At 45.6% G+C, this 72,089-nt stretch overlaps 1 protein-coding gene across 5 annotated transcripts; it reads right to left on the bottom strand.

Moving 5' to 3' along the window:
* Positions 1–26,877: 26,877 nt before the first annotated feature.
* On the bottom strand, positions 26,878–43,357 carry LOC123132655 (non-structural maintenance of chromosomes element 4 homolog A). Of its 5 annotated transcripts, XM_044552510.1 has the most exons (7): positions 42,969–43,357; positions 42,787–42,867; positions 35,454–35,694; positions 35,258–35,354; positions 34,433–34,649; positions 34,251–34,342; positions 26,878–27,431 (listed from the first exon to the last, which is right to left on the bottom strand). In XM_044552510.1, exons 1-7 carry the CDS (start codon positions 43,111–43,113, stop codon positions 27,204–27,206), a joined length of 1,101 nt encoding a protein of 366 aa, XP_044408445.1. In that variant the 5' UTR covers positions 43,114–43,357; the 3' UTR covers positions 26,878–27,203. The 5 variants fall into 5 exon arrangements, with proteins under 5 accessions (XP_044408445.1, XP_044408444.1, XP_044408442.1 ...); XM_044552509.1 differs by lacking the exons at positions 42,787–42,867; positions 42,969–43,357 and adding an exon at positions 42,078–42,762; XM_044552507.1 differs by lacking the exons at positions 26,878–27,431; positions 34,251–34,342; positions 34,433–34,649; positions 35,258–35,354; positions 35,454–35,694 and adding exons at positions 38,145–38,765; positions 38,843–38,961; positions 39,067–40,959 and having other exon boundaries at positions 42,969–43,157.
* Between the last annotated feature and the right edge of the window lie 28,732 nt (positions 43,358–72,089).

Raw genomic sequence — 72,089 nt, 5'->3', positions numbered from 1 at the left:
AGATCGCGGAGGTGTCGTATCTTCGGTACTAGATCGGTCGATCGTGAAGACATATGACTACATCAACCACATTGTCATAACGCTTCTTCTTACGGTCTACGAGGGTACGTAGATGATACTCTCCCCTCTCGTTGCTATGCATCACCATGATCTTGCGTGTGCGTAGGAATTTTTTGAAATTACTGCGTTCCCCAACATGGAGGGGGCACCTGGGTGGGCACAACCCACCAGGGCGCCCCCCCCTCCTGGCACGCCTAGGTGGGTTGTCCCCACCTGGTGGCCCCGCAGACCCTGATTCCAACTCCATAAATACCTATTTTTCTAGAAAAAAATCAGGGAGAAAGAATTATCGTGATCCACGAGACGGAACCACCGGAACCTCCTGTTCTTCATTCTTCATCATCACCAACCCTTCTCCATCGCCAATTCCATGATGCTCCCCACCGGGAGTGAATAATTCCTTCGTAGGCTCGCTAGTTGGTGAGGAGTTGGATGAGATTCATCATGTAATCTAGTTAGTTTTGTTAGGGCTTGATCCCTAGTATCCACCATGTTCTAAGATTGATGTTGCTATGACTTTGCCATGCTTAATGCTTGTCACTTTGTGCGCGGGTGCCATAAACTCATATCTGAACCATTTATGTTATCACCATTATATCCATGTTCTAGATCCGATCTTGCAAGTTATAGCCACCTACTACGTGTTATGATCCGGCAACCCCGGAGTGACAATAGTCGGGACCACTCCCGGTGATGACCGTAGTTTCAGGAGTTCATGTATTCACTATGTGCTAGTGCTTTGTTCCGGTTCTCTATTAAAAGGAGTCATTAATATCCCTTAGTTTCCAATAGGACCCCGCTGCCACGGGAGGGTAGGACAAAAGATGTCATGCAAGTTATTTCCATAAGCATGTATGACTATTTACGGAATACATTCCTACATTATATTGACGAACTGGAGCTAGTGCAGTATCGCCCTAGGTTATAAATGTCTCATGATGAATATCATCCAACAAGTCACCGATCCAATGCCTACGAATTTATCTTATATTGTTCTTGCTAAGTTACTATTGCTATTGTTATTGTTGCGCTTGTTACAAAACTACTGCTATCACTGTTGTTATTGTTGCTACTATTATCAAAACTATCATACTACTTTGCTACTGATCACTTTGCTACAGATAATTAATCTCGAGGTGTGGTTGAATTGACAACTCATCTATTAATACCTTCAAATATTCTTTGGCTCCCTTTGTGTCGAATCTATAAATTTGGGTTGAATACTCTACCCTCGAAAACTGTTGCGATCCCCTATACTTGTGGGTTATCAAGACCTTTTTCTGGCGCCGTTGTCGGGGAGCATATCTATATTTGTTGAGTCACTGGGGATTATTATTGATTTATCACTATGAAGAATCTGAAGGATGCTAAGACTAAGATATTTCCCTCGAAGACGATGGGAGGTAAGGAACTGCCATCAAGTTATGCTTTAGATTCACCTGCTGTTATAAGTAAACTTGCAACACCACCACATGCTATTAATTCTGATGTGTCGCAAGTTATTGATGATGCTACTTCTGCTATGGATAATGCTTATGATGATTCTAGTACCTTGCTTGATAATGATGATATGCCACTTGGTGAATTTCTTGATGAACAAATTGCTAGAGTAATACAACATGATGTTGTTGAATCTGATGATGAGCTTGAAACTAAAACTCCTAAAACACCTGCTAGAACTAGCCTTCCTAGATATGAGTTGCCTAAGGTACTGGAAGGTTATGTTATGAATGAGGAGACAACTAGAGATATTCTTGCTTGTAGGGATGGAGATGATCTAGAGAAATTATTATGCAAGTATAAAGAAAAATCTATGAATGCTAGAATGAAATATGATCCTAAGTTTTCTACTTCACCAATATTTATTGATGATAAATATTATGAATTCTCTGTCGACCTAGAGTTAATTACTTTGGTTGTCTGATCCTTTCCATGGTTATGAAACTGAAACTATTGTGGCACGTCTTACTAAGTTGAATGACATAGCCACCCTTTTTACTCATGATAAGAAAACTCGCCATTACTTTATTCTCAAATTATTTCCGTTCTCATTAAAGGGTGATGCTAAATCTTGGTACAATACTCTTGCTCCTGGTTGTGTGCGTAGTCCCCAGGATATGATTTATTGCTTCACTGAAAAATATTTCCCTGCTCATAAGAAACAAGCTGCCTTGTAGGAAATATTTAACTTTGTTCAAACTAAAGAAGAGAGTCTCCCACAAGATTGGGGAAGGCTTTGCCAATTACTTAATGCTTTGCCTGATCATCCTCTTAAGAAAAATGAAATACTTGATATCTTCTATAATGGACTAACTGATGCTTCTAGGGATTTCCTAGATAGTTGTGCTGGTTGTGTTTTTAGGTAACGGACTGTTGGACAAGTTGAAGAATTATTGAATAACATATTGAAAAATATGATGATTGGACTCTTCCTGAACCACCACCTAAACTCACTCCGAAGAAGGGGGTATATTATATCTCAGTCCTGAAGATATGCAAGAGGCAAATAAATCTATGAAGGAAAAAGGTATTAAAGTTGAGGATGTTAAAATTTTACCTCCTATTGAAGAAATACATGGGCTTAATACACCACTATTGCCTAAGGTGGTAGAGGTAAATTCTCTAATGAAATTCAATGATAATGGCAATCCTCACAATATGCATCCTAGCCAATGCCTTTATGAGTTTGAAAACTATATTAGAAAACAAGATCACTTCAATGCAAATGTTATGAAACAATTGGAATACAATTCTGATATGATTGCTCGCTTGAGTGACTTGTTATTTAGAATCTCAAATGATGTTAGATGTGTTGGAAAGCATGCTTCTATGGTTCAAACTCAGTTAGAACAAGTTGCTAAATCACAAAGAGAATTGCTTGATGAAATGAATCATAATATACATGACTTTGTTGTTAGAGTTCCAACTAGAGGAGGTAAAATGACTCAGCAACCACTTTATCCTCAGGGACACCCAAAAAGACTTGAACAAGATTCACAAAGAGTTAACAATGATGCACCTAGTCCTTCTAGAAAGAAAAGAAGAAGAAAAATGATAGGACTTTGCATGCTTCTAGTGAACCTGAAATAGAAAAACCTCCTGATAATGATAATGAAACTTCTATCTATGATGCTGAAACTCAGTCTGGTAATGAACACTCACCTTCTGATAACGAAAAAGATAATGATGAGGTTCATGAAGATGCTCAACCAAATAATAAAGAACCAGACAATGATGTAGAGATAGAACCACCGGTTGATCTTGATAACCCACAACCTAAGAATAAAAGATATGACAAAAGAGACTTCATTGCTAGAAAACACGGTAAAGAAAGAGAACTGTGGGTTCAAAAACCTATGCCCTTTCCACCTAAGTCAACTAAAAAGAAAGATGAAGAAGAATCTGAACGTTTTGCTAAAATGTTGAGGCCAGTCTTTTTGCATACTCACTTGACTGATATCTTGAAAATGCCTCCTTATGCAAAGTACATGAAAGACATCATCACCAATAAGAGAAAAATACCGGAAGCGGAAATCTCCACTATGCTTGCTAATTATACTTTTAAAGATGGAGTACCTAAAAACTTGGAGATCCGAGAATACCAACTATACCTTGCTCTATCAAAAAGAATTATGTGAAAACTGCTTTGTGTGATTTGGGAGCTCGTGTTAGTGTTATGCATTTCTCTTTATATAAAAGACTTGATTTAAATAAACTCACACCAACGGAAATATCTTTGCAAACGGCTGACTGAAAGCACAAGTGCTCCCTGGGTGATTTTGGTAATTAATGTCAACATATCTCTTGTTGGACTAATACTTTCATCTACCATATTTCAGATAAGTCCAACAGTGGAGTGGCATGGACTAGAGGATGTGGGACCCCTTCAAGATGATGAAGACAAATGATTGGCTCAAGCTCAAAGCTCGGGACTCTACATTTTTCATTTTAGTGATCCAAGATCACATTGAGTCCATAGGAAAGCCAATACTATTAAGAGGGGATGAGATGTTGCGTAATGGCTTTCTTTCTCAAAGTGCTTAGTGATATGCTCCAAACCCCTCAACCACTTTCTCACATCCACATTTGTCCCAAACCAAAAGTCAAACTCGGCCCCACCGAAGCTTTCTATCCGGCGCCACCGAGTTCTCTTGACATAGCCACTGCCAGAAACCCTAATCAATTCGGTCTCACCGAGATGGGCTTGCAAACTCTCTGTTGCCTATTGCATTAATTTCGGTCCCACCAAAATATGAAATTGGTCCCACCGAGTTTGCTTGGCCAACTCTCTGTTTTGCTTATTACCCAAATCGTTCCCACCGAGTTTGTGTAATCGTTCCAACCGAGATAAGGCTTTACCCTAACCCTAGCACATCGGTCCCACCGAGTTGATCATACCGGTCGCACCAAAAATCCTAATGTTCACGTTTTGAACTAAATCGGTCTGACCGAGTTATGTGGTTCGGTCCCACCGAGTTTGGTGATTTGTGCGTAACGGTTAGATTTTGTGTGGAGGCTATATATACCCCTCCACCCACTCTTCATTCGTAGAGAGAGCCATCAGAACATGCCTACACTTCCAACATACATTTTTTGAGAGAGAGAACCACCTACACTTGTGTTGAGGTCAAGATATTCCATTCCAACCAATTAAATCTTGATCTCTAGCCTTCCTCAAGTTGCTTTCCACTCAAATCATCTTTCTACCAAATCAAATCCTATGAGAGAGAGTTGAGTGTTGAGGAGACTATCACTTGAAGCACAAGAGCAAGGAGTTCATCATCAACACACCATCTATTACCTTTTGGAGAGTGGTCTCTCCTAGATTGGTTAGGTGTCACTTGGGAGCCTCCATCAAGATTGTGGAGTTGAACCAAGGAGTTTGTACGGGCAAGGAGATCGCCTACTTCGTGAATATCTACCCTAGTGAGGCAAGTCCTTCGTGGGCAATGGCCATGGTGGGATAGACAAGGTTGCTTCTTCGTGGACCCTTCATGGGTGGAGCCCTCCGTGGACTCGCGCAACTGTTACCCTTCGTGGGTTGAAGTCTCCATCAACGTGGATGTACGATAGCACCACCTATTGGAACCACGCCAAAAATCTTCGTGTCTCCAATTGCGTTTGCACACTCCAATCCCATCCCTTTACATTCTTGCAACTTGCATGATTTACTTTCCGCTGCTCATATACTCTTGTCATGCTTGCTTGATATGTATTGTGAATATTTAAACTTGTGCCAAAACTCCACTTCAACTTAAAGAAATTAAAAACTGCAACTTTTCTTGCTAAGAGTCTATTCACCCCCCCCCCCCCTCTAGACACCTCTTCTTGGTCCTTTCAATTGGTATCAGAGCATTGGTCTCCATTGCTTTGGTTTAAACACCTTTGGAGGAAGATGGATGAGTCTACGTTGGGGAGTCTTAGACGTAGAGTGCCTATACTTGATGGAGAGTACTTTCATGAGTGGAAAATGAGATGCTTGAGATTTTCAATGAATATCATTTGAACAAGTACATTACTAGCCCTTGTGCACCTCATATTGATCCTTTGCATCCTACCCTTGATGAGTCTATTGACATGATCCGTAAGCTTAGAACTGTCAATTTAATCACTAGAGTTTTGCCTAGAAGCTTGCTTGCTAGCTTTCCTACTCTTGATTGTGCCTACACCTTATGGAAATTTCTTGAGGAACGGTTCCCAAACTATTCCTTGAAAAATCTAGATGAGATTTTTCATAAGTCTATTGCCTTGAGTAAGATGAGTTCCAATGATCCCAAATTTGGTGATTGCTTATTTGAGCTTACTAATTTTACGAGTGCCAAAGGAGATGTTGGAATCATTAGTAATATCATTTCCGAAGTCATTAGAATTCATAGAGATGAACATTGTTACGGTCATACTTCTAATGAATCACTCTCTCTAGGAATTGATCCACCACATGACGATGTTGAACATGGATACTACGATGAGGATGATGATAGTGACTATGATCTTGATGATGCAATGAGCACTTTGGTCTTATGGCTAATCTTCGCGGCTACATGGACGGAGGAAAGGAATGGGTTCTTGATAGTGGGTGTACCGATCATATGACCGGAGACAAAGATATGTTTCGTGAGCTTGCTGAAAACGACGGCCCTCAAAAGTATGTCACTTTTGGTGATAACTCAAAGGGTGAGGTGGTTGGCCTTGGTAAGGTGGACATCTCTCATGATAGCTCCATACAAAGTGTACCGATCATATGACCGGAGACAAAGATATGTTTCGTGAGCTTGCTGAAAACGACGGCCCTCAAAAGTATGTCACTTTTGGTGATAACTCAAAGGGTGAGGTGGTTGGCCTTGGTAAGGTGGACATCTCTCATGATAGCTCCATACAAAATGTTATGCCTGTTGAATCTCTTGGCTACAATTTACTTTCCATATCTAGACTTGCTGACTTTGGTTTCAATGTCCTATTTACTGAAGTAGATTGCCAAGTGTTTCGTAGAGATAACCATAAAATGGTCTTTACCATTACACATAGATGTGATCTTTACATTGTTGATTTCACTAAGAAGGCTCAACCTAGAACTTGCCTAATTGCTAAATCCTCAAAAGGTTGGTTGTGGCATAGAAGGTTAGGTCATGTGGGCATGCGAAATCTTGATAAGCTTATTAAAGGTGATCATATCCTTGGAGTAAAAGATGTTATATTTGACAAGGATAGACTTTGTAGTGCTTGTAAAGCGGGAAAACAAGTTGGAGGAAGCCACCCCGTGAAGGACATTATGACCACAAGAAGACCGTTCGAGCTACTTCATATGGATCTTTTTGGTCCCAATGCCTATAAGAGTCTCGGTGGTAACTCATTCGGTCTAGTTATAGTTGATGATTTTTCAAGATTTACATGGGTGTTCTTTTTGATGATAAATCGCAGGTCCAAAAGATCTTCAAGAACTTTGCTAGGAAGGCCCAAAATCAATTTGAAGTGAAGATCAAGAAGGTTCGCAGTGACAACGGAACGGAGTTCAAGAACGCAAATGTGGATACCTTTCTTGACGAAGAAGGGATTTCACATGAGTTCTCGGCTACGTACACGCCTCAACAAAATGGAGTTGTTGAGAGGAAGAACCGAACTCTTATTGATATGGCGAGAACGATGCTTGATGAGTACAAGACTCCAAAGCACTTTTGGGCGGAAGCCGTTGAGACAGCTTGTCATGCGACAAATCGCTTGTATCTTCACAAGCTACTCGGCAAGACAGCATACGAACTTCTCAACAGTAACAAACCCCAAGTTGGATACTTTCGAGTATTTGGCACAAAGTGTTACATTCTTGATAAGCATCGTCGTTCTAAATTTGCTCCTAAATCTCACGAAGGTTTCCTACTTGGTTATGGCTCAAACTCTCGCACTTACCGTGTCTACAACAATTTCACCCGAAAGGTTGAAGAAACGGTAGATGTGAAGTTTGATGAATCTAACGGCTCGCAAGTAGAGTAATTTCCAATTGATGTAGGAGATAAAGATCCTTCGGAAGCAATCCAAGACCTGTCTATTGGCAAGATCCGTCCAACGGAGGTGAAGGATAGTACCTCGTCCGTCCAAGGGGAAGCTTCTACCTCACGACAAGGTGAACCAAGAGTCGACATGGAAGCATCCACGAGTGGGACACACCAATATGAATAAAACGAGGAAGTACACCAAGATGAACCTCATCAACCTCCTTCTCCACCACGACAAGAGAACAACAACGCCAATAATGAAGAAGTCCAAGAAGAAGAACGAGATGATGAAGACGATGTTCCACCCCAAGCAAAACAAAAGCTCTCACGAGTTCGAGCAAGAGTCGCTAGAGACCATCCCGTCGAGCAAATCTACAATAATATCCAAACCAGGAGAATCACTCGCTCTAAATCTCGTTTGGCTAATTTTTGTGAACATTATTCATTCATCTCTAGCATTGAACCTATGAAGGTTGAAGAAGAATTGGAAGATCCGGATTGGATAAATGTCATGCATGATGAGCTACACAACTTTGAGAGAAACCAAGTGTGGACATTGGTCGAGAAGCACGACAACAACCACAACATCATTGGTACCAAATGGGTGTTTCACAACAAGCAAGATGAAGATGGTCAAGTAGTCTGCAACAAAGCTCATCTCGTCGCCCAAGGCTACACTCAAGTCGAAGGTATGGACTACGGTGAGACATATGCCCCCGTTGCTAGACTTGAGTCCATCCGCATCTTACTTTCCTATGATAATCACCATGATATCACTTTATACCAAATGGACATTAAGAGTGCTTTTCTAAACGGTGAGATTGAGGAGGAGGTTTATGTTAAGCAACCTCTCGGCTTCATCAATCCTAATAAACCCAATCATGTTTACAAACTTCACAAAGCTCTTTATGGTCTTAAACAAGCTCCTAGAGCATGGTATAAATGCTTTACCAAGTTCCTTATTGAAAAAGGCTTTGAGATTGGAAAGATAGATTCTACTCTTTTTACTAAAAGGGTTAATGATGAATTATTTGTATGCCAAATTTATGTTGATGATATCATATTTGGCTCAACTAACCCTCATTTTAGTGAGAATTTTCGAAAACTAGTGTCGGAGAAGTTTGAGATGTCTATGATGAGTGAACTCAAGTTCTTTCTTGGTTTGCAAATCAAGCAAACTAAGGAAGGCACCTTTGTCTCTCAAACAAAGTACACCAAGGACTTATTCAAGAAGTTCAACATGCAAGAAATGAAAGGTATGAAAACTCCCATGCCTACTAGTGGACATCTTGATTTGACTAAGGATGGTAAACCGGTTGATCAAAAGGTTTATCGCTCTATGATTGGATCAGTGTTATATCTATGTGCCTCTCGTCCCGATATTATGCTAAGTGTGTGCATGATATCAAGCGGTCCCTAAAGAATGTCATCTTAAAGTGTGAAAAGGATAGTGAGATACTTAATACATACACCAAATTTTGGCATTTGGTATCCCAAGAGGTCCTCTTTTGATCTTGTTGGCTATTTTGACTCTGACTATGCCGGAGACAAGGTTGATAGAAAGTCCACTTCGGGTACTTGTCAATTTCTTGGTAGATCTCTTGTGTCTTGGTCTTCCAAGAAACAAAACTCGGTATCCTTATCCACCACCGAAGCAGAATACATTGCCGCCGGTTCATGTTGTGCTCAATTACTTTGGATGACCCAAACTCTTAAAGATTATGGGATCAATGTGAAACATGTTCCATTGCTTTGTGACAATGAGAGTGCTATTAAGATTGCTCACAATCCCGTGCAACATTCTCGAACTAAGCATATTGAAGTTCGTTACCATTTCATTCGAGATCATGTTGCTAAAGGGGATATTGATCTTAAACATGTCCGTACTGATAAGCAATTGGTGGATATATTCACCAAACCGCTTGATGAGAAAGTCTTTTGCCGTTTGAGAGGTGAATTGAACATCATTGATGCTTCAAACTTGGAGTAGGAACTCCATTTGGATACATGCAAATGCTATGTATCAAATTTCATTTGGTATCAAATTTCATGATTGTCATTTTGGATACACAAGTGCTCTTCCTTGCAAAACTAACCCATGTAGGTAGATGAACTCAACTCCAAGTGGTGCTCCCAACCATACTTGCACTACATCAACTTTGAGCACCCCACGCAAGTTCAACTACATGATCAAGATCAACACCACCACCCATGGTATGTCATTCCATCTTAGAGAAGCTTTACCTCAAGTCATAAGTCAAAGCAACTCAACAAGATGTGAATACATCAAATGCTTAAACAAAAAATGGTAACCCCATTTTGAGCTTAAACGATGAGTATGACTTACGATCAAGTGTTCTAACTTGACTGCTCAGTCAATGTACTCTAACATAGGTGACTTTGTCACCGCCCAATTCTAGATGAAGTTCTCCAGTGTTTTCTTGAGTTGTTGCATACTTCATCTAGATTTTCTTTTCTTTGTTGGAGTCCTGCATTTCCCTGCATCCAATTCCTTGAAAATCTTTCAGTTAATTCCTTGCAAATCTTTGTGAGATCTTATTTTGCCTAGTGAGCTGAGGTGATAAGTGTTCTCTCTATGTTGGACTCAGTCATACCGATCTATTGCTTTCGGTCACACCGAACCAACTCGGTGCCACCGAAAACTATAACTCGGTATCACCGATTTCACTGCAGAGAAGACAATTTGCCATTTGTTCCTATAGTTTTACTCCAGCTCCAGTCGATGATTCTTGTCCTCTACCAGCATCACAATCTATATGCTGCTTTGCTTTGTGACTCAAGGACCAAACCTATTTGACTCACACTCCAGAACATCCCTTCTTGGAAATTGATGTCAAAGGGGCGAGAGAGATCACATCAAAGCTTATTCTCTTCAATAGGGGGAGAAAGATAAAAAGGGAGAGAGAGGTAATCACATCAAAGGCCCCAGATGCTTGGTATTCAATAGGAGAGAAGTCACATGTCTTTAAGAGGGGAAAGACCATCAAAGGCCCTAGATGCTTGGTATTCAAGAGGAGAGAAGTCACATGTCTTTAAGAGGGGAAAGACATGTCTATGTTACAGTTATGATCTGTTTTGCTCTGATTTTTATTTCCCTGTGTTCTCCCATTATCCAATACAAGATTTAGGGGGAGAAAGACTGCTAGGGAAGGAAATCCGTGAATTCAATTCATTGCATATCTTTACCTTTTGGGAGCATGTCTATATCAAATAGAGTACTCAGTACTCACTCACTACATGTCATCCCAGTCTTGGTACTCTTGTGGTTTCTTTTGTTTGCTCTGGCTTGGAGTCGTATCTGTGTTATCTAACCTTGTTTGCTCAGGTTCATTTCCTCCTAAGCCAACTCAAGACCACAAGGTAAGTATATGCATCACACTCATGTGCATGAGGACTTATTGCTGATGTACATATTGTTTGCAAGAAAGACTCATGAGCATGTAGGTACATTTCCTATATTTACATCTTTTGCTCTGATGCATATAGCCAAGATACATGTAACACATTGCTTACTTTTTCATGCTATGCATTCACATGCTCCTATATTCCATATTTACATGATTGCATACATATAGGGGGAGCCTATGCATGTTACATGTCTTACCAAAGCTTTACTTGTTATTCTCTATATCTTTATCTAAAGCTTTGATGTATGTTGTCATCAATTACCAAAAAGGGGGATACTGAAAGCACAAGTGCTCCCTGGGTGATTTTGGTAATTCATGTCAAAATATCTCTTGTTGTACTAATACTTTCATCTAGCATATTTCAGATAAGTCCAACAGTGGAGTGGCATGGACTAGAGGATGTGGGACCCCTTCAAGATGATGAAGACAAATGATAGCCAATACTATTAAGAGAGGATGAGGTGTTGCTTAATGGCTTGCTTGCTCAAAGTGCTTAGTGATATGCTCCAAAACCCTCAAACACTTTCTCACATCCACATTTGTCCCAAACCAAAAGTCAAACCCGGCGCCACCGAGTTCTCTTGACATAGCCACTGCGAGAAACCCTAATCAATCCGATCTCACCGATGGGATCTCGGTCTCACCGAGATGGTCTTGCAAACTCTCTGTTACCTATTGCATTAATTTCAGTCTCACCGAAATATGAAGTCGGTCCCACCGAGTTTGCTTGGCCAACTCTCTGTTTTGCTTATTACACAAATCGGTCCCACCAAGTTTGTGTAATCGGTCCAACCGAGATAAGGCTTTACCCTAACCCTAACACATCGGTCCCACCGAGTTGATCATACCGGTCCCACCGAAAATCCTAATGTTCACATTTTGAACTAAATCGGTCTGACCGAGTTATATGATTCGGTCCCACCGAGTTTGGTGATTTGTGCGTAACGGTTAGATTTTGTGTGGAGGCTATATATACCCCTCCACCCACTCTTCATTCGTGGAGAGAGCCATCAGAACATGCCTACACTTCTAACATACATTTTTTGAGAGAGAACCACCTACACTTGTGTTGAGGTCAAGATATTCCATTCCAACAACCTAAATCTTGATCTCTAGCCTTCCTCAAGTTGCTTTCCACTCAAATCATCTTTCTACCAAATCAAATCCTATGAGAGAGACTTGAGTGTTGAGGAGACTATCACTTGAAGCACAAGAGCAAGGAGTTCATCATCAACACACCATCTATTACCTTTTGGAGAGTGGTCTCTCCTAGATTGGTTAGGTGTCACTTGGGAGCCTCCGTCAAGATTGTGGAGTTGAACCAAGGAGTTTGTACGGGCAAGGAGATCGCCTACTTCGTGAAGATCTACCCTAGTGAGGCAAGTCCTTCGTGGGCAATGGCCATGGTGGGATAGACAAGGTTGCTTCTTTGTGGACCCTTCATGGGTGGAGCCCTCCATGGACTCGCGCAACCGTTATCCTTCGTGGGTTGAAGTCTCCATCAACGTGGATGTACGATAGCATCACCTATCAGAACCACGCGAAAAATCTTCATGTCTCCAATTGCATTTGCACACTCCAATCCCATCCCTTTACATCCTTGCAACTTGCATGATTTACTTTTCGCTGCTCATATACTCTTGTCATGCTTGCTTGATATGTATTGTGAATGTTTAAACTTGTGCCAAAAATCCACTTCAACTTAAATAAATTAAAAACAGCAACTTTTCTTGCTAAGAGTCTATTCACCCCCCTCTAGACACCTCTTCTCGATCCTTTCACTGACAAATAAACTGTCATACCTATTGGTATCTGTGAGGATGTGCCCGTTGTTGTTGCTAATGTTACTATTTTGATCGACTTTGTTATACTTGAGATGCCCGAGTACAACAACATGTTGATTATCCTTGGTAGACCCTTCTTGAATACTGCAGGGTCTGTTATTGATTGCAATAAAAGCAAGGTCACATTTCATATCAATGGTAATGAGCATAGGGTACACTTTCCAAAGAAACAATTCCAAGTGAATGGTATTAATGTTATTGAAAAATCTCAGACAATCACTACTGGAAGTTTTCAAATACCTCTACCTGCTGTCAAAAATAAATATGAAATGCTTATTGTTGGGGACATTCATATCCCCATTGAGGTAACTTAGTGATTTAGGACAGTTCTTCGGTTTCATGCTAATCGAAAGTGGTTGTTAATAAGACTTGATCAACCTTATTAATGGATCATTTTTTAGAGGTATGAAGTTGATGAATTTAGTAAGCACTACCTTATGTCGCTACTTTTTGTTTCCTGTTTTATTAGTTAAATAAAATAAAATGCCATGTGTTTGTCTGTTTTATGAATTTTCCGTGCAATAAAAAATGATCCAAAAATAAAAGTTCTCAGAATGCTCTGAAAATTTAATACGATTTTTTTCGAATATTTCTGAATTTCTAGTGCAAATAACATCAGAGGGAGGTGCACCAGGTGGGCACAACCCACCTGGGCGCGCCAGGACCCCCAGGCGCGCCCTGGTGGGTTGTGGTCCCCACGCGGGCCCTCTCACTTATCTCTTCACACCAAATCGTCACTTACCTCCAGAAAAAATTCTCCATTGCTCTCTCTCCCCTGTTCTTGCTCTCAAACCCACGGATTTTGATCTCTTTGCTAGAAGCTCCATTTTCTAAACTATTTCGGGGGATTGTTGCTTGGTATGTGACTCCACCGTTTGTCCAATTAGTTTTTGTTTTAGTGGTTTATATTTTGGATAATTAGCTACTCTTGGTGCTGCTGTAGATGAGCTTGCATGTTGAATTCTTAGAGTTCTAAGTAGTTTGAATGCTCTCTATGGCCTCTATGTATCCCTATGAGTAGTTGCTATCAATCTTGTAAAGTTTTGTTGATAAATTTTTGTTACTCAAAAATTTTCAGAAAATTGTACGTGAACACGATGAACCTTTTTGGAAGGAGTTCTTAGAGGAGGCGATCCTCGGGGGCATCTTCTAGTGACAGCTCCGCTCGCCGGTCTTATGTTGAACCAAGTGAAAGTTCCACATGAGATGCCACCACCAAAACATGCTTATGGCCCTGCGATGACTATATGATGCATGTGGGCATTAAGGAGGAATTGGAGCAATATTTTCACAATGACGGTCTCGGTCCCTACATTTCAGATAACAAAGGAAGATACTTTGTCCCTGAGAGCGAGGCCCCAGCTCACAACGCGGCAGTGGAGGCAGCACAGCAGGCTGAGGCATTCTCACCGAGAGCCTCCGTGAGCTACCACGCCAACTACTATCCAGGCTACTGATCGATTACCAAGTTATGCCAAAAGCCTAAGCTTGGGGGAGTACGTATTTCTCACCGACATTACATTCATGCTCACTTATTTTCATCTGTCGGTGTTCACACTTTTTCATTGTATCATCCATGCTTAAATTTATTTTCTTTCTTTCTTCTTGTGTGTTTGGAAAACTTTAGAAAAACCAAAAAAATAGTTGTAGTTAGTTTACTTTCTATGCATGCTTAGTAGTAGCACTAAAAAGAAAACCCAAAAAGATTTCCTTGTTCTTCTTTTGCTTGTTGGGAGCTTTCCCGTGTAAATAGTTTTTCTTGTTTTTGCTTTTCCCTTTTATTTGCTTGTTCAAGAAAACCAAAAACTCCAAAATTATTTCAGTGTGTTTCTCTGAATTTATTTTCTTTTTATTCGAGTCTTACCGAGGAGAAGACCACGATGAAAATGTTGAGTGGCTCTCATATGAATAATTGTTGATCTAATAAAGAGCCCGCTTTACCTTGCCTTCTCTTGTTGAATAAAATGTTTTGCAGATTCCAGCTTATTCCACGGCACTCTTGCACTATTATTATTTCCATATCATTCGGTCGTGCAAGTGAAAGGCAATAATGACGATATTCGATGAACTGGTTGTGGCAGAGAGAAATGGGTATGAACTCGACTTGTTCTGTTTGTGTAAATATGTTTAACCTAGTATCCATGATTTAGCCCATTATGATTAAATATATTTGCAATGACAATTAGAGATTATAGTTTCTCATGCCATGCATAAGTAGCTAGGAGTGAATAATGATTTATCTTGGATATCAACATTGCGTTAAAATGATTGTGATGTAGTATGATGATATGGTATCCTCCTCTGAATGTTCGAGTGGCTTGACTTGGCACATGTTCATGCATGTAGTTGAATCAAAACCAACATAGCCTCTATGATATTTATGTTCATGGTACTCATATCCTACTCATGCTAGTGTCCAACGTTACTTATGCATAATGCATGTTCATGACCGTTGTTTCTCTCTAGCTGGCCGCTTCTCAACCTAACTGCTAGCCTTCGCCTGTACTAAGTGGGAGTTATGCTTGTACATTAAAAACCTTGAACCCAAAATTTATTCTAGATGAGTCCACCATACCTACCTATATGCGGTATTACCCTGCCGTCCTAAGTAAATTTGCATGTGCCACCTCTAAAAACTTCTAATAAATATCCCTTTTGTGTGCCTGGATCATTCATGGAACGACAGGAGGTGGTCGGTATCTTCCATGCTAAGCGGGTTATTCTCAGGTCGAGTGTTTATTCACTTGCCATCACACGAGAAAAGGACAGTAATAGGGATGCCCGGTCCCAAACTCCAAACAGAAAAAGCTTACAAATAATCAAACAAAAACTCCCAATGGAGTCAAAACCTTTACTTTTATCACTTGGGAACCGCCACTAGCGTGCTAAGCATGGAAGATATTGATAACTGATGGTTGTGAAGTAAATGAGAAGGGTGCATGTCTCAAAATATCATTTATCTCTGGTTAAAAACTTGAGCTCTGGCACCTCTGCAAATCACTGCTTCCCTTCGCGAAGGGACTATCTGTTTACTTTTACGTTGTGTCATCACCTTCTAAAACAAGCGCTAGAACCTGAGAGCACTACTGTCATGACTTATGCATTGTGTGTAGCTAATGTTGGGTGCATCATGAATGGATCTTTTCTACCATGAATTACAATGTTTAGTCGCTGCTTGAACTTTGGAGGTGCTCTGCATTTATGTTTTGCGGTCTCAGAAAGGGCTAGCGAGATACCACTATTCTAATATTATATCATGGTTGTTTTGACAACGTGTTGCCGTTTGAGATATCTTATTATTGCTCGCTAGCTGATTATGTCATTGATATGAGTTAATATAATCTTTAAGAGTTATTGTCGACATGGTTAGTTATAATGTTGGCTGAAAACTTGGGTGTTGTTTAAGCTTATTTATGCAAATAAGAGCAAAAGAGTTTGTAAAAGTTTTTCTTTTTCACTTTCAGTTTATCAACTGAATTGCTTGAGGACAAGAAAAGGTTTAAGCTTGGAGGAGTTGATACGTCTCCAACGTATTTACTTTTCCTAACGCTTTTCCTCTTGTTTTGGACGATAATGTGCATGAAACTAACCCCGGACTGACATTGTTTTCAGCAGTACTACCATGGTGTTGTTTTTGTGCAGAAATAAAAGTTCACGGAATGAAACGAAACTTTGCGAGGATTTCTTATACTATAAACAAGAATTTCTGGAGCCAAGATCCACCGGAGGGGGCACCTGGGTGGGCACAACCCACCAGCCCCCCCTCCTGGCGCGCCCAGGTGGGTTGTCCCCACCTGGTGGCCCCGCAGACCCTGATTCCAACTCCATAAATACCTATTTTTCATATAAAAATCAGGGAGAAAGAATTATCATGATCCACAAGATGGAGCCGTCGTCACCTCCTGTTCTTCATCGGGAGGTCGGATCTAGAGTCTGTTTGGGGCTCCGGAGAGGGGGGTCTTCGTTCTTCATCATCACCACCCCTTCTCCATCGCCAATTCCATGATGCTCCCCACCAGAAGTGAGTAATTCCTTCGTAGGCTCGCTGGTCGGTGAGGAGTTGGATGAGATTCATCATGTAATCGAGTTAGTTTTGTTAGGGCTTGATCCCTAGTATCCACTATGTTCTAAGATTAATGTTGTTATGACTTTGCCATGCTTAATGCTTGTCACTTTGGGCCCGGGTTCCATGAACTCAGATCTGAACCGTTTATGTTATCACCATTATATCCATGTTCTAGATCCGATCTTGCAAGTTATAGTCACCTACTACGTGTTATGATCCGGCAACCCCGGAGTGACAATAGTCAGGACCACTCCTGGTGATGACCGTAGTTTGAGGAGTTCATGTATTCACTATGTGTTAATGCTTCGTTTCGGTTCTCTATTAAAAGGAGGACTTAATATCCCTTAGTTTCCAATAGGACCTCGCTGCCACGGGAGGGTAGGACAAAAGATGTCATGCAAGTTCTTTCCATAAGCACGTATGACTATTTACGGAATACATGCCTACATTATATTGACGAACTGGAGCTAGTGTCGTATCGACCTAGGTTAAAACTGTCTCATGATGAATATCATCCAACAAGTCACTGATCCAATGCCTATGAATTTATCTTATATTGTTCTTGCTAAGTTATTACTGATATCTTTGATGTTGCGCTTGTTACAAAACTACTGCTATCACTGCCGTTGTTGTTGCTACTATTATCAAAACTATCATACTACTTTGCTACTGATCACTTCGCTGCAGATAATTAATCTCCAGGTGTGGTTGAATTGACAACTCAGTTGCTAATACCTTCAAATATTCTTTGGCTCCCCTTGTGTCGAATCTATAAATTTGGGTTGAATACCCTACCCTCAAAAACTGTTGCGATCCCCTGTACTTGTGGGTTATCAGTGTCCGAATACTATCGTCCAATATATCAATCTTTACCTCTCGACCATTTCGAGACTCCTCGTCATATCCGTGATCTCATCCGGGACTCCGAACAATCTTCGGTCACCAAAACACATAACACATAATACAAATCGTCACCGAACGTTAAGCGTGCAGACCCTACGGGTTCGAGAACTATGTAGACATGACCGAGACACATCTCCGATCAATAACCAATAGTGGAACCTGGTTGCTCATATTGGTTCCTACATATTCTACAAAGATCTTTATCGGTCAAACCGCAATGACAACATACGTCATTCCCTTTGTCATCGGTATGTTACTTGCCCGAGATTCGATCTGTATCTTCATATCTAGTTCAATCTCGTTACCGGCAAGTCTCTTTACTCGTTCCATAATGCATCATCCCGCAACTAACTCATTAGTCACATTGCTTGCAAAGCTTATCGTGATGGGCATTACCGAGAGGGCCCAGAGATACCTCTTCGATACTCAGAGTGACAAATCCTAATCTCGATCTATGCCAACCCAACAAACACCTTCGGAGACACCTGTAGAGCATCTTCATAATCACCCAGTTACATTGTGACGTTTGATAGCACACAAGGTGTTCCTCCGGTATTCGGGAGTTGCATAATCTCATAGTCAAAGGAATATGTATAAGTCGTGAAGAAAGCAATAGCAATAAAACTTAACGATCATTATGCTAAGCTAACGGGTGGGTCTTGTCCATCACATCATTCTCCTAATGATGTGATCCCATTCATGAAATGACAACACATGTCTATGGTCAGGAAACTTAACCATCTTTGATTAACGAGCTAGTCAAGTAGAGGCATACTAGGGACACTCTGTTTTTTCTATGTATTCACACATGTATCAAGTTTCCGGATAATACAATTCTAGCATGAATAATAAACATTTATCATGATATAAGGAAATATAAATAACAACTTTATTATTGCCTCTAGGGCATATTTCCTTCAGGTTCCCCACCAGATGTGGTAGCTCCGCAGCCAACCGTGTCGCCAGGACCTTTTCAAAGATCTTGATTGCATCGTGGGCGAGGCTCATAGGCCGGTAGTCCTTGAGTTCAACCACCCCAACCACTTTAGGTAGGAGAAAAACGAGGGCCTTGTTGATTGCGGGCAAGCCACGCATGTCACCCCGAAAGAAGTGCTCCAATACCCGCATAAGGTCGTCCTTTATTATGTGCCATCATGAAGCACAGAATCGGCCCGTGAACCCGTCCGACGCCGGCACTTTGTCAAGTGGTATCCCCTTCACAATTTTCTTGACCTCCTCACAGGAGAAAGGGGCCTCAAGGTGTGCAAGATCACGTATGGGCGGGCCCAATGTATCCAAGTTCAGCGCGAAGGCCCAATGTAGGGCCGACCCAAATAGCCTCGAGTAGTAGTTGTCCACTGCCTCGGCATCTCTTCCTGGCCTGCCAGTACTTGCTCAATAGATTGCAAGGACATGATGGCATTGCGCCACTGCCGGTGACACGCCTGCCGGTGGAAGTACGTTGTGTTCGCCTCGCCCTTGTTGGGTTGCAGCATCCGTGATCGCAGGCGCACAACCATGCGTTGCAGCGACGTAAGCCCGAGCAGCTTCTACTTCAAAACTTTGTGCAGGCCATGCTCCCTCACTAAGAGCTCCCTGTTATCCATGCCTTGATCGAGCCTCGCAATGACCTCAAGGGCGATCAAGGTTTGCAACTTCATGTTGCCAATCCACCGGTCACTCCACCTTTGCAAAGCCTTGGAGGTGGCCCTCAGGTTGTTGTCCAGAGCCGTGAATGCATTCCCCATTCCAGGCACTGAGTGCCAAGCCATCTCAACGGTCTCGAAGAACCCCTCTGCCTTGGGCTAGAAGGCTTCGAAACGGAATTGTTTGCCCACCATAATATCCGCATTTAGGTCTAACGGGAGGGGTGTGGTCCAACACCGCCGACCCAAGGGCAGTGAGAAGGCACGTCAGGTGCAGATCCTCCCAGCAACTAGACACGAAGACATGGTCAATCTTCTCAGGAGTGGGGCGTTGTCACTCGTTCGACCATGTGAATCTCCTCCCGTTTAGGCATAGCTCCTTAAGTTCAAGGCGAGTGAGCCGCGCCTGGAACCTAGCCATCATTCTATGATTCACCGCATCGTTGCTCTTGTCTTCGGGGTTAACTAGGTGTAACACCCTTGATGCGACTATATCTCCCACGTGTCGAGGCACGACTTAGAGGCATAATCGCATTGAAGGCATATGTCGCAAATTAGGCAATCTTCACAACATCCCATGTAATATAAATAATAAAGGGGAGATAACATAGTTGGCTTACACTCGCCACGTCAAACAAGGTACAAAAATAACATTACATCATCCAAACACTCATGGCCCGACTACGGCGCCAAAATAAAAGATAACCCAACATGCGACACGGTCCCAATCACCCCCAACTAGCACCACTACTGATCATCAGGAAAGGAAACATAGTATCGTTGAGAGTCCTTGTCGAACTCCCACTTGAGCTCGAGCGCGTAACCTGGAGCGGAATCATCAAGCCCTGCATCTGGTGTCATAGTAATCTGTGAGCCACAAGGACTCGGCAATCTTGCACCCTTGCGATCAAGACTATTTAAGCTTATAGGTAAGGCAAGGTAAATATGTGGAGTTGCAGCAAGCGACTAGCAAATATGGTGGCTATCTTGTTCGCAAAAGAGAGCGAGAAGAGGAGGCAAAGCGCGAGCGAGAAACTAGAGAGCAACCTGCGCAAGCATTACTCCAACACTGTGTCCACTTCCCGGACTCCGCCGAGAAGAGGCCATCACGGTAACACACTCAGTTGATTCATTTTAATTAAGTTAAGGTTCAAGTTATCTACAACCGGACATTAACAAATTCCCATCTGCCCATAACCGCGGGCATGGTTTTCGAAAGTTCAAATCCCTGCAGGGGAGTCCCAACTTAGCCCATGACAAGCTCTCACGGTCAATGAAGGAATAGACCTCCTCCCGAGACGTTCCGATCAGACTCGATATCTCGGTTCTTCAAGATACTTCGACAGGTTAAAACTAATCCAGCAACACCGCCTGAATGTGCCGACAAAGCCCGATAGGAGCTGCACATATCTCTTTCTCAGGGCACACTCAGATTGTCCTAGGTACGGGTAGGGCAGCCCAGAGTTTCCCCTGGTGGCCACCGGCAGCTGACAGGTGGACCAACACTCAGAGGAGCACTGGCCCGGGGGGGTTTAAAATAAGATGACCCTCGGGCTCCGAAAACCCAAGGGAAAAAGAGGCTAGGAGGCAAATGGTAAAACCAAGGTTGGGCATGGCTGGAAAAGCTTTAATCAAGGTGAACTATCAAGGGGTTCCCATTATAACCCAACCGCGTAAGGAACGCAAAAATCCGGGAACATAACACCGATATGACGGAAACTAGGGCGGCAAGAGTGGAACAAAACACTAGGCGAGAGGCCAAGCCTTCCACCCTTTACCAAGTGTATAGATGCATTAAGATAACAAGATAATATAATGATATCCCAACAAGTAAATAAATGTTCCAACAAGGAACGGTCTCCAATCTTCACCTGTAACTAGCAACGCTATAAGAGAGGCTGAGCAAACCGGTAACATAGCCAATCAACGGTATGCTAGGACAAGGTGGGTTAGAGGTTTGACATGGTAATTTGGGAGGCTTGAAAGCAAGTGGTAGGCATCGTAGCATTGGCATAGCAAAAGAGCGAGCAATCTAGCATAGCAAAGATAGTAGTGATTTCGAGGGTATGATCATCTTGCCTGCAAAATGGTCAGAGTTGACTGGATCCTCGAAAGCAAACTCAACGGGCTCCTCGTTAGCGAACTCGTCTCCCGGATCTACCCAAACAAGACAAACAAGCAACAAGGACACAATCAACCACGTGCAAGGATCAAACAATATGATGCAAGGATGGTATGCTATGCGGGATGCGATGCGGGATGCATGTGCAAGATTTGACAAGGGATGCATGAACCTGGCCTCAACTTGGGAATCCAAGTGTGCCACTGGAAATATGAGATGAAATTGCTTGAAAACGATATAAAGAACGCCGGAATCGGAGTTACGGTTTGGAAATGGCAAGCAATTCAAATATGACACCGGTCTGCGATTTACAGCAAGTAGCCATCTAAATGCAAAGAGATGAACAAGCTACAGCACCCAAACATGACAACAAAATACATGGCAGGGATGCATTCATGATGCTTAACAAAAGTCTAGCACTGAGCTACGGCCAATTCATCCATTAACAGGTTCAAACAAGCATGGCAAAATTGCATATGGCAAACAGATTTCAGACTTAGTGAAATTAACACTTGTCTGGAATTTCAGATCAGGTAGCACACTTCGGAGCAACAAAACTACATGCTACAGGACCTGAACATGGCAAAGTAAAGCATGGCATGAAGCTACTCAAAGAGCTTAACAAAAGTCCCTTAGTGACCTTGAGCCAAACGGGATCAGAAAATACAATTGCAAGCATGTGAACATGGCAAAAACATAATCAATTCTCGGACTTAGTGAAAACTGGAGCATGCTGAAAACAGATATCAAGTAGGCATGTTTACGAGCTCGATGCACTCACTACGGAGCAAGTCATGATAATCTAAGCATACACCCATCAAGAAAACACAAAATGCAAGCTAGACATAGCAAGAACAATAACATAGCATGCACGGATTAACTACAACATCATCGGCAACATTGCTAACAAGTAGACAATCTGCCCAGATTCACGAAGTAGCAAAAATAGAGCTCGATTGACTCAAGCTAGGGTGCTCCATAATTTCAAACAAAGACATGGATGGATAGAGCACTACAAGATCAACAAAACATCCTTACTGATCATCCTCAAAAGAGGCACGGATCGCTAGGAAACAACATGAACATATGGCAACATGAGATAAACAGATCAAGGACTTAGTGGAAATGCTAAGTTCCTGAAATCAGCATTACCAAGTGCCTCACTTTGCAAGCTTGTGCTAGTCACCACACACATCACAAAACTACATGGGTTGCACCTCTGGAAAGATGGCAAAACCCTTAACAAAACATATGTAGAGCTCATGGGCATATCATGCACACAATAATCATGGCAAAAATGACAAAAATCTAAATGGAGTAGCAGATCTGACAAATATCTCAAGTAGCACTCTTCTAACAGCATTTCGGGCATAAAGATGAACTCAAATGAAAATGATGCAATGGAATGAAATGATGTACTCTCTGAGGCGAACATTTTGATATGCTATATGCCCAAAACGGAACTACGGATGCGGAGTTATAGCACGATGAACAGGAGCATATGGATCTGAGATTTTGAGGACTTAGAAGAAAAAAACCACCTCGCGGATTAGGGTTTACTGTTCACCCGCGAGATCCACTGTTCACCCACGATGGAATCAGAGGTCGCCGGTGAGGATCCCTACTCCGGCGAAGAGGAGGCGCCGCTCCGGCGCGGGGGAAGCCGGAGCCGGCGAGAGGAGGGACGGGACGGCGGCGGCGGCCGTCGGGCACGGCCCCGGCGCGGGTTGGCGGCGGCGGGCGATGCTCCGGTGGGGCGGCGCGGTCGCCGGTGAGGGTGCGGCGGCCGGCGGCGGCTCCGTGCGGTGGCGCGGGGTCGCCGGACGGCGGGAAGAAGGCGGCGGGGCGCGGTAGGCGGCTCGGCCCGGGCGGCGGCGGAGGAGGGCCCGCCTTGGGCCTCGCGGGCCGGCGGCGGAGGGAGGCCCCGCGTGGGACAGGTGGAGGCCCCTCACTGGTTGGACGCAGCGGCGCGGTGTGTCCGGCCCGGGACGGACATTGTCCGGCGCGGCGGATCTAGGATTTTAGGGTTTTGAAGAGGGGATCCGCGAATTGGAGGGGGTCTATTTATAGGCATAGAGAGAGCTAGGAGACTCCAAATGAGGTGCGGTTTTCGCCACGCGATCGTGATCGAACGCTCTAGATGATGGGGAAGGTTTTGGTGGGTTTTGGGCCAAATTGGAGGGGTGTTGGGCTGCAGCACACACGAGGCCTTATCGGTCCCTCGGTTAACCGTTGGAGTATCAAACGAAGTCCAAATGGTACGAAACTTGACAGGCGGTCTACCGGTAGTAAACCAAGGCCGCTTGGCAAGTCTCGGCCCATTCCGGAAATGTTTAATCCCCACACACGAAAGAAAGGTAGAAATGACCACCGGAGGAGAACGAAGCGCCGGAATGCAAAACGGACAACGGGGAAAAAGCTCGAATGCATGAGATGAACACGTATGCAAAAGCAATGCACATGATGACATGATATGAGATGCATGACAACGATAACAACACACAGAGACAAAGACCCGAACCCGAGAAAATAAAATAACTTAAAGCCGGAAACGGCAAGAGTTGGAAAACATATTGAGAAAGTTACATCCGGGGTGTTACACTAGGAGACTGAAATCTTCGGCTACCATCCAAGGGCCGATGTGCAAGTCCCTAACGTCAAGAAGTTCCTGCTTGTACTCCACTTTCTCCGCGTTGCCTTGTGGCCTGTACACACCGGTGAGCCACCATTCGGTCCCCTCGACCGGCTTCGCCAAAGCCATAAGCATGTTCGTAGTCCGGTGAGGGTTGGACACCGCCACCACTGTGACATCCCATACTATCAAGGTCCCACTGCGCGTGCCCACGGCTGGGAGGTAGAAGAAGCTCTTGAGTCTATTACCCAGGCAATGCCTAATGACTTTAGGGGATACAACTTCCAGTTTGGTCTCCTAGAAACACACGATGAACGGGCTCACGCTTGCTATGACTTGGAAGATCACGTTTCGCCTTGCCGGGGAGTTGAGCCCCTTAACATTCCACACCAGCAGCTTGTATGGTTGTGTCGCCATAGAAAAGGCCCACAAACCACCGACCCGGGCGCTCGGTGCCCCGCCTCCACCTCGGCCCCGTTGTCCTGCATCAGCAGGATAGAAGCATCCCAACCAAAAAGGGCCAAAATCGCAGCGATTTGGTCGTCCATCAACGGTCTGGAGAACAACTCCGCGTACATGAGAGTATCTCTAGCTCTAGGGTGTAAACAACACCGTGGAAGCCATCATGCAGGTCTCCTCTATCAACGGCAACACGTAGGTAAGTTCCGAGGGTTCATTCTTCCTCCAAAACCGTTTTCCCTCATGGAACGTAGCCCGTGCCACTGACGTAGTACAGTGCAGGCCAAGAAGGGACATGCACCCGAGGTGAGCAGAGCACGTACGCACGCACGCACCCATCGATGAGTCAGCGCACATACGCACGGCACGGTAAACGTAACGTAACACTCCCTGGGAGGGCGCCGGCCGCCGTCTGCTGGCCTCCCGTGTTTCTCACGTGTTCCGGTCATTTATTATTTATTTACTTATTATTGTTGCCGCAGGGGCCATGAGTCCATGACGCGTGCATATATAGGCCGGTTCGGGATCGCCGTAATAAAGCTGTGGATCTTAGCAGTGTTGCTCACACAAGCTGTGCTCCTTCCGCCGTCCGCCGTCCGCCGTCGAGATGAGCTCCACCCCTGACCCCGATGCTCCCAGCAGGTAACCAGCTCTGTACGTGCCCATGTATTGTGCCTTGTGCGTCTATGATGCGTGATTCGTGACGGGTTCTAGTTAACGTACGCAGGGAGGAGGAGAAGAGGAGGATCGCCTACTCGAGGGAGTCCATGCTCTCTGTTCGTGAGGCCTGCCGCGACAAGCTTCCCGCTGGCATCCACGCATGCAAGAGGGAGGTCGAGGCGGCATCACTCACGTGGGAGTCGGAACCGCGGGGTGGTGAGTACGGCCGGCGTCTCTTCTCCTCCCGGCAGTGCTGTGTTGTAATTTTAGAAACGCTCTTATATTTCTTTGCGAAGGGAGTACATGAGTACATCACTCTTCTTCTGCCTTAGATGGCCGCCTCATTCAAATTGTGTCTTTTTTTTCGAAGAAAATAGTTTGACAGGTTTGTTTTTTATGGAACAGCACGCCTGATTGGCGGTTCATGGAACTGCGCTTTTTTTCTTCATTTTTGGATTATGCGATTCAAACATTCCTCTGATGTAACAGGGTCGGAGCCACCTCGAACGCGTGTCGGAAGCAAATCGAAGAAGATAGACAAGATCTGCACCAGGTTTTTCAGGTTGGCATTCCGCAAGCATACCTGTTATGTTGCCTTTCAATTTTCTCAAAAAAAGAATGTCGTGGCGCTAACAAACCAGTGAACAAAAATTCATATCTACGAAAAAGGATTTCGCTGCAGCAGCTGTATAATTAATTTTTTCTCATGTAATTCCTCGCGGTGGATCCTGTTTTTCTCGCCAACTGCGCAGCGGCGGCGACTGCCCCTTCGGCGAGGACTGCCGTTTCCTCCATCGCGTTCCCAGCGGACACCAGGAACCCGACCAGGCTGTTACCAAGAAGATGAGCAAGCTGGAGCTAGGCGACGACCCGGCTCAACCACGGGCGCCCATGTCTGCCACTGCACCGGCCACCGTCAAGACTCGGCTCTGCAAGAACCACGGCTCGCCGGAGGGGTGTAAGTGGGGGGACAGGTGCCACTTCGCGCACGGCGACCGCGAGCTCGGCAAACCCATGGGACCCGGGAGCAGCTTCAAGACCAGGCTGTGCGTGAGCTTCATCGCCGGTGGGTCGTGCGCCTTCGCCGGCAGGTGCCACTTCGCCCATGGCACGGACGAGCTGCGCAGGCCAGACGCGTCCTGAGGGTCTCAAGATCAAAACGTTTCTCTTCCTCATGGTGTTTGTGATGATCGGCCAGTGAGTATCGTCTGCATACTACTACTTTCGTTCTCAGAAATGCATGAACAGAAGCTCTGCATTCCGTCAAAAAACAGAAGCTCTGCATCTCCTGTCGGTAAACAGACCGATAAGTTTCTTGTCTATCCCTGCCGTGGCCCGATGGTTTTCCAGTTCTGTGGAGGAATGATCTAAAGGCAAAACTAAAAATGGAGTGGAAGAAACCCGCTCATTGTCAAAATTATAGACTATGAATAGGAATATATATTTTTGCAAAACGGAGGCAAGTTTTGTCACGTCAATTAATAATTAAGAAGAAAATTGCCCAATTAGTTAACAGAAAATCAAGCAAAAACCAATACAATCAAACCGTAAGCAGACTACTCACAAATGCTGAATAGGAACTTTGGCTCAGCTAGAAGCAAACCTTTTCTTTTTCTCTATCAGCACAAGCATATTACTCTGAGCGACATTATACAAGTCCGATTCCAAGAACATTATTTAAGCCGACTGATCTAAAGAACTACAGTAGCATTTCTATTGAGCTTACATTTCTATTGCCCTCTTTCCTCTCCCGGAGGAATCTCGTCTCAAGGTAAGAACTAGCACAAGCGGTGCTATGGCACACCTTGTTCTACAATGGGTACGTTAATCAGGCAAATACCTCCTACATACAGACACAGCGTAGACCGCGGCACAAGGCATTTCAAGCAGGCATGATCACTCCTGATCTATGAATAGACGCTTGCGTTTGGAGCTTCTGTCCTCCTCGGGTGTCTCTGCAACAACCATCTGCTCCTGAAGAACCAAACCCCGGTTCCGGCAAAGTTTCCTTATCGGTGTTCGTTGCGCACACGGCTCCAGCTGTTCTCGCTCTTCAGAAGAGAGGCTGTGCGCGGTCCTGTGCGGCATCAGTTCTTGCCCTTCAGGAACGACTTCTTTCATAAGCTAAAAACAGGTCAAAAGAAAGGAAAGATCAGATTATTTGAGAGATTAAAATCTCCTGTGAATTCTGATACTGTGTGCTTTTATCTTGCCCGCAAAGGGGGGGTGGAGAGAGACAATGAGTCACTGGTTTAGCAAACATAGGAGCCATTTTAGAGGAAGATGCAAATGGAGTCAATAAAATTTCTTCCTAAGTTAGGTGTTAGACCTTTCAGCCTGAGCATTGATAGTTGTGGATGACACTAGGAGAGTTGGGACAATTTTCGTTGGTTTATTTCTCACACAATGCCATGCCAACCTGAGGGGTTGGGGATACATATTTATAGGCTGCTAGCCAGCCAAGGCATATGCTAAGATGCTGCTAAGATGCCAGTCTAAGATGCTAGTCTAAGATGCTAACTGACAGTCCTTGATGGTCAAGAACAGAACTCTATCCTAACAGCCAGTCCTTGATGGTCCAGGACTTTATCCTCCTAACTGCCACAAGGACCATGTGCTGCAGCCCCACAAGGACCCTAGTACACAGACTTATTCATCATTCTCCCCCTAAGTCTTGTACGTCGTCTTGTGGGAGAGTTGAATCATCCCAATCCTGGAGCAAAGTTCGAGGAACTTGACCCTCCCAAGGGGCTTGGTGAGCAGGTCTGCGAGCTGATCCTTGGTGTTGATGTAGCTCGCCTCGATGCTCCCTTCTTCCACACAGCTGCGGATGAAGTGATACCTCAGTCGGATGTGCTTGCTCCGTTCGTGGAACACGAGGTTCTTTGCCAGGGCCAGGGCGGACTTGTTGTCCACCAGGAGCTGCACCGTTCTGGTGTCTTGAACGAGAAGATCACCAAGCAGTCGAGCAAGCCAGAGTGCCTGAGTACAGGCGGTGGAGGCCGCTATGTACTCAGCCTCACAGCTGGACAGGGCCACCACCTGCTGCTTGACTGATTGCCAGCTCACGAGACACTTGCCGAGGAAGAGGAGGATCCCGCTCGTGCTCTTGCTGGTGTCGATGTCGCCGGCGTGGTCGCTGTCGCTGTACCCGACGAAGTGTGCCGCCCCAAGGCACCTAGGGTAATGGAGGCCGTGGTCGAGGGTCCCTGCTATGTAGCGGACGATCCTCTTCACTGCCTGTTGGTGTTCCGACGTTGGTCGCTCCATGAACCGACTGACATAGCCGACGGAGAATGCCAAGTCCGGCCGTGTGTGAGTGAGGTAGTGAAGGCTCCCCACAAGGCGTCGGTACTGCGTAGCATCCACTTCCTCCGTCGTGCTGTCGCGACTTAGTTTCAGCCTCTCCTCCATCGGAGTGAGAGCTGGATGGCAGTCGGTGAGCCCAGCTAGCTCAACGATGCGCTTGGCGTAGGCGGACTGTCGAAGCGCGATCCCGGAGTGGTCCTGGTGCACCTCAATCCCTAGATAGAAGGAGAGGAGCCCCAGGTCGCACCTTGCCCTCCTGGCCGGGAATCGTAAACCCCGGTGGCTGATGCACGTAGACTTCCTCCTTCAAGTCGCCATTGAGGAATGCCGACTTAACGTCCATGTGGTGGACACGCCAGCCCTCCTGGGCAGCCAGCGCAAGGAGAAGTCGCACGGACTCAGGGCACCTAGGGTAATGGAGGTCGTGGTCGAGGGTCCCTGCTATGTAGCGGACGATCCTCTTCACTGCCTGCTGGTGTTCCGACGTTGGTCGCTCCATGAACCGACTGACATAGCCGACGGAGAATGCCAAGTCCGGCCGTGTGTGAGTGAGGTAGCGAAGGCTCCCCACAAGGCGTCGGTACTGCGTAGCATCCACTTCCTCCGTCGTGCTGTCGCGACTTAGTTTCAGCCTCTCCTCCATCGGAGTGAGAGCTGGATGGCAGTCGGTGAGCCCAGCTAGCTCAACGATGCGCTTGGCGTAGGCGGACTATCGAAGCGCGATCCCGGAGTGGTCCTGGTGCACCTCAATCCCTAGATAGAAGGAGAGGAGCCCCAGGTCACTCATCTGGAACGTGGCCTTCATGTCTTCCTTGAACGCCGCCACCTCTGCATCTTTGGTGCCGGTGATCACCAGGACGTCAACGTAGACGCCCACCAGCAGGGCATTTCCTCCACTCCCCCGTCGGTAGACGGCAGCCTCATGCGGGCTCTGCTCGAAACCCGTCTTCTTCAGCGTGGAGTCCAGCTTGGCGTTCCACGCCCTGGGTGCCTGCCGCAGGCCATAGAGAGCCTTGCGCAGGCGGAGCACCTTGCCCTCCTGGCCGGGAATCATAAACCCCGGTGGCTGATGCACGTAGACTTCCTCCTTCAAGTCGCCATTGAGGAATGCCGACTTAACGTCCATGTGGTGGACACGCCAGCCCTCCTGGGCAGCCAGCACAAGGAGAAGTCGCACGGACTCCATCCGTGCCACGGGAGCGAAAGCGGAAGCGTGGTCAAAGTCGACTCCTTCCTGCTGCAAGAAGCCTCGGGCCACCAAACGAGCCTTGTGCTTGATGATGGCGCCGGCTCCATCCCTCTTCAGCTTGAACATCCACTTAAGGGTGATTGCGCGGTGACCTCGAGGGAGATCAGCAAGCTCCCAGGTGCGGTTTTGCTCGACCGCATCCATCTCCAACTTCATCGCGGCGCGCCATGCCGCGTCTCTCTCGGCCTCTGCAAAGGACCGTGGTTCGCCGTCTTCACACACGAGCTGTAGCTGCGCCTCCAGGTCACGTGGCACCAGTCCTGGCACCGGCTGGTCGCCGAGCACATTATCCATCGTACGGTACCGCAGCGGTTCGCCTCCATACCATGCGTCGACCAGCTCCTCGTCGTGAGTGAGCGGGGAAGCAAACTTCATCGGGTTGTGCTCTGCGTGAGCTGGTGCTGATGAAGACGAGCCCGGAGTGGCGACCGCCGGGGCTGGAGTATGCGGCGTCGCCGGTTGTGGTGTCGTCGGTGTAGCAGGCGCCGGAGTCGATGTAGTTTTGGGGGCCGGGGTAGACGTGCCCGGTGAAGAGGAGCTGCTTGCTCCCCCAGCTTCCTTGAAGTGAGCGTACTCGACAATGAAGTCGTCATACGTCGGCGTCGAGCCGTCGTCCACCGCCTTGTCCCATTGCCACCCTCGCCCTTCGTTGAACACGACGTCTCGCGCTGTGCGCACACGTTGTGTCTTTGGGTCGAGGATGCGGTAGGCCTTTGAGCCCTCCGCGTAGCCGATGAAGACTCCCGGAGTGCTCCTGTCGTCGAGCTTGCCGATGTGGCCGAGCTCCTTGGCGAACGCAAGGCAGCCAAAGACCCGCAAATGAGAGACCGCCGGCTTCCGCCCATGCCAGGCCTCGTACGGAGTTCTGCCGTCGAGTGCCTTAGTAGGAGAGCGGTTGAGGATGTAGACGGCCGTTAGCACCGCCTCTCCCCAGAAGACAGCCGGCATCCCTCTCTGCTTAAGGAGAGCCCGAGCCATCCCCACAACCGTCTGGTTGCGCCGCTCAACGACGCCGTTTTGCTGCGGGCTGTACGGCGCGGAGTAGTGGCGCTGGATGCCCTCATCGGCGCAGTACGACGCGAATTCAGCCGCCGTGAACTCGCCGCCGTTGTCAGTGCGCAACACGCGCAATTTGCGGCCGCTCTCCGCCTCCACACCAACCTGCGCGCGCCTGATGGCGTCCGCCGCTTCTCCCTTACTGCCGAGGATCATCACCCACATGTAGCGGGAGAGATCGTCGACGAGCAGCAGGAAGTAGCGTCGACCTCCTGGTGTGGCTGGCGTCACCGGGCCGCACAGGTCTCCGTGCACGAGCTCCAGCTTCTCCTTAGCCCGAAAACTCGCCTGTTGGGGAAAGGGGAGTCGTCTCTGCTTTGTCAGTACGCAGATGTCGCAGAACTGCTCCACATGGTCGAGGCATGGCAGGCCTCGCACCATCTCCTTGGCACTTAGACGCTTCAGGGCCTCAAAGTGAAGGTGCCCAAAGCGCTCATGCCACTGCCACGCCTCGTCGTCTCGACGGACAGCGAGACAGACCGGTTGTGCCACCTGCACATCAAGGACGTAGAGTCGATTTTCACCTCTGGGCACCTTGGCGAGAAGGCGACGCTGGCGATCCCAGATGCGTAGGACCCCATGCTCAATCAGCACGCGTGAGCCGTTCTCATCCAGCTGTCCCAAGCTGATGATGGAATTCCTTAGCGCGGGGATGTAGTAGACACCGGTGAGCAGCCGGTGCTCTCCCATCTTGGTGGTGAAGATGACGGAGCCGACGCCCTTTATCTCCACAGCGGAGGCATCCCCGAACTTGACGGAGCCTCGCGCATCGGAGTCGAGCTCGGCGAAGAATTCCCTTCGACCGGTCATGTGGTGGGTGGCGCCGGTGTCGAGGCACCACCTCGTAGCCTTGTCCTTCCCGGAGCCATCGCCGAGAAGAGCATGTGCTTTTGGCTCATCGAGGTGGATGAAAGCCTTTGCGACTGGAGTCGCCGAGGGTAGCTCAATGCTTGCATGCGCCATGAACAGAGCCGTCTCCTCCTCCTTCGCCTGTGCGACGTGAGCCTGGCCTTGTCGTGGTTGCCGACACTCATTGGCCCAATGGCCAAACCGGCCACAGTTGTGGCAACTGTTGTCTTGTGCCGGCCTGGGCTTGCCAGCGGCGCCGTCCTTGGCGCCTCCGCGGGCGTCACCTTCGGCACGTCCTTGTGCCCTGCCCGGGGGGCCTCTTCGCGCCTTACGCTGCTTGCCACGCTTGCGGCCGCCCGTCGAGGAGGAAGGCTCCCCCTTCTTCTTGTCACCAAGGCTGGGATCCCACTGCTCCCGAGTTAGGAGCAGCTTCCCGCCGGTGGTGACGGGCCCCAAGGGGGGCTGTGGCTCGTCGGTGTCGACGACCTTGAGTCGACCTATCGCCTCCTCGATCGTCATCATGGAGAGGTCCAGCAACGACTCGATCGAGCGAGCCATCTGCTTGTACTTCTCGGGAATGCACCGAAAAAGCTTCTCGACAGCTCTCTCCTCGGTGTAGGTGGCATCGCCAAACTTCACCATCTTCTGCAGCAGAGTGTTGAGACGGAGAGCAAAGTCATCAACGTCCTCACCTGGCTTGAAGCCCAGGTTCTCCCACTCCTTACGAAGTGCCTGCAGGGTGGACTTGCGAGCACGGTCGCTGCCGATGCGTGCTACGGCGATGGCGTCCCAAGCCTCCTTGGCAGTCCGCTTGTTGGAAAGCGAGAACTGCATCTCGGGCGGGACTGCGGCAATGAGGGCGTCCAGCGCCCGTCGATCCTCTAGGTGGTCGACGTTGCTGTCCTGGACTGCCTCCCACATGCGCCGCACCTGGAGCCTGGCCTTCATGATCCCCGCCCACTCGACGTAGTTGGTTTTAGTGAGGGTAGGCCACCCAACACTGGAACCAACATCCATGACCACAGTCCGGACCTCGTAGAGGCCGCGGTCCTGGTCGTTGCAGCCGCCGTCGCGGTGCGCGCCTCCACCTGGAGCGCGGGCGTGCTCGGCTGCCCACTGCGCCGTCCGCTCCTGCGCCACTTTGGCGCGATCTGCGTCGGCACCGTCGTCCGCAGGCGCGGAGCTGCTGGAGCTGCCAGGGCTGTCGCGGAGTGCCTTGGCATCAGCCGTAGCCTCACGGGCTGCTTCTACCTCCGCCCTGGCTGCTTCTACCTCCGCTCTGGCTGCTGCCAGCTCAGCTGCAGCCAGCCTCAACACTCTTGCCGCCGCAGCAGCCGCTGCTACAGCCGCTCGCTCACGCTCCTCTGCCACGGCGCGCTCGGCCTCTTGCCGGCGCCGCATGCTCGAGGTAGCCGTGTGCTGAGAGCGACCTGCAGACATGGCTCGCTGCAGGGGGGCTGTTGCGTGAAGAGGAGGCTGATGAAGACGAGCTGCTGCTCGACAGTCCGGAGGGAGGAAGGTAAACAGAGGCAGACGGAGCAGCTGCTGCTACCGACTTGGGCTGCTCACAGGAAATGCTCAGGGTGCAGGTTAACGAGGCTCTGATACCACTTGTTAGACCTTTCAACCTGAGCATTGATAGTTGTGGATGACACTAGGAGAGTTGGGACAATTTTCGTTGGTTTATTTCTCACACAATGCCATGCCAACCTGAGGGGTTGGGGATACATATTTATAGGCTGCTAGCCAGCCAAGGCATATGCTAAGATGCCAGTCTAAGATGCTAGTCTAAGATGCTAGTCTAAGATGCTAACTGACAGTCCTTGATGGTCAAGAACAGAACTCTATCCTAACAGCCAGTCCTTGATGGTCCAGGACTTTATCCTCCTAACTGCCACAAGGACCATGTGCTGCAGCCCCACAAGGACCCTAGTACACAGACTTATCCATCATTAGGAGGGTAAAGATGATTTCTGTTGCAAACTAAATAAAGGATGCTAAGCTCATGGATCCAAGACAATAAACTGCATAAATGGCCCATCTAGTCAGGGGGCAGACAGCCCTAGTCATTCAAACAAGGTATACAACCTTATTAGTTTGGAAAGTTAGGATTAGATCCGTATGGACCATGTTATCCATCCTTCTATAAGAGAGGATGTGCACTCAGCTATGATCAACCAACCATGTGCTAGTTCTTATCTCCTGCTGCCTCCTCTAACCCTGTTACCTTGCTCTTCCTTCTTAAGCCTAATCTGATCTACCCTATGATTTAACCTAAGGACCATTACAAAAGCAGCAGCACCATGCGGTCATAGTGGTACTCAAATCAAATAGAAAGCTGTTTCTATTTATTAATTTCTATTAACAGAAGTCAATACAGGTTTTACTGCTCTTGCCTGAATGCACTACAAACAATGAGGTTGATCATCCAGGTCAAATATTGAAATACCGTAAGCGAGCTCTATGATCAGAAACAGTACCTTCCAATCTCTGTAATCATATCTGAAAACAAAATGGCTGTAGGACACTTCTCCTGACGCTATGGCACTAGCAGCAGGTGCATTTCGTGGATCTGCGCAAGGCCAACAGAATTATGTAAGATACACGAGCATCTCTGTGGTACTATTAAAGCACAAATGAAACCATACGAGAAAATTCTTACAGACTATATGGTGCCCATTGTCATCAATGTTTATTGCCACCCTGCCATCTTTAACTAGGAAAGACAATGCAAAAACATTCTCAACCGTTTGGGCAAATGATTGTCTGTTCAAAACAAGGGTCTCCAGCCTCGCACGCTTATTTTTCCTCAGGATATCAAATACAACAGTCACATTCCGGTCAGTGTCTGTCTTTGCTCCCTCAGAAGAATCAGCAAGCTGCACATTAAGAAGATGATATGAATCCACTATTGGAGGTGATCATACATTTCTGACAAAAATAATAATGCTATGGCAGGGAAGAAGTCTAGCTAGCAACCCAGAAGCTCAATAGCGGCTACAGAAGATAGCAAACATATGAATGGTACTGCCTAAGATGTGTTTTTCAAAAAAAAACAGAAGGTGATTGATAACTTTACCCAAATGATAAGTGCCACACGTGTGGCACGAAGTAACACCGCCCTGACGTTTTTTATAACTAAAATTGCCATCCTAAAAAAAACCCAAAAAACTGAAACTTGCCATCCAAACAGAAAGTTGCCATGCTTCACAATTAAAGTTGCCATCCTCGAGTAACTAAACTTGCCATCAAAAAACGTCAGGGCAGAATTGCTTCGTGCCACACATGTGGCACTTATCAGGGTCCTAACTTTAAGCATAGAATTAATTAAGATTTACGCAACAGTGACCAAAGATTGTCCAAACTATGTCGCCCATCAATAACAGAAGGCAAACAGATGGCAAAACAAATCATGGGAGAAATGTACAAATGGGTGTTATTAATCTCTAGTGCTTTATTAATTATGCTAGACAAAAGCATGTGATACCTCTTCAGGACAAGTATTTTCAGTTGGCCTGGCACTTCTTTTTCTACTAACAACTGAAAGCTTCCGCTGCTTTACTTCTGTATCCATGGGTCCAAGCCTGCAAGGATTAAGAGCATGCATGGTTTAAGTCATATACCAAGTAGGCACTGCAAAAAAAAATTGAGAACTAGTAATAAGAAGAAAGGAGCTTAATTACATGGTGCAGCATCCAGGCGCAGCCCTGAAGACATGTGAAGCAGAAAGCCCAACATCAGCCCAGCGCAACGAGACAGGCTCGGAATCAAGGGTTGCTTGCTGCCCAAATTTCTTCAGCAATGCTGTTACGAAATCAGAAGGTGTGATTCCTTCACTTGACTGGGACCTCACGGATTTTACCAGCGTGGTTGTAATATCTAGCAGAGCCTCTGCATCCGCTACTTGCTCCCTGGGTCTCTGCACTGCAGTGTGGACGGACATCTCATTTTGGGGGTTTTATATAGCATAAATATTTCAAAGCTCCAACCAGTAAAACATACTCCCTCCTTTCCTAAATATAAGTCTTTTTAGAGATTTCATTATGGACTACATACGAAGCAAAATGAGTGAATCTACACATGATGGTAACCTGATGGGAAAGCCAACCAAACGTGGACACTCTATCAACCTGGATGTTCTTGATCTGCAGCAACTGTCCGCGGAGCAGGCACGTGCCTTGGAAGCCCCATTCACTGAGGAAGAAGTCAAGCGGGTCATTCAGGATATGCCATCCGATAGGGCGCCGGGGCCGGACGGCTTCACAGGCATGTTCTTCAAGGTTTGCTGGGAGATCATCGCTGCAGACTTCATGGCCGTCATGAAGGCACTGTATGAGGGACGGTTCGCGTCTTTTGGAGACCCGAACAGCTCCATTCTCACGTTGCTGCCTAAAAAGAATGATTCCCTGGACGTTAGCGATTTCAGGCAGATTAACCTCATCCATGGTGCAGCGAAGATTTTCGCCAAGGTTTTAGCTGTTCGGCTGGCCCCTCTGTCACCGGCTCTAATATCGCAGGCTCAGAGTGCTTTCGTCAGCAGACGCAACATCCACGAGAACTTCAAATTTGTGCGCAACACTGCTAAGCTGCTACACCGTAAGAAGCTACCATCGGTACTCATGAAAATAGATATTTCTAAAGCCTTCGACACTTTATCTTGGGAATTCCTCCTGGAGGTTTTGAGAAAAAGGGGCTTTGGATCGAAGTGGTGCGCCTGGATCTACGGGCTTCTATCCACGGCCTCCTCCTCCGTACTCATCAATGGTGAGCTCTCAGAGGCCTTCGCTCTCGGTCAAGGAGTCCGTCAAGGAGACCCCCTTTCGCCAGCTCTTTTCATCCTGACCATGGACACCATCCATTGCATACTATAGTGGGCAGCACAACAGAAATTACTCTCGGATCTGGGATGTCAAAGCAAGGTGACTAGGACATCTATATTCGCTGACGATGCAGTTATGTTCTTCAGACCAGTGCCCTCGAACCTGCGGGTTATATCAGAAATCCTAAAGTTATTTGGGGAGGCGTCAGGGCTACGGATCAACCTTCACAAAAGCACGATCACGTGCATCCGCTGTGAGGACGACCTTGCCATGGCAGTTGAGGGACACTTCCAATGCAGACGACAACAATTCCCGATTCAGTACTTGGGCTTGCCACTGATGCCCCTAATCGACAAGTTCTCCGGAAAACTCAAAGGGTGGAAGCCGAAGATGCTAGCCACGGCGGGCCGCCTCTCCCTTACACGATCGGTGCTGATGGCGCTGCCGATCCATTTTATGGCTGTGCTACCACTCCCGATGTGGGCCATTAAAATCATCAACAGAAAATGCAGAGGGTTCGTTTGGAAAGGAGAAGAGCAGGTTAGTGGGGGGCACTGCCTCATGCCTTGGGCAAGGGTTTGCATGCCAAGGGAATTTGGAGGACTAGGGATCATTAACCTTAAGTGCTTTGGGATGGCCCTGCGCTGCAAATGGTCGTGGCTGAGGAGGGACTTGGAAGAGCGGCCGTGGCATTGGCTTCCGGACAGCACGGAAAAGGAAGTGCAGGCCATTTTTTATGCTGCTTGTCGTATGACTTTGGGGGATGGAGCGAGGGCCAAGTTTTGGACCGACAATTGGCTTCCAAACAGATGCTCAATCGCGACCATGGCGCCGGCCCTCTACTATTTTGTCAGGGACAAGGGCAGATCGGTCAGAGAGGCTCTCCACAACAGATCTTGGATCAGGGACATCACTGGAGGGATCTCCCTCGTTGCCATAGCACAATACCTTCAAGTCTGGGACTTGGTTCAGGAAACAGCCCTGGCTCCGGACTCCCAGGATCGCCTTGTATGGAAGCTCACTTCGGATGGCCAGTTCTCCGTCCAGAGTGCATATCAACTCTTCTTCATGGGCAACACACGGTTTGCCTGCTCCAGACCAATATGGAAATCCAAGGCACCTCCAAGATGCAAGTTCTTTATGTGGTTGGCGGTCCACCGGAAGTGTCTCACGGCGGACAATCTTGAGCGAAGGGGTTGGCCATCCAACGGCATTTGCCCCCTTTGTGCGCAGGAGCCGGAAAACTGCTCGCATTTGTTTGTAAATTGCAGATTTACACAGCAGCTCTGGTGGAGCTTCAGAACCTGGACGGGGGCTGATTTCCAGGTACCCAGCGAGCAGTTTGGCACGGCGGAAGACTGGTGGCTGAAGGCGAGGGTGGCGATCCCGAAACCGTCACGGAGGAATTTCGACACGATCGCTATCCTGCAACGTTTACGAGTCGAAGAGTCGACGAGTCGTTCCAAGGTTGAGACTCATAGACTAGTCTAGACTAGTGCGAGACTAGTCGACATGGTACTGTAGCACTGAACTTACAGTACGAACATAAGGTTCAACAAGTAGTCCAACATCAAAGTCTGAATTACAAAAAAAGGTTCAACAACACCACAAGCAACAAGTCCAGTCCAGCAAAAGAAATCTTGTAGCCTTAGCCCTCAAATCAATCTAGATCTAGATCCAGCTGAAAATCAGGGTCTATATCAATAGCTCGTGTAGGGCCATCATTGTCTTCACCATTGGTCTCCATGTCACTATCAATATCTTCAGCTTCCAATTCAGCCCGCAAGTCTTCATCATGGACAACCACACTTGTCCTTCGAGTGTAAAAGATATTAGAGCCAGCAGGAGGACTAGACTCACTGAAATCACCACGAGCCCTCCTTGAAAGATGGCGTCCACTTAGACCATCGGTCGCGCCAACGGCCTCATCAACATGGGACCAAAGTAGTGGATTGTCATCGTCCATAGCGTCATTTTGATGAACCAATTCAGCAGTAACATCAACCCATTCATTATCCCATTGAAATTCTTCTAGGATAAGTGCATTAGCCCTCTTTCCTTTGGAACCTTGCTCGCGTAACTTTTCAAACCTAGTTGTCATTTGCCGGTTGTATGAGACATATGCTAGCTTGTTCAATCTCTTATACTCCAAACGGTTTCTCCTTTGGTATGGATCTGCAAGCAAATCCTTTTGTGAGAAGCTGCTATAGACTGCAATTATCTATCAAACCATCCAATTGCTAGATACTTACATGAGAAAATGCACTCCAATTGCGCTCACAGCCAGACGATGAACAACATAGACTAATGATCCGTTTTGCAAAAAATTGGAGGTCATAAGCAAGGCCACCATATGCATTCCACCAAAGTACTACAAAAATCAGCAAGTAGGAGTTGAAACAAGCAAGTAGACGTTGAAACTTGAAACATAGAGTCAAGAAGATAAGCTACTAGCTGCATTCTCATAGATACTTACGAGGACTCTTTTTCTCGCGGTCTTTAATTGCCATTTGCTTGGTGAAACATTCACCCTCCGTGAGCTCATAATCATCAGCCAATTTACTTATCTTGGATTGTAGTTCATCATCCGGCACCATCTTCCATAGCACATCATTGAACATTGAACGCAGCCGTGCAGCTAGTCTTTTGTTAGTCTCCTTCATTTGAAAGAACTTGCTGGGGTTCAAAAACATTGCAGCCCCATGTAGCTTTTGCTCCATCTGGTGATCCCACCTCTTGTCAACAATTGCTAGCACTTGACTTTGTAGGCCTGGCCTTTGTGACAATGCATCCTTTATGTGTGTCTTCGCAACATCCATGGCTGCCCAAATTTCAGGCATTGCTGGACTGTCATCACCATCAACAATCCTCAAAGCAACAAGAATGGGTTGTGAAGCTCTCATGCAGTTCTCCACCGATTGCCAAAACGTCACAGAGAGCACGGTATTTTCAGCCATCTTCCCTGGTGGGGTGAGCTTCAACTTGTTTGCATGCCATTCTGTGCTAACAAATAGTGCTTTCAAATGTTGGCGTTGTTTCCACATGCTGGCCAATGTGAGGAAGGAGGTTGCAAAACGAGTTGCTCCAGGCCTTACAAGATCTCTCTGGCCATTCAAGGTTCTCATTTGATCAAGAATCCTACCATGGGCATAAATAAATCTGGTTGTTTTCTTTGCTTTAGCAATGCAATCACTGAACTCTCTTATCTTCCCAATGTCCTCTAGCATAAGATCCAAACAGTGAGCAGCACAAGGTGTCCAATACAAAGATGGATACTTATCCATTAGAAGTCTCCCGGCTGCCTTGTAGTTGGAGCCATTGTCGCTAACGACCTGGATTACCAATTCAGGTCCAATTGCCTCAATCTGTTCACTCAATAATTTTGCTACCAATTCAGCAGTAACAGACTCAGAAGAAACATTGGCTGTCCCTAAGAAGAATGTACCTTCAGGACTATTGGCGAGAAAATTGATCAAGTGTCGCCCACTCATGTCCGTCCAACCGTCCGACATGAGAGTGCAACCATACTCCTTCCATGCCTTTTGATGCTTGGCCTTCAAAGTGTCAGTCTTGAGCTTTGCCTTCTCAAGTAATGGTACCCTCACATCATGGTAAGAAGGTGTGATATAATCTGAACCATACTGTCCTACAGACTCCAATAGGATCTCCCAACTTCTCGAATTGATAATATTGAGTGGAAGGCAATTCTCATAGAGAAAGTCAGCTACATGACCATCTACTTCATCTTTTTGTTCTTTTGTCTTTGTTCCATAATGCTTGATTTTTAACTGCTTGCTTCCTGCTCTATGCCTCTCAGCAACCACCTCCTCTGGTGTCTTCCTAACCTCATCTGCAATTGACTTGCTTGTCCTCTTTGCCGCCACCGGCGCCGTCACAATAAAAGAAGCCTTCATTTTCGTGGAGGCTGCGGTGCTATTCGACGCCCTTGAACTTGCTTCTACCTCCTCCTCTCCTCCATCTCCATCAGTTGCTTCAACTTCATCCCCATCAAGTTGCATGGCTTTGAACTTGGTTGAGTTGGTCTTCATGTACAAATGCATCTCTTTCCTGATCTCATCGGTTGCTTTTAGACACATTTTCACCTCTGTGTAACCCCCACCAAGGTGCTTCTTCATCCTTAGCACTCCAGAAGTGATGTTTTTGCCACACAAAACACACTGGAGTGTCAATTTGTCCTGCAAATCAGGCCAAAAGGAATATTTCCATGCTGGATCCTTGCTCCTACGCGGCTTCCTTGCAGGATCCTTCGATGGATCGTAATGCTCATCGGCTTGAGCTGCAGCAGCTGCTGAACACACTACTTGACATATCTCTGGTGTTGTAGACATTGTAGCTCAGACCTCAGGACCTAGAAGTTGAAACAAACTCAGTCTAGTAGCACCAGCAAGCAGCAGCAAGCAGGGCAGCACCAGCAAGCAGCAGCAAGCAGAGCAACACCAACAGCAAGCAGAGCAGCACCAGCAAGCAGCAGCAAGCAGAGCAGCACGAGTAGTCCTCCAGCAGCGAGGCAGAGCAACACCAGCAGCAAGCCAAGAAAAAGAGGAGGAGAAGGGAGGCACTGAGGCTCACCTGCTTGAAGAGGAGAAGAGCACGAGGGGCCGGCGGCGCGAGGAGGGGCGCGAGACGAAGGAGCAGGAGAAGAGCACGAGGGGCCGGCGGCGCGAGGAGGGGCGCGAGACGAAGGAGCAGGAGAAGAGCACGAGGGGCCGGCGACGGTGGAGCTCCAGATCCGCGGCGGCGCGCGTCCAGCGGCCGGCGGCGCGAGGAGGGCTTGACGGGCGCGTCCAGCAGCCGGCGGCGTGAGGAGGGTGAGGAGAGGAAAGAAAGAATTAGGTCTAGTCTCACGGGGATGAGCCACCTATTTATACTCCCCCAGTTTTTTGAGTCGTTCGACTCGAACATGTCGACTAGTCCAGACTAGTCGTCGACTAGTCGATGACTGGCTCGACTCGTCTAAGTAGTCTACACGAGAAACTGAGTCGACAGCCACTTTGCGACTCATAGACTAGTCGAGCGACTAGTCTAGACTAGTCGTTCGACTCGTAATCGTTGCTATCCTGATACACTGGAGGATATGGAAGGAGAGAAACGCGAGAATTTTTGATAATGTCGCCAACACCGTAGACAGGGTGCTGGAGTTTATTAAGGAAGACATTAGAATGTGGCGGGCTGCAGGTTGCATCTGCGACCTGCCGGCGAACACCTAATTTTGTGTTGGGACCCAGCTCTAGTCCGCCTAGACTGCTACCCGGCTGTACTATGTACTTCTCTTCCTATCTAATATAATTCGGCCACTGGCCCTTCGAGTGAATCTACACATTAAAGTATGTCTATATACATCCGTATGTAGTTTGTAGTGGAAGCGCTAAAAAGACTTATATTTAGGAACGGAGGGAGTAGAAAATAGTAGACATTTTATTTTAAGTAAGGGCTTGTTCCAGTAGGAGAGGGGGATTTGGATTTTACCTATAGAAATCCTTCGGATTCTGTCTAACCTTAAAAAAAGACCAAAATCCCTCATCAACACACATTTAGCAAACATTTTGACATGCCACAGTGAGCTCAAGGCATGCCAATACTCGCCCCACGTTTGTCTAGAAATGCAATCTTGCAGACAAACAGCCATGCATTGAGTGACAAGATCAAAATGTGTCCCACATGAACATGCAAGAACAACCTGCAGTTTATTTATGATGCATACTACTATAGACAGCTCCATTATACTGTATGACGCGGAAATACATAATACTTCAGAAAGCTCCAAAATAAAACAAGGCAGAACTACGAACATGATGTGAAAGTAAGCTTATGATCATGCTGCACATTCTACAAGATGCGCCAAAGCTACATGAACACAAGTTCACATCATTTGCTCAATGGTTTACTTCTAGTGATGTCCCCTGGACATATTGGTTTTTAGACCAGTTTGCTTCTACTAGTAATTTAAGTCCGTCTGAATCCGTTATTAAAAGATAAATACACGGTCCATTTCACACTTGGAGATTATTACAACTTGTGATTGTACATTGTGGTGACTTAGACAGACTGATAGACCCGGTCGAAAGGGCCGGGGTTCTTTTTATGTCATGGCTATAGTCCCCAGTTCACCCATCTGAGAGAGGAAAAACAAGCGCGGGTCGCAAGATCAATATAGTATGATTATTCGTGGTCTTACCTTGCTCGTGCAAGCTCTCCACCTGCGTGATGATGGAGGCGAACTTGTCGGAGTCCTCCTTCGCCATGTCATCCCTCTCCTCTGCGCCACACACAAGCGCACACAAAAACAACTCAGAATCGCACCACGCCAAACCCCCGAAACGGAGCCGCACAAAAGGAACCCGAACAGGAGGGGCGTACCGTTGATGAGGGTCTTCATGGCGTGGTACTGGGACCGGAGCATCCGGCGCTCCGCCAGCCCCTGCTGCTGCTGCCGCCTGCCGCCGGCGGCGGCCTCGCCGCGGCCCTCTGCCCCGGACCCCTCCGCCGCCGCCGCCGCCGCCATGGGGAAACTGACCTAACCCTAGGCCCCAAATCGATCCCAACCCTAGCTAGCGCTGCGGGGCTGAGAGCGACGGGTGAAGGGAAGTGAAGGGCGGGTGGGGGAATGGAAAATTTCGCCGAAAATTTGGAGACGGGGAGGGAATAAGAAGCAGAGGCGGGGGATTTGAAAGCTCCGCCTCCGCGGTCGCGGGTGGTGTGCGGTGCGCACGAAGTTTTTGATTTTGCGGCCGCCGGTTGAGTCCCGACCCCGCGGCGTGTAAAAATTCCCAGCCAGCGGCTAGGAGCGCGGGTTGAATGGGCCCACCCGGCAGTGACGGGGCGAGACGGTGAGAGGCCGTGGAGGTGCGGAAGATCTTTTTCTTTTGAGACACTACTAAGCTTGGTTGCACGTACGGCATCCGCCTTCTGAACCATACGATCTGCACGCCCTACCCATTCGATGGAAGTCAACGTAACATGACTACTCTTTTCTTTCTTCTCATCGCAGAACGCCGCACGCACATCCTCGCCTGCGTAGCAAACTTAGGTGGCATCGCACGCAGAACGTCGGCAACAACTCTGGCACACTCACGGTACCGGCTCATAGCATGGTGGCGCCGTTGCAGCACCGGCTCGAAGCACGGCGCAAGCCGTCGCAGCATCGCCGGAGCAGCCCGAGCCGTCGTCGCAGCACCGCCGGAGCAGCTCGAGCCACCGTCACAGTATCAGTCGCAGCAGTTGAACCGCCGTCGCAGCAACATCGCCGCAGCCGAGATGTCGTCTCAGCACGGCGGAGCCGTCACAATATCTACGTGCGGCACACCGACATCCCCGGCTCCTCGCCACACCACCTCCAGTGATGCCACCCATCGCAACACTGCTTGTAGCAGCTCCAACGACCTCACAAGTGGTTGCAGCATAACCGGTAGCCCCCCGTGACGACGGGCACCTCTTGCGGATCGGTGACCCCTACAAGCATTGCCGGCCGGCGCCAAATCACAGCAGCGGCTCGCAGCAACGCCAGTGTTGTAGCAACTCCGATGGACTCGGAGCAATCCCCGCCGCAGACTTTCGCAGCATCATTGTCGTCGAGCGTCGAAGCACCTCGTCCGCCGTCACAGCAGCGGGCGCCCCGTCTCACAGCGGCGGAGCTCTCTTCTCGGGTTCACTTGGGGGGAAGGTGGTACTAGTTGCGTAGCAGAGCTTGCAAGAGGCGGATCCATGATAGCGTGCTGCAAAGCTTGGGGAAACCCCTCGCCAGCGAGAGATATAATCAGCGGTGAAGAGAGCTCGAGAAAGGAAAGGATGGGAGAAAGAAGATAAGGATAAGGATGGTTTGCACTGGCCCATGAGACAAGTGGCGTAAGAAGCAGGCGGCTGCGCGCAACGTTATTTACATCCGGATGGAGCGAAGAAGTTTCCTATTATTATCAAAGTTTTTAAAAAGGCGAGCACTGGGCGCCGGTGCGCCGGCCCAATAGTTCGGCCGGTCAAGCGACAACCCTCAGATTTGAGCCTACGAACCGTTTGATCTCATCCCCTTTCTTCTCTGACGGACACCGATTCCGCATGCGAGCGTTGCAGCCGGAGCACCGCCCCTGAGAAAGCCGGATCCCTCGCGCTGCTATAGCAGACAGCGTCGCTGCCCCAGCTTGGGGCTGCCCGCCGCACGTAGCTGCCCCTCCCAACCATCTCAATCGTTCGCAGCTTCCGTCATGGTCGGATCCCCCGCCAAACTTGGCCATGGCTGACCAGGAGCCTCCGTCAGAGGCAGTTGAAGCTCCCCGCCCCCGCGATTGCAGCATCTGGTGCGCCGCCCCCCTCCATCCTCGTTGTCGAGCTCGCCGCAGGGTGGACGCTACAGGCACCGCTGCTGTCTTCTCCTCTGGATAACCGAATTCTATATGTCGCCTTTGTAGCAAACAGATAGGCGTTTGTACCTTTTCAAAATCCCCGATGTAGCAAAAAAAATGAGCGCCGACAGGTACCACTACCTTAGACATAGCAAACAAAATCACATATTCCAGCTTCTAATAGATGTTGATTCCAGCAATTCTGCTTGCCATTGAAACCTTTTGTGCTGCCCCTTCCAGAAAAAAGGCGGCGACAGCGCAGGCCTCTCCACCGTCGCGACAAATGCCATGGTTAGTTCCAGCAAAATAATTTGATGGTTCCAAAAAAATAATTCACTAGTTCCAGCAAAAATATGGATCCAGCTAAAAATCAAAAGACATGGGTGGTAGCAAAAATCAAAGACATTGGAAACAAATTTTTTGAGTGGTTCCAGCAAGATGGATTGAAGCAAAAAAAAAGCAAAGACGGAACGGTAGCAACAGTGAAGACGGTTGTAGCAAACATTTGTAGTGGTTCCAGCAAAAATTTCAAGGGCGGGCGGTGCAAAAATCAGAAGGACGGTAGTAGCAAAAAAAAGAGATAGTGGTAGCAAAAATTTAGACTGGTTCCAGCAAAAAAAGCACCCCAATTGCGGATCGTACAAAAAAAGGTTTTGATTCCAGCAAAACAGCACACTAGTTGTACCAAAAATTGGCGCCGCTTGCAGCTCCGGTCAAAGCAGGTTCCAGCATCTCGTCCATCAAGAAAAATCCATGGACAGGGAGGTGGCCTCCTGTCGCATCACCGGCCGCCATGACTCGATGCAAAGCACCCCCTGCCCCCTCGGCTGCGCAGCTCCCCGACCTCTTGCTGTTGCAGATTTTCCAGCCGTGGGGGTAAAGAACAAGGAGGAGGCGTTCTCTTGGACAACTCCCAGGTGCTGTTGGCGGCCGTCGCCGGTGTTGCGCTGCCCAGGTGCTGTTGGCGGCCGTCGCCGGTGTTGCGCTGGTGTAGGTGTGGTGTCAGGTGGCTGGAGCAGGATAACAGGGAGAGAAAACACGAGAAGGAAGAAGAAAAATGAGTGGCTGAGAGTTGTTCGTGGGAGAGGATAAGAGGATAGGAAGAGCGGTGGGTGGGGCCTAGGTAGTTGCAAGCGAGCAGTTCGACGCGACCGGCCCAAGTTCGGCCGGTCGACCGGATCCAAACGTTTTCCTTTTAAAAATAGGTAATCAAAGTTTTAAATAGTCGACTATATCATCGATATAGTCCCGTTATAGCGGTTTGAGCAGGATGACATTCATACACATATACTAAAGTTGTTAAATAGTCAATTATAGCCTTGGTGTGGCTAATTTTAAAAACCATTGCTATTTGGCGTAGCCCGCTATTTAAAATTATAATAATTATGTGAAAAATCGTAGGTCACCGTCGAATAAAAACATATTAGTAAAATAAAGAAAAATTTAATAAAATGCAATTAACATATTTGTTATCACTTTGTATCAATCACTAGTAGACCGACTATGTTTGAGAGATATTAAAAAAACTATCCTGGTTCTCTTGATCAAAGCCTGGCGAAGCTAGGCCAGGTAGGCTATGTTGGTCTTTTTTTAGAACGCAGATAACTGTTACACGTGTGGTATATTTGACATGCGCCCACACACCGTGTGTGATGTGAGCAGGAGGCAGTCCACACGGGCTGTGTGTGGGCAGATATTAGAATTGTCCACACGTGTGGGCGCGGCTACTTCGTGCCACACACCCAACAAATACTACGTATCTCCACCTCGCGTGTGTGTCACGAAGCAAAAATGCCCACACATCCTGGCGCAGCTACGTTAGGTACCCTGCGGGATGACAATTTAGTTGCCATCCTGGTATGCAAATGTAGTTATCCGGGATGGCAAGTGTAGTTGCAAAAGCATGGCAATTCTACCTGTTTTGGTTAACTATAGTTGCCATGTCTAATTTCTGATAGTTGCCGCGTGTAATCAAACCGTAGTTGCCGTGTGTGATTAACTATTTGTCACATATAGTCAAACAGTAGTTGCATGTGTGTGTGTTTACCTAGTTGCCATGTGTGGCCCAACCATAGTTGCCATGTATTGTTAATCACAGTTGTCATGTGTGTTTATATGGTTGCCACGTACGTGCAACTGCAGTTGTCGTCTAATAAAGAATCACAGTTGCCATGTGTGTTTTACCTAGTTGTCGCGTTCGTGTAACTGCAGTTGTCATCCACAACGTAGGAGTGTCATGTGGGCGAAAAGCAATTTGCCCACACGCGCATGGACTAGGTGGTGGCTGTGTGGATAAAAACTAGTTCGTCCACACAGCGCAGCTGGCAAACAACATGGTGCGGGCGTGTGGGCAAATTCTCCAACGCCCACACACCAGCCCCGTCCTACGTGGCACACCAAATCCACATTTTCGTATCAAGATTAATGCAAAAGACAGTGAACAACGATTCAAGCGCGTTGGCGTATTGGGAAACGCCCACACGTGTGGGCGTTAGTGTTTCCATTTTTTTATCGCTTCCTAGGCTGAGTCGACGGGAAACGAACAGTTATTTAGGATGCGAAAGGATTTTAATCTGAGGTGAAAAATAAGTTATTGAAAGATGCTCAAAAGCAATTAGATTTAGGCACCAGTTTCCTCTCATATTTTTTAGCGTCTAGTTGGGAAACTTCGCCAAGAGCTTTCAGGACTTACTTTTCTTCGGATGAGAAAAAAGAAAAACTGTGGAATGGACAAAGTACAAATGAACCTCAGGTGCTTACAAATTAATGTGTTTTTTTAAAACAAAACATAACATTAGCTATTGATCATAATTTGGTAAGAAGCAAACAGGCTGCTTTATTTACAATCTTCCAAAAATTGGCATCTTTTTCCTCGGAGAAAGGAAGGAAAGCCTGGACTTGTTACTTTTCCTGCTCTAAAATAATTGATGAACTTGACTGACCAAGAACACACATTTTGACATAAATGATAGTATGTACATAAAAATTTCAACAAAACAACAGGTAGCAACTCAAAAAGATTCAGATGTTTCTTCATGCACTTTCTCTTGAACTCACGCATGTCTTCTCTTTTTATACCATCAATGCTCCGAGGAACTTAAGCCTTCGGATTGAGGCCTAGGCAGACGTATGTGCACAACCTAAATGACAGAACAACAGGCCTAGAGATGCAGACAAGCTCACGGCGATGGTCATGTAGTAAATTAGAGTCTTGAAGTATGTCATGGCTCTTCTGTGGACATGCACGTCCCGAGCGCAAGCAGCGCAATGCAGACGAGCAAAGCACCGGCGACACTCATCATCTTGTTCTACCCGTCATTGCTCTCACGGAACGACAACCCGCAGAGCACTGGTGGAAGTGGCCCGACGTTCATCACCCAAGAAGATCTGAAAGGCTTTACTTGGCACAAACACTAATTAAAACACAAAAGACACAATCATAACAGTAGCATAATTGTGCTAACTCTCAAGAACAGAAAGCAAAAAGCAAAAATAAATTTTATTAATTGGGTTGCCTCCCAACGAGCGCTATGTTGGAAATATGCCCTAGAGGCAATAATAAATTAGTTATTATTATATTTCCTTGTTCATGATAATCGTTTATTATCCATGCTATAATTGTATTGATAGGAAACTCAGATACATGTGTGGATACATAGACAACACCATGTCCCTAGTAAGCCTCTAGTTGACTATCTCGTTGATCAATAGATGATTACGGTTTCCTGACCATGGACATTGGATGTCATTGATAACGGGATCACATCATTAGGAGAATGATGTGATGGACAAGACCCAATCCTAAGCCTAGCACAAAGATCGTGTAGTTCGTATGCTAAAGCTTTTCTAATGTCAAGTATCATTTCCTTAGACCATGAGATTGTGCAACTCCCGGATACCGTAAGAGTGCTTTGGGTGTGCCAAACGTCACAATGTAACTGGGTGGCTATAAAGGTACACTACGGGTATCTCCGAAAGTGTCTGTTGGGTTGGCACGAATCGAGACTGGGATTTGTCACTCCGTGTAAACGGAGAGGTATCTCTGGGCCCACTCGGTAGGACATCATCATAATGTGCACAATGTGATCAAGGAGTTGATCACGGGATGATGTGTTACGGAACGAGTAAAGAGACTTGCCGGTAACGAGATTGAACAAGGTATCGGGATACCGACGATCGAATCTCGGGCAAGTATCGTACCGATAGACAAAGGGAATTGTATACGGGATTGATTAAGTCCTTGACATCGTGGTTCATCCGATGAGATCATCGTGGAACATGTGGGAGCCAACATGGGTATCCAGATCCCGCTGTTGGTTATTGACCGGAGAACGTCTCGGTCATGTCTGCATGTCTCCCGAACCCGTAGGGTCTACACACTTAAGGTTCGATGACGCTAGGGTTATAAAGGAAGTTTGTATGTGGTTACCGAATGTTGTTCGGAGTCCCGGATGAGATCCCGAACATCACGAGGAGTTCTGGAATGGTCCGGAGGTAAAGATTTATATATAGAAAGTCCTATTTCGGCCATCGGGACAAGTTTTGGGGTCATCGGTATTGTACCGGGACCACCGAAAGGGTCCCGGGGGGTCCACCGGGTGGGGCCACCTATCCCGGAGGGTCCCATGGGCTGAAGTGGGAAGGGATCCAGCCCAAAGTGGGCTGGGGCGCCACTTTCCCCTAGGGCCCATGCGCCTAGTGTGGGGAAACCCTAAAAGGAAGAGTCCTAGGAGGGGAAGGCACCTCCTAGGTGCCTTGGGGGGGAGGGAATCCTCCCTTGGCCGCCGCCCCAAGGCCCATCTAGGGCTGCCGCCCCTCTAGGGGTGGGAACCCTAGAGGGGGCGCACCCTCCTCCCTCTCCCCTATATATAGTGAGGCATAGGGGCTGCCCATAACACGCGATCAGATCTCTCTCATTGGTGCAGCCCTCCCTCTCCTTCCTCCTCTCCCGTGGTGCTTGGCGAAGCCCTGCAGGATTGCCACGCTCCTCCATCACCACCACGCCGTTGTGCTGCTGCTGGATGGAGTCTTCCTCAACCTCTCCCTCTCTCCTTGCTGGATCAAGGCGTGGGAGACATCGCCGGGCTGTACGTGTGTTGAACGCGGAGGTGCCGTCCGTTCGGCACTAGGATCATTGGTGATTTGAATCACGACGAGTACGACTCCATCAACCCCGTTCACTTGAACGCTTCCGCTTAGCGATCTACAAGGGTATGTAGATGCACTCTCCTTCCCTTCATTGCTAGTCTCTCCATAGATAGATCTTGGTGACACGTAGGAAAATTTTGAATTTCTGCTACGTTCCCCAACAGTGGCATCATGAGCCAGGTCTATGCGTAGTTTCTATGCACGAGCAGAACACAAAGTAGTTGTGGGCGTTGATTTTGTTCAATATGCTTGCCGTTACTAGTCTTATCTTGATTCGGCGGCATCATGGGATGAAGCGGCCCGGACCAACCTTACACGTACGCTTACGTGAGACCGGTTCCATCGACTGACATGCACTAGTTGCATTAGGTGGCTGGCGGGTGTCTGTCTCTCCCACTTTAGTCGGATCGGATTCGATGAAAAGGGTCCTTATGAAGGGTAAATAGCAATTGGCATATCATGTTGTGGTTTTTGCGTAGGTAAGAAACGTTCTTGCTAGAAACCCATAGCAGCCACGTAAAACATGCAAACAACAATTAGAGGACGTCTAACTTGTTTTTGCAGGGTATGCTATGTGATGTGATATGGCCAAAAGGATGTGATGAATGATATATGTGATGTATGAGATTGATCATGTTCTTGTAATAGGAATCACGACTTGCATGTCGATGAGTATGACAACCGGCAGGAGCCATAGGAGTTGTCTTAATTTATTTATGACCTGTGTGTCAACTTAAACATCATGTAATTACTTTACTTTATTGCTAACCGTTAGCTATAGTAGTAGAAGTAATAGTTGACGAGACAACTTCATGAAGACACGATGATGGAGATCATGATGATGGAGATCATGGTGTCATGCCGGTGACAAGATGATCATGGAGCCCCAAGATGGAGATCAAAGGAGCTATATGATATTGGCCATATCATGTCACTATTTTGATTGCATGTGATGTTTATCATGTTTATACATCTTATTTGCTTAGAACGACGGTAGTAAATAAGATGATCCCTCATTACAATTTCAAGAATGTGTTCTCCCCTAACTGTGCACCGTTGCTAAAGTTCGTCGTTTCGAAGCACCACGTGATGATCGGGTGTGATAGATCCTTACGTTCACATACAACGGGTGTAAGACAGTTTTACACATGCAAAACACTTAGGGTTAACTTGACGAGCCTAGCATGTGTATAGACATGGCCTCGGAACACAGAAGACCGAAAGGTCGAGCATGAGTCGTATAGAAGATACGATCAACATGAAGATGTTCACCGACGTTGACTAGTCCGTCTCACGTGATGATCGGACACGGCCTAGTTGACTCGGATCATGTAATCACTTAGATGACTAGAGGGATGTCTATCTGAGTGGGAGTTCATAAGATGAACTTAATTATCCTGAACATAGTCAAAAGGTCTTCGCAAATTATGTCGTAGCTCGCGCTTCAGTTCTACTGTTTAGATATGTTCCTATAAAAAATTTAGTTGAAAGTTGATAGTAGCAATTATGCGGACTAGGTCCGTAAACCGAGGATTGTCCTCATTGCTTCATAGAAGGCTTATGTCCTTAATGCACCGCTCAGTGTGCTGAACCTCGAACGTTGTCTGTGGATGTTGCGAACATCTGACATACACATTTTGATAACTACATGATAGTTCAGTGCGTAATGCTAAATGGTTTAGAATTGAGGCACCAAAGATGTTTTTTTGAAACGTCGCGGAACATATGAGATGTTTCGAGAGCTGAAATTGGGATTTCAGGCTCGTGCCCACGTCAAGAGGTATAAGACCTCCGACGATTTTCTTAGCCTGCAAACTAAGGGAGAAAAGCTCAATTGTTGAGCTTGTGCTCAGATTGTCTGAGTACAACAATCGCTTGAATCGAGTGGGAGTTGATCTTCCAGATGAAATAGTGATGGTTCTCCGAAGTCATTACCACCAAGCTGCTAGAGCTTCGTGATGAACTATAATATATCAGGGACATATATGATGATCCTTGAGATATTCGCGATGTTTGACACCACAAAAGTAGAAATCAAGAAGGAGCATCAATTGTTGATGGTTGGTGAAACCACTAGTTTCAAGAAGGGCAAGGGCAAGAAGGGATACTTCATGAAACGGCAATTCAGCTGCTGCTCTAGTGAAGAAACCCAAGGTTGAACCCAAACCCGAGACTAAGTGCTTCTGTAATAAGGGGAACAGCCACTGGAGCAGAATTACCCTAGATACTTGGTAGATTAGAAGGCTGGCAAGGTCGATAGAAGTATATTGGATATACATTGTGTTGATGTGTACTTTACTAGTACTCCTAGTAGCACCAGGGTATTAGATACCGGTTCGGTTGCTAAGTGTTAGTAACTCGAAATAAAAGCTACGGAATAAAACGGAGAATAGCTAAAGGTGAGCTGACGATATGTGTTGGAAGTGTTTCCAATGTTGATATGATCAAGCATCGCAAGCTCCCTCTACCATCGAGATTGGTGTTTGCGTTGAGCATAGACATGATTGGAATATGTCTATCGCAATACGGTTATTCATTTAAGGAGAATAACGGTTACTCTATTTATTTGAATAATGCCTTCAATGGTCTTACACCTAAAATGAATGGTTTATTGAATCTCGATCATAGTGATACACATGTTCATGCCAAAAGATAGTAATGATAGTACCACCTACTTGTGGCACTGCCACGTAAGTCATATCGGTATAAAACGCATGAAGGAGCTCCATGTTGATGGATCTTTGGGCTCACTCATTTTTGAAAGGATTGAGACATGCGAACCATGTTTGTTGGTAGATATGCATGAAGAAACTCTATACAGATGGATCGTTTGGACTCACTTGATTTTTGAATCACTTGAGACATGCAAATCATACCACATGGGCAAGATGACTGAAAGCCTCGGTTTCAGTAAAATGGAACTAGAAAGCAAATTGTTGGAAGTAATACATTTTGATGTGTGCAGTCCAATGAGTGCTGAGGCGTGTAGTGGATATCGTTATGTTCTTACTTCACAGATGATTTGAGTAGATGTTGAGTATATTTACTTGATGAATCACGAGCCTGAATTATTGAAAGGTTCAAGTAATTTCAGGGTGAAGTTGAAAGATCATCGTAACAAGAGGATAAAAAGATCTATGATATGATCATAGAGATGAATATCTGAATTACGAGTTTGGCACAGAATTAAAACATTGTGGAAATTGTTTCATAACTAATACAGCCTGGAACACCATAGTGTGATGGTGTGTCCGAACATCATAACTGCACCCTATTGGATATGATGCATACCATGATGTCTCTTATCGAATTACCACGATAGTTTATGGGTTAGGCATTAAAGACAACCACATTCACTTTAAAATAGGGCACCATGCAATTCCATTAAGACAACACCGTATGAACTATGGTTTAGAGAAACCTAAGCTGTCATTTCTTGAAAGTTTGGGGCTGCGACGCTTATGTGAAAAAGTTTCAGGCTGATAAGCTCGAACCCAAAGCGGATAAATGCATCTTCATAGGACACCCAAAACAGTTGGTTATACCTCCTGTCTCAGATCCGAAAGCAATAAGGATTGTTTCTAGAATCGGGTCCTTTCTCGAGGAAAAGTTTCTCTCGAAAGAATTGAGTGGGAGGATGGTGGAGACTTGATGAGGTTATTGAATCGTCACTTCAACTAGTATATAGCAGGGCACAAAGAGTTGTTCCTGTGGCACCTACACCAATTGAAGTGGAAGCTTATGATAGTGATCATGAAACTTCAGATCAAGTCACTACCAAACCTCATGGGATGACAAGGATGCGTACTACTTCAGAGTGGTACGTAATCCTGTCTTGGAAGTCATGTTGCTAGACAACAATGAACCTACGAGCTATGGAGAAGCGATGGTGGGCCCGGATTCCAATAAATGGCTCAAGACCATAAAATCCGAGAGAGGATCCATGTATGAAAACAAAGTGTAGACTTTGGAAGAACTACTTGATGGTCGTAAGGCTGTTGAGTACAGATGGATTTAAAAGGAAGACGGACAATGATGGTAAATGTCACCATTAAGAAAGCTCGACTTGTCGTTAAGAAGTTTCCCGACAAGTTCAAGGAGTTGACTACGGTGAGACTTTCTCACTCGTAGCGATGCTAAGAGTCTGTTGGAATTATATTAGCGATTACTGCATTATTTATGAAATCTTACAGATAGGATGTCAAAACATTGTTTCCTCGACGATTTTCTTGAGGAAAGGTTGTATGTGATACAACCGGAAGGTTTTGTCAATCCTGAAAGATGCTGATAAGTATGCAAAGCTCCAACAATCCTTCTGAGGACTGGAGTAAGCATCTCGGAGTTGGAATGTATGCTTTGATGATGATCAAAGATTTTGGGTTTATACAAAGTTTATGAGAAACTTGTATTTCCAAAGAAGTGAGTGGGAGCACTATAGAATTTCTGATGAGTATATGTTATGGATCAGAAATGATGTAGAATTTTTGGAAAGCATATAGGGTTATTTGGAAAGTGTTTTTCAATGGAAAGCCTGGATTAAGCTACTTGAACATTGAGCATCAAGATCTATAAGGATAGATCAAAACGCTTAAATGGTACTTTCAAATGAGCACATACCTTAACATGATCTTGAAGGTGTTCAAGATGGATCAGTCAAAGAAGGAGTTCTTACCTGAGTTGTAAGGTATGAAGTTAAGACTTAAAGCTTGACCATGGCAGAATAGAGAGAAAGGACGAAGGTCGTCCCCTATGCTTAAGACGTAGGCTCTACAGTTTGCTATGCTGTGTACCGCACCTGAAGTGTGCCTTGCCATGAGTTAGTCAAGGGGTACAAGAGTGATCCAAGAATGGATCACAGGACAGCGGTCAAAGTTATCCTTAGTAACTAGTGGACTAAGGAATTTTCTCGATTATGGAGGTGGTAAAAGAGTTCGTCGTAAAGGGTTACGCCGATGCAAACTTTGACACGAATCCAGATTATTCTGAGTAGTAAACTGGATTCGTATAGTAGAACAGTTATTTGGAATAGCTCCAAATAGAACGTGGTAGCTGCATCTAAGAGATGACATAGAGATTTGCGAAGTACATACGGATCTGAAAGATTCAGACCCGTTGACTATAACATCTCTCACAAGCATAACATGTTCAAACCCAGAACTCATCGAGTGTTAATCACATGGTAATGTGAACTGGATTATTGACTCTAGTAAACTCTTTGGGTGTTAGTCACATGGGGATGTGACCTTGAGTGTTAATCACATATCGATGTGAACTAGATTATTGACTCTAGTGCAAGTGGGAGACTGTTGGAAATATGCCCTAGAGGCAATAATAAATTAGTTATTATTATATTTCCTTATTCATGATAATCGTTTATTATCCATGCTATAATTGTATTGATAGGAAACTCAGATACATGTGTGGATACATAGACAACACCATGTCCCTAGTAAGCCTCTAGTTGACTAGCTCGTTGATCAATAGATGGTTACGGTTTCCTGACCATGGACATTGGATGTCATTGATAACGGGATCACATCATTAGGATAATGATGTGATGGACAAGACCCAATCCTAAGCCTAGCACAAAGATCGTGTAGTTCGTATGCTAAAGCTTTTCTAATGTCAAGTATCATTTCCTTAGACCATGAGATTGTGCAACTCCCGGATACCGTAAGAGTGCTTTGGGTGTGCCAAACGTCACAACGTAACTGGGTGGCTATAAAGGTACACTACGGGTATCTCCGAAAGTGTCTGTTGAGTTGGCACGAATCGAGACTGGGATTTGTCACTCCGTGTAAACGGAGAGGTATCTCTGGGCCCACTCGGTAGGACATCATCATAATGTGCACAATGTGATCAAGGAGTTGATCATGGGATGATGTGTTACGGAACGAGTAAAGAGACTTGCCGGTAACGAGATTGAACAAGGTATCGGGATACCGACGATCGAATCTCGGGCAAGTATCGTACCGATAGACAAAGGGAATTGTATACGGGATTGATTAAGTCCTTGACATCGTGGTTCATCCGATGAGATCATCGTGGAACATGTGGGAGCCAACATGGGTATCCAGATCCCGCTGTTGGTTATTGACCGGAGAACGTCTCGGTCATGTCTGCATGTCTCCCGAACCCGTAGGGTCTACACACTTAAGGTTCGATGACGCTAGGGTTATAAAGGAAGTTTGTATGTGGTTACCGAATGTTGTTCGGAGTCCCGGATGAGATCCCGGACATCACGAGGAGTTCCAGAATGGTCCGGAGGTAAAGATTTATATATAGGAAGTCCTATTTCGGCCATCGGGACAAGTTTCAGGGTCATCGGTATTGTACCGGGACCACCGAAAGGGTCCCGGGGGGTCCACCGGGTGGGGCCACCTATCCCGGAGGGTCCCATGGGATGAAGTGGGAAGGGATCCAGCCCAAAGTGGGCTGGGGCGCCACTTTCCCCTAGGGCCCATGCGCCTAGTGCGGGGAAACCCTAAAAGGAAGAGTCCTAGGAGGGGAAGGCACCTCCTAGGTGCCTTGGGGGGGGGGGAGGGAATCCTCCCTTGGCCGCCACCCCAAGGCCCATCTAGGGCTGCCGCCCCTCTAGGGGTGGGAACCCTAGAGGGGCGCACCCTCCTCCCTCTCCCCTATATATAGTGAGGCATAGGGGCTGCCCATAACACGTGATCAGATCTCTCTCGTTGGTGTAGCCCTCCCTCTCCTTCCTCCTCTCCCGTGGTGCTTGGCGAAGCCCTGCAGGATTGCCACGCTCCTCCATCACCACCACGCCGTTGTGCTGCTGCTGGATGGAGTCTTCCTCAACCTCTCCCTCTCTCCTTGCTGGATCAAGGCGTGGGAGACATCGTCGGGCTGTACGTGTGTTGAACGCGGAGGTGCCGTCCGGTCGGCACTAGGATCATCGGTGATTTGAATCACGACGAGTACGACTCCATCAACCCCGTTCACTTGAACGCTTCCGCTTAGCGATCTACAAGGGTATGTAGATGCACTCTCCTTCCCTTTGTTGCTAGTCTCTCCATAGATAGATCTTGGTGACACGTAGGAAAATTTTGAATTTCTGCTACGTTCCCCAACACGCTATACTTTTACGACCTTAGCTAGGCATAAAACAAGGATCTAAGTTTTGTCTTCTGTAGTTTTGGCAACTTTTGTAAGGGTTTTCTCAAACCCGGGAGGCTCTTTATGCTTCCCTAAAATCTCCGGAAAAGAAGCCATCTTTAGATTCAAAATATCCAATCGCTTGTTGTAAAGAGTAATCAAGGTATTCATGCGATTGACACTACCATTGAGATGTTTGAGGGGTTCATTATATTTTTGTAATTCAACCATATGTTTATGCAAATCACCAAGTTTATCTAACATTTGAACTCCCTCTGGGGTGAAAGAAAACCCCTTCTTTTGAGGTGTAACCCCCAAAATTCCTTCTAAAATTTCATAGGAAGCATTAGCATCAAGCTCAATAAAATTCCCTTTGGCGGCAAAATCTAAGAGTTATCTATGATGCAAAGCCAATCCTATGTAAAAATTACGAAGCAAGATCTTAGCACCCCCCCTTTAAATTGCAAATACGATAGGATTCCATAAGCCTATACCAAGCATCTTTCAAATTGTCTCCTTGTCTTTGTTTGAAGTATAGAACTTCAAAATCTGGTAACAAAGGAGGAGTAGACACGGTAGCCATCAGGACTAGAAAGCAAGAGAACGGCGAACGAAAAAGAGGGCGAATAAAATGGCAATTTTTTATGAAGTGGGGGGGGGGGGAATGAGAGGCAAATGACAAATAATGTAAATTATGAGGAGATGAGATTTATGATTAGGAACCTGTTATATGTGTAAGATCCTCCCCGACAACGGCGCCAAAATTCCTTCTGATGCGGCTTGAAGCTACATCAGTATTTCCTCAAAGAGGAAGGGATGATGCAGCACAGCGACGGTAGGTATTTCCCTCTGTGATGAGACCAAGGTTATCGAACCAGTAGAACCAAGCAACAATACGTAAGCGGCGTCTGCACAAAAATAACAACTACTCGCAACCCGACGTATTAAAGGGGTTGTAAATCCCTTCCGGGTAACGGTGCAAGAAAATTGGCAAAACAGACGTGAATAAATTGTAGTAGATTGATAGATCGAACGCCAAATAAAATAAATAACAATAAATTGCAGCAAGGTATTTTTGTATTTTTGGTTTAATAAATCTAAAAATAAAAGGCAAAGGAAAATAGATCACAAAGGCAAATATATTAAAGAAGAGACCCGGGGACCGTAGGTTTCACTAGTGGCTTCTCTCGAGAGAAAAAATAGCAAACGGTGGGTAAAATTTTTATTGTTGGGCAATTGATAGAACTTCAAATAATCATGACGATATCCAGGCAATGATCATTATATAGGCATCACGTCCAAGATTAGTAGACCGACTCCTGCCTGCATCTACTACTATTACTCCACACATCGACCGCTATCCAACATGCATCTAGTGTATTAAGTTCATGAGGGAATAGAGTAATGCAATAAGAACGATGACATGATGTAGACAAGATCTATCTATGTAGAGATAGACCCCATCGTTTTATCCTTAGTAGCAACGATACATACGTGTCGGTTCCCCTTCTATCACTGGGATCAAGCACCGTAAGATCGAACCCACTACAAAGCATCTCTTCCCATTGCAAGATAAATAGATCAAGTTGACCAAACAAAACCAAAATATCGGAGAATAAATATGAGGCTATAAGCAATCACGCATATAAGAGATCAAAGAATATTCAAATAACTTTCATGGATAAAAAGATAGATCTATCATAAACTCAAAGTTCATCCGATCCCAACAAACACACCGCAAAAAGAGTTAGATCATATGGATCTCCAAGAGACCATTGTATTGAGAATCAAACAAGAGAGAGGAAGCCATCTAGCTACTAACTACGGACCCGAAGGTCTATAAAGAAATACTCACGCATCATCGGAGAGGCACCAAGGGAAGTGGTGAACCCCTCCATGATGGTGTCTAGATTGGATCTGGTGGTTCTGGACTCTGCAACAACTGGAATTGATTTCCGTCGACTCCCCTAGGGTTTTTGGAATATTGGGGTATTTATAGAGCAAAGAGGTGGTCCGAGGGCACCCAAGGTGGGCACAACCCACCAGGGCGCGTCTGGGCCTCCTAGCGCGCCCTGGTGGGTTGTGCTCCCCTTGGAGCACCCCCAGGCGCTGCCTTGGCCCATTGTGTGTCTTCTGGTCCAAAAAAATCTCCAAAAAGTTTCGCTGCGTTTGGACTCCGTTTGGTATTGATTTCCTGTGATGTAAAAAACATGCAAAAAACAACAACTAACACTTGGCACTATGTCAATAGGTTAGTACTATAAAATGATATAAAATTACTACAAAATGATTATAAAACATCCACGATTGATAATATAACAGCATGGAACAATAAAAAATTATAGAAACGTTGGAGACGTATCAGCATCCCCAAGCTTAATTCCTGCTCGTCCTCGAGTAGGTAAATGATAAAAACAGAACTTTTGATGTGGAATGTTGCCTAACATGTCATCTCATATTCTTTTCATTATAGCATGGACATTTAGAATTTTATATTGTTCAAAGCAATAGTTTATTTTTGACATGATAATTTAAATACTCAAGCATGCCAACAAGCAACCATGTCTTTCAAAATATCAATGGTAAAATAAGCTATGCCTAGCCCATTATGCTCAATCATTGATCCATTCATGAAACACACTCATATATTAACTACACCCAATGCTCAAGTACGATCATAGTGCCTCCTAGTTGGTGATTTATAAGAGAAGATGGAGACTCAAATTCAAAAGAAAAATTATAAAGTAAAATAAAGGCCCTTCGCGGAGAGAAGTATGGATTTGTAGAGGTGCCAGAGACTCAAAGCGAAAATTGAGAGATAAAAACATTTTGAGAGGCATATTTTTCCCACCAACGAAAACGACTTAGAGTTCCCAACACTTTCCATGCTAGTTATATCATAGGCGGTTCCCATACATAAATTAAAGTTTATTCCTTTTTCTACCATACTTTCACTTTCCATGGCTAACTGTATCCACGGGTGCCTTCCATACCAACACTTTCTAAGGAATTTATTATTTGACAACATAAAGTAAATTCACTTTTCATTTCGGGACTGGGCATCCTAATACCTTTGCCTTACTCTCGTGCAATGACAAGTGAATAAACACTCATCGTGAGAATAACACATCTAGCATGGAAAATATTAGCCACCTCTCACCACATTGTTAGCGGTACGAGCACACAAAAGAGAAATTTATTTTGAATATTAGAGATGGCACATACAAATTTGCTTAGAACGGTGAAAGAATACCACATATAGGTAGGTATAGTGGACTCATATGGCAAAACTGGTTTAAAGAATTTTGGATGCACAAGTAGTGATCATACTTAGTGCAAAATGAATGCTAGCAAAAGATTGAGAAGCGGCCAACCAAGAAACGAATAATCTCATAAGCGAGCATTAAGCATAATTAAAACCGAATAATGCACCACAAGTAGGATGTAATTTCATCGCATAATTATTGACTTCCGTGCTTGCATAGGGAATCACAAACCTTAACACCAATATTCTTACTAAACCATAATTACTCCCTCTGTTCGGAATTACTTGTCTCGGATATGAATGTATCTAGAACTAAAATACGTCTAGATACATTCATTTCTATGACAAGTAATTCCGAACGGAGGGAGTACTCATCAAGATGACTCACATATCACATCATCATATCTCAAAACTATTACTAAGAATCAAGTTTATTTTGCCCAATGATCTTCATAAATTTTTTTATCATATCCTTCTTGGATATCTATCACTTTGGAACTAATTTTCATATGTTGCTTTTGAAAAGCTCAAACAAATATAAGTGAAGATCATGAGCATAAAATTTCTTTCTCTCAAATTAATTTAAGTGAAGCAAGAGAGAATTTCTTGAAAATTTTACTAACTATCAAATAAATCTAAGTGAAGCAAGAGACCATTTCATCAAAAATACTAAAGCACACCATGCTCAAAAAGATATAAGTGAGGCACTAGAGGAAATCCATAGCTCATAAAAATTTAAGTGAAGCATAGAGAGCAATTCTAACAAGTCATGGCATAATTTTGGCTCTCTCAAATAGGTATGTCCAGCAAGGGATCAAGACTTAAAACACAAAATAAAACAAGCAAAGACTCATATCATACAAGACGCTCCAAGCAAAACACATAGAATGTGACAAATAAAAATATAGCTTCGAGTAAAATAACGATGGTTGTTAGAAGAAAGAGGGGATGCCACTCGGGGGCATCCCCAAGCTTAGTTGCTTGATCCCTTTTGGATAATAGTTTGGGATACTGGGGCATCCCCAAGCTTAGGCTCTTCTTACTCCTTATTCCTTCATCCATCATAAGATAACCCAAAACTTGAAGACTTCAATCACACAAAACTCAACAAAAGCCTTCGTGAGATCCATTAGTATAAGAAAACAAATCACTACTATAAGTGCTATAGCAAACCAATTCATATTTTGTTCTTGCATTATATCTACTGTATTCCAACTTTTCTATGGCAAAAACTCATCAAAGAAAACCATAGAGCCATCAAAACAAGCACACAACGCAAAGAAAACAGAATCTATCAAAAATAGAATAGTCTATAACAATCTGGATATTTTGAATATTTCTGTAACTCCAAATACTCTGAAAACTTAGGACAACCTAGGCAATTTGTATATTAATCTTCTTCAGAAGCAATTGGTATTTTATCGCTCTCTGGTTAAAAACGAAAATTATTTTCACGAGCGCAAAAGTTTATGTTTTTTTCAGCAAGATCAAACAACTATCACCCAAGAAGATCCTAAAGGCTTTACTTGGCACAGACACAAATTAAAACACAAAAACACAATCGTAACAGTAGCATAATTGTGCTAACTCTCAAGAACAGAAAGCAAAAAGCAAAAATAAATTTTATTAGTTGGTTGCCTCCAAAAGAGCGCTATAGTTTTACGCCCTTAGCTAGGCATAAAGCAAGGATCTAAGTTTTGTCTTCCATAGTTTTGGCAACTTTTGTAAGGGTTTTCTCAAACCCGGGAGGCTCTTTACGCTTCCCTAAAATTCTTCGGAAAAGAAACCATCTTTAGATCCAAAATATCCAATCGCTCGTTGCAAAGAGTAATCAAGGTATTCATGCGATTGATACTACCATTGAGATGTTTGAGTGGTTCATTATATTTTTGTAATTGAACCATATGTTTATGCAAATCAACGAGTTTATCTAACATTTGAACTCCCTGTAGGGTGAAAGAAAACCCCTTCTTTTGAGGCGGAACCCCCAAAATTCCTTCTAAAATTTCATAGGAAGCATTAGCATCAAGCTCAATAAAATTCCCTTTGGTGGCAAACTCTAAGAGTTATCTATGATGCAAAGCCAATCTTATGTAAAAATTACGAAGCAAGATCTTAGCATCCCCCTTAAAATTGCAAATACAATAGGATTCCATAAGCCTATACCAAGCATCTTTCAAATTGTCTCCTTGTCTTTGCTTGAAGTATAGAACTTCAAAATCAGGTGACAAATGAGGAGTAGACACGCTAGCCATCGGGACTAGAAAGCAAGAGAACGGCGAATGAAAAAGAGGGTGAATAAAACGGCAATTTTTTGTGAAGTGGAGGAGAGGAAAACGAGAGGCAAATGGCAAATAATGTAAATTGCGAAGAGATGAGATTTGCGATTAGGAACCTATTATATGTTGAAATCCTCCCCGGCAACAGCGCCAAAAATTCCTTTTGATACGGCTTGAAGCTACATCGGTATTTCCCCAAAGAGGAAGGGATGATGCAGCACAACGACGGGAGGTATTTCCCTCAGTGATGAGACCAAGGTTATTGAAATAGTAGGAGAATGAAGCATTAATATGTAAGCGGCGCCTGCACACAAATAACAACTACTTGCAAACCGACGTATTAAAGGGGTTGTAAATCCCTTTCGGGTAACGGTGCCAAAAAATTGGCAAAACGGACGTGAATAAATTGTAGTAGATTGATAGATCGAACGCCAAATAAAATAAATAAGAATAAATTGCAGCAAGGTAATTTTGTATTTTTGGTTTAATAGATCTGAAAATAAAAGGCAAAGGAAAATAGATCACAAAGGCAAATATATTAAAGAAGAGACCCGGGGGCCGTAGGTTTCACTAGTGGCTTCTCTCGAGAAAAAAATAGCAAACGGTGGGTAAACAAATTACTGTTGGGCAATTGATAGAACTTCAAATAATCATGACGATATCCAGACAATGATCATTATATAGGCATCACATCCAAGATTAGTAGACCGACTCCTGCCTGCATCTACTATTACTCCACACATCGACCGCTATCTAGCATGCATCTAGTGTATTAAGTTCATGGGGAAACGGAGTAATGCAATAAGAATGATGACATGATGTAGACAAGATCTATCTATGTAGAGATAGACCCCATCGTTTTATCCTTAGTAGCAACGATACATACGTGTCGGTTCTCCTTCTGTCTCTGGGATCAAGCACCGTAAGATTGAACCCACTACAAAGCACCTCTTCCCATTGCAAGATAAATAGATAAAGTTGACCAAACAAAACCCAAATATCGGAGAAGAAATACGAGGCTATAAGCAATCACGCATATAAGAGATCAAAGAAGATTCAAATAACTTTCATGGATAAAAAGATAGATCTGATCATAAACTCAAAGTTCATCCGATCCCAACAAACACACCGCAAAAAGAGTTACATCATATGGATCTCCAAGAGACCATTGTATTGAGAATCGAACGAGAGAGAGGAAGCCATCTAGCTACTAACTATAGACCCGAAGGTCTACAAAGAACTACTCACACATCATCGGAGAGGCACCAATGGAAGTGGTGAACCCCTTTGTGATGGTGTCTAGATTGTATCTGGCGGTTCTGGACTCTGCGGCAGCTGGAATTGATTCTCGTCGACTCCCCTAGGGTTTCTGGAATATTGGGGTATTTATAGAGCAAATAGGTGGTCCGGGGGGCACCCGAGGTGAGCACAACCCACCAGGGCGCGCCTGGGCCTCCTAGCGTGCCCTGGTGGGTTGTGATCCCCTCGGAGCACCCCCGAGGCGTTGCCTTACCCCATTGGGTGTCTTCTAGTCCAAAAAAATCTCCAAAAAGTTTCACCGCATTTGTACTCCGTTTGGTATTGATTTCCTGCGGTGTAAAAAACATGCAAAAAACAACAACTGGCACTTGGCACTATGTCAATAGGTTAGTACCAAAAAATGATATAAAATGACTATAAAATGATTATAAAACATCTAAGATTGATAATATGACAACATGGAACAATCAAAAATTATAGATACGTTGGAGACGTATCAATAATCACCCAGTTACATTGTGACGTTTGATAGCACACAATGTATTCCTCCAGTATCCGGGAGTTGCATAATCTCATAGTCGAAGGAATATGTATTTGACATGAAGAAAGCAATAGCAATAAAACTGAAGGATCAATATGCTAAGCTAAAGGATGGGTCTTGTCCATCACATCATTCTCCTAATGATGCGATCTTCTTCATCAAATGACAATACATGTCTATGGTTAGGAAATTTAACCATCTTTGATTAATGAGTTAGTCTGGTAGAGGCTTACTAGGGACACGGTGTTCTGTCTATGTACATTACTGCAGGATGTTGCTAATGCGACACTACGATCAGAGACCCTTTGACGAAACCTCGTGCGATGCATTAATCACAAACGGGGATGTAAAAACCCATCAAAAAAGGTGCAAAACGTTTGCAATGGTGGAGCCATCAAACACGGTTCAGATTTTAGTTGCATGTGCGATTCAGAGCACATGGTTAACCCGTTTGAACTGTTTGTGATGAGGCAGAACAACAGAAATGGGCAACCATATCAATGTGTGTGCGATATACGGCATACAGTTCGCTTCAATGAACTGTTTGCTAATAGGGAGTGCAACAGAAACGGTTAGCCAGATCAAGGTGTGTGTGATATAGGACATACGGTTCACTTGGACGAACTATTTTCGATTAGCGAACACAACAGAAACGGTTCAACTTAACAAGATGTGTGTGATACGTGGCAAACAACCGACTCGGATGAACTGTTTGTGATGAGAAATTACAACACACACGGTTAATACAGTTAGTTCGTGTGTGATTCTGTGTGTATAAAAAACTTTGAAAAATGCAAACTAGTTGCTTGCGGTGGCTAGGAGTATCGCACACGATGCGTCTGTGAGTACTCGTGTGCGATGATTAGTAAGTTGCACATTCGGCCGCAAGGGTGCTATGCTGATCATGGAGTCCGAGAAGACCATTGTCGGAAGGCCGCCAACTCAGCCTTTTAGCTTATATTTTATTACAATTGTATGCATATGTAGGCGTGAGTGTTATGGGCCTTGCCGCATGTGGCATTTTAAATTATCCTGATTATGTAAGACAATTATTAGGAATTATTAACCGTTGCCATTGTAAATTTGCCTCAACGACGAGCAGAGCGCACGCAGGAACGCCAGAGCGGAGCGCGCCGCGGGCGCCTCAATGGCGAGCACAACGCGTGGATGGACGTGAGCATAGCACACCGCGGCCGCCTCAACGGCGAGCAACCACGTGGTCAACCTTCTGCCATCAATAAATTTTGACCTTGTTTCTCGTCACATTGCATATTACAACACAATAAGTAATTGCAAATCTGTTATCAAACTAATATGTGTTCACACCTAGCACCGGGCTACAAAAATTACCTACTGGAAAATTACTTCACAACTCCTCTCCTCATCACCCACAAAATTGGTCTTTCCTGTCAAGTCGTTCCGCCATGACAGGTAGGAGGAGTTTAGGGTGGACATATAACCAGGCAGCAAAGACCAAGGCCGCGGAAGCACTAGAGAGGTCCCGCCACAAAGCCGCAGCCGCATCAGAGATGTCCCTGCGCATCGCGGAGCCCTCGAACGAGCTCTCACGGGCACGCGAGGGCTCTCACAAGCGCATTCGCATCGTCAGCCATCGCGGCGAGCCGGCGTTCCTAAAGTCCTTCACCGGCGACGCCGACATTCTCGTTGGCGTCACTACGCAATAGGAGTTGGTCCACGACTTGATGAAGCTGCTCAAGATCTGCGATGCCTCGATTGACAAGGCGACCGGCCTCATCGAGCAACTCATGGGTGACAATGCGAAGCTCCTCAAGGCGCTCGCCGAGAAGGGGAGGAGGCAGCCGGCTGGAAGATGCTGCATGAGCATAGCAGTGCCTTAGGGATGACGCTGACATCGGTCGTCGAGGAATTGATGGGTGATTTGAGGAAGCTCCGGATCAAGCGCAAGCAGGAGTGGAGGAATCCGTGGCTGCTTTCAAGCAAACTCATGAGGAATTTAAGAAGGAGCTGGAGGATGTCGTCGCCCGGCGATCCATCGATGAGTAGAGACAGTAGCGACCCAGATCGTTGTGTGCAATTTCCTTCTTCTCTTGCCCCCGAGTCTTCCGGGCTTTGCCGCATGTGGCATTTTAAATTATCCAGAATATGTAAGACAATTATTATCTGCGCCATTGTAAATTTGTCGTCGTATTATCCATTGCCATTTTATTTGTGGTCGTATTATTGTTGCCCTATGTGGCAATTTAAATTAGGGTGGAATACGAGTTGAAAACACGAACAAAGCAAATGCTGCCATGGGATCACAAGCAAACACCCTCCGTGCAGTTGCTTTAATTAACTCATTAATGGAGAAGTTGTGAGCGAGGCGGGCGACGACTGGTGCATGGAGGTCAAAGAGGTCGCTTCCCGGTGAGCATGGGCGGCCTTACTGCTCACACGTGTGCTGTCGAGCCTGCGAGGTGGACAAGATGCACGCATCCGATCGAGCCTGCGCGGCGGACTGCTCGCACGCGTCCCGTCGAGCCTGCACGGCAGACTTCTCGCGCTCGTCCCGTCTAATCAGACAGCTGCACGCATGCCCCCAAGTATGGTTAAATTTTGAAATGGTTAATATAATACAACCGTTTGTGATATTAATGTGTGAGCTTTTTGTTTCAAAAAGGACTTCGTTCGCTAGTAATGTGTGCGCCTCTTCTCAAACTGGACGATTTTTTTACCACGACATATATGTGCCATGTCATGAAACCATGCCAAGTTTCATGTTTTTTGGATGAGTTTTTGATTTACTGGGATTTAAAAACCAAGATTCTCAATGTTTCAGGACGACAACAAGTTTGTAATTCATTCACATTCCTTAAATGAGACCTAAACATGCACACCCAATGACACATGTACAATTTCCCACCCAATTTGCTTCACTGGAGCATGTGCTTGTAGTTCAAATTTGAATTATGGACTACATTAAATGCATAGAAAACTTAGTAATTAGTAATATATACAATGGCCAAACAAACCCTGAACAGTTTCAAATTTCAACCTGACACTCCTGTTATTCTATGTTGCCTGTAGAAAACAAAGTTCAAGGCGAGAAGAGGCAGCGATTATAGTTTCGCCCACAAGAGGGGCATGTTTCCCTACTAGAACCACGAGGGTTGCGACAAACTCCAGTTTGTAAGAGGCTTGTAATATAGCTTCGCCCAAATTGGACAATTATATGTACCATGTAGTGACACCATGCCAAGTTTCATGATTTCCTGGTGAGTTTTGGATTTATAGAGATTTGAAAACCAAAATTCGTAATGTTTGTGGCCAAGCCAGGACGGCGATACAATTGAATTCATTCCCATTTGTTCCATGGGACCTAAACATGCACCCCAAGGAAACACGTACGTTTGTTCTAGCCATTTTGGTGCACTGGAACATGTATTTGTATGTCAGATTTGAATTATGAACATTAAATGCCTAGAAAACTCAATTAATAAATAAAAAGGGTCAAACGAACCCTGGATAATTTCAAAGTTCAGCGTGAATCCCCCGTTGTTCCGTGTCGCGTGTAGAAGAAAGTACTACGTGGCTAGAAGAGGGAGCGATTATCATTTGGCCCACAAGGGGACACGTTTCCCTATCGAAACCACGAGGGTTCTTGCGACATGCTCTGGTTTGTAGGAGGTTTGTAATAAAGCTTGGCCCAAATTGACAATGTTTTTACCACGACATATATGTGCCATGACGTGACACCATGCCACATTTGATGAATTTCTGGTGAGTTTTGGATTTATGGGGATTTAAAAACCGAGATTCAAAATGTTTGAGGATGAGCCAGGACACTGATACAGTTGTACTTTGTTCCCATTCCTGGCGTGGGACCTAAACAGTCTCCCAAGGACACATGTATAATTTTTCGAGCCATTTTGGTGAACTGGAGCATGTATTTCAAGTTCAGATTTGAATTATGGACATTAAATGCCTAGGAAACTCAATCAGTGTATAAAAAGGCCAAAGAAACCCTGAATAAGTTTAAATTTCAGCATGGATATCATGTCATTCCATGTTGCCCGTGGAACAAAATAGAAGGCGAAAAGAAGCAGTGATTACGTTTCGCCCACAAGGGGAACACGTTTCCCTATCGGAACCACGCGGATTCTTTGAGAGAAACTCCAGTTTGTAAGAGGTTTGCAATAAAGCTTGGCCCAAATTGGACAATGTTTTTACCACGACATATATGTGGCATGACGTGACACCATGCCACCTTTGATGACTTTCTGGTGAGTTTAGGATTTACGGGGATTTAAAAACCGAGATTCCAAATGTTTGAGGATGATCCAGGACGCGGGTATGGTTGTAATTCATTCCCATTCCTTGCATGGGACCTAAACATGCACCCAAGGACACATGTATAAATTTTCTAGCCATTTTAGTGAACTTGAGCATGTATTTGAAGTTCAGATTTGAATTATGGACATTAAATGCCTAGGAAACTCAATTAGTGTATAAAAAGGCCAAACGAACCCTGAATAAGTTTAAATTTCAGCACGGATATCCTGTCGTTCCATGTTGCCCATAGAAGAAAATACAAGGCGAAAAGAGGTAGTGATTACGTTTCGCCCACAAGGGGGACACGTTTCCCTATCGGAACCATGAGGCTTCTTTGAGAGAAGCTTCGGTTTATAAGAGGCTTGTAATAAAACTTGTGCCAAAATGGATGAAAAAATTCCTCGACATATATGTGCCATGTCGTGACACCATGCCAGGTTTCACGATTTTTGGGTTAGTTTTGGATTTATGGGGATTTAAAACCGAGATTCTTCTCATGAAATGTTTTCAAAAAGCACATGGTTCACTCACGAAAGTCGTGTGCCTACCAAACCGTGGCCGATGCCCCCTCCCCCGGCCCCCTGCTGCGCGCGCAATCTGAGTCGTGCATTCTAATTGGCCAGAACCCAAACCCCACGGATCATATGTGTGCACTGTTGGATGCTCCCAGATCAAACGGCAACCCTGAGCCCTTTCGACAGCACATGCAGTACATGGGTAAGCACTGTGCGCATGCGTCGTGCTAGCTCACGCTTCCTTCTCTACTAGGTTTTCTAAACAGGCTACCGTTTCTCGCCACTCCTCTCATCGGTTTCCTGCCTCTTCTCCCATCATTTTCCCGCTACCAGTGTCGGTGCTCATTGAAGGCTAGCGGCAACACACCGGCCATGTAAATATCCCATACAGTTTCTAAAAGCAAAAATGTGTGTGATAGGAGGGAGTAGGTCCCATAGGGTGACCAGCGTGAAACGCCTTAATGGCAAGGAGTCAATTCTTATCAGCAAGGGCCGACTTCCCATCCGCAAGCCTAGTCGAATAGAACACAGAAGTTAAGCATGCTTGGGCTGGAGTTGTCCAAGGATGGGTGACCCAGTGGGAAGTTGCATATCTCAAGCTTCATGTAAATGCTATGACACGGTCATTATAGAGATATATCATATCTCTATAGTTACCTATCATGGCATTTATATAAACCTTGGGATCCTTGTTTTGCTAATTTGTAGACTATGTTTTTATGGGTTATTTTTTGCTCTAAAAAATTAAATAATGATTGACTTGACCTGTCATGGCAATTATATAAACCTACTATGTTTTATGGGTTATTTTTCCTCTAAAAAATTAAAGAATGATTGACTTGACCTATCATGAAGATTATATAAACCTTTTTCAGGTTGCATGCAGGGTATAGGGGGCATGGTGTTCTTCTCGAGCATGTCTCGCTTGTGCGGCTTATAGACGCGACACATATCTGTGGGCTCCCCGAGGTATATATACTATCCTTTACCGACAATTATGGGGGCCCACACAATCTACCCCTTTGACCCAACAACAAGAAGGGTTTGACCATGATGGTTTCCTATTGATACTAGTAAGGTACACGTGCATTGCACGCATGAGATTTGGTAACCAAATTATGAATAAATACCACACTATAGCATGTAAGCTTTGAGTCATATATGCATGATGTAGATGTTCATTTAGTTCTTATAGTTCATCTCATCCAAAATCAATTAGTTTTATAAAAAATCTATTTTAAGATTCATGGAATTGTGCATTGTAAAGCATAAAGTAAATACAAAAGTGACAATTCATTTAAAAAAGTTTGGGCAATTAAGATATGGAATATTCTAGAGAACAAAGGAGAAGTGCTTGTGTTTTGAGGTTTGTGCATTATGCTTAAGTTCAACCATGGAGTCTTCTAGATTGTACATGTGGCAGAATCTGGTGGAATGTAGATGATATCCAACGGCCAGTAGTGCTTGGATTTGCCATCTCTGTACCGTCGGATTGGCTTCATCCAATGACCAACTTTCAAAGTTATTCGCACACTATATGGGGGTATAGATATAGATGTGTCCCATTCTAGACCAAATAAAGCTTGAGCGCATGTGTGGGATGACCCCCCCACCTCGAAGTTGGGAAACTGACATCGTATGTATTGAACCAGGCTCGGAGTCGGGTACGGTGTTCGGTTTGTAATGTAGTTGGTAGCCCATCGAAGTTCTGCATTTGGGATTTAAACACATCACACACCACCGTACCATACATATTTTTGGGCCGCATGCAGTGTATACGGGGTCTTCTGATCGACCATGTCTCCCTTGTGCGGTTTTTTTGTGACGACATGCATATCTGTGGGCTCCTCGAGTGTATATATATCATCCCTTTGATTGATAATGAGGGGTATGTGTTGGCCATGAATGGATTCCTCCTAGTTCGTGTTAGGGTTGGTCACCGTCACATGTCGCTCAACCAAAGCTCGAGCTCGTGCGTTGTCAGGATTCCCTCCCACGTGCTCGGATTGCTGGGTTTGACCTACATCATACCCTGCGTATCTCGTCCTTAACTACCTTGCCTTCATTGTTGTTTTCTGTATCAAGAGGTAGGCACCACATCTAAATTGTACATTATTCTATATTGAAAACACACATCATCCCTTCCCAACATATATCATTTTGGGCCGCATGCAAGAGGTGCTGGTTTTGTGGTCCCTCTCGTGCGATTTTTATGATGGTTCAATCTATTGGCCCAAGCAGTTTATTGACAACAATAGCTGTCGTTTGACCAAACGATAGATTCATTGGTCCGTCTTATGGTAGGTCATGGCGACATGCATGTATGACCAAAGTATCGATCATTATGTGCATCCGCCCCGCTGACACGAAGTGGGAGGTGGTGGGCCAAGCATCCTAGCTAGGTATGACATTATGTCATCGACATATATATCCAAGGGTGCTTTCGGGTTTGCGAGGCACATGGCACCAAAGTTATGCATTGTGTATTTAAAGTTTTAAACATTCCCAATATTCCTACATATATTTGGCCACTTCCAGGTGGTTCTTGACTTCTGGCCCCTCTCATCGATCTTCGACGACGCGCCCAACCATGGGCCCGCATGGTAAAAGTTGTGCATTGGAATTTTGAACATCACAAACCACCCTTTAAACTCATATATATTTGGGCCACATGCCGGTGTGGCTGTCTTCTGACCCTCTCTAATGTTATTTTTTGCTGCAAAGATTCTGATGA

This window comes from Triticum aestivum, chromosome 6A (genome assembly GCF_018294505.1).
Source record: "Triticum aestivum cultivar Chinese Spring chromosome 6A, IWGSC CS RefSeq v2.1, whole genome shotgun sequence".
Taxonomy (NCBI): domain Eukaryota; kingdom Viridiplantae; phylum Streptophyta; class Magnoliopsida; order Poales; family Poaceae; genus Triticum; species Triticum aestivum.
Note: the sequence above shows the minus strand (reverse complement) of the source record. Positions and strands in the feature narration are given on the sequence as shown.

What these genes read in the sequence shown, in the direction of transcription:
- LOC123132655 (XM_044552507.1), bottom strand. Translation starts at nt 40,939, where the DNA reads ATGTCTACAACACCAGAGATATGTCAAGTAGTGTGTTCAGCAGCTGCT. An exon ending in CCGCGAGAAAAAGAGTCCTC is followed by an intron (nt 38,962 to 39,066) that starts GTAAGTATCTAT and finishes TGATTTTTGTAG; the next exon opens with TACTTTGGTGGAATGCATAT. An exon ending in ATTGGAGTGCATTTTCTCAT is followed by an intron (nt 38,766 to 38,842) that starts GTAAGTATCTAG and finishes ATTTGCTTGCAG; the next exon opens with ATCCATACCAAAGGAGAAAC.